General features: G+C 35.6%; 2 protein-coding genes and 1 long non-coding RNA gene across 5 annotated transcripts in view; all 3 read left to right on the top strand.

Annotated features, from left to right (window-relative positions):
* Positions 1 to 22,476: 22,476 nt before the first annotated feature.
* Positions 22,477 to 55,291, top strand: LOC122304194 (DExH-box ATP-dependent RNA helicase DExH6-like). The gene is made up of 14 exons (XM_043116302.1): positions 22,477 to 22,801; positions 26,962 to 27,052; positions 27,238 to 27,550; positions 27,678 to 27,752; positions 28,765 to 28,809; positions 37,976 to 38,066; positions 38,181 to 38,239; positions 38,596 to 38,757; positions 49,975 to 50,027; positions 50,944 to 50,977; positions 51,406 to 51,495; positions 51,586 to 52,590; positions 53,348 to 54,436; positions 54,564 to 55,291. Exons 1-14 carry the CDS (start codon positions 22,669 to 22,671, stop codon positions 55,032 to 55,034), a joined length of 3,711 nt encoding a protein of 1,236 aa, XP_042972236.1. The 5' UTR covers positions 22,477 to 22,668; the 3' UTR covers positions 55,035 to 55,291.
* A 2,483-nt stretch (positions 55,292 to 57,774) lies between these two features.
* On the top strand, positions 57,775 to 62,427 carry LOC122304196. The gene is made up of 4 exons (XR_006240958.1): positions 57,775 to 57,927; positions 58,006 to 58,141; positions 59,083 to 59,227; positions 62,205 to 62,427. It is a non-coding gene; the product is annotated as an uncharacterized LOC122304196 (long non-coding RNA).
* A 3,626-nt stretch (positions 62,428 to 66,053) lies between these two features.
* The window catches only part of LOC122304195 (pentatricopeptide repeat-containing protein At3g59040), a 9,905-nt gene continuing 3,869 nt past the window's right edge, over positions 66,054 to 72,089 (top strand). For 2 of the 3 annotated variants that reach the window (XR_006240957.1, XM_043116303.1), the window contains exons 1-5: positions 66,056 to 66,245; positions 66,464 to 66,776; positions 67,295 to 67,585; positions 69,169 to 69,417; positions 71,209 to 71,333. Coding sequence is in view for 2 of the 3 variants with exons in the window: in XM_043116303.1 (XP_042972237.1) it covers positions 66,187 to 66,245; positions 66,464 to 66,776; positions 67,295 to 67,585; positions 69,169 to 69,417; positions 71,209 to 71,333 (1,037 nt within the window). In the remaining variant the exon portion in view is untranslated. Of the gene's footprint in view, positions 66,246 to 66,463; positions 66,777 to 67,294; positions 67,586 to 69,168; positions 69,418 to 71,208; positions 71,334 to 72,089 lie in introns of all 3 variants that reach the window. The other variant, XM_043116304.1, reaches the window with a different exon arrangement.

Raw genomic sequence — 72,089 nt, 5'->3', positions numbered from 1 at the left:
TGGACCATACCCTGGCCACCTATCTCTATCATCCTGTAGTGTGACAAGACAAAGATGAAAGACTCCTATCTAAGCATATCTGGGGTCAGACATACATTAGAAAGGACATCTGACATTTCCACTCTATTTAAAAGGATTTGGATGTGGGACAATATCTCACTTTTGAGACATTATTGAAGGAGAGAGTTTGAGAAGGCTACTGATGAGTATACAAAAGTGCATTTTAAATACCGTATTATTAGACTAGAATACTAAAATGTGAATAGAAATCATATCAATTAATTTATATTCTTGAATTTAGTTTTTATTTATTTTGAGATATTTTTAAGCACAACTTTTTATGTTTAATCTCAGAGTCCATAAAAGAGGAGGATACAGAGCTTCACTATTGATTCTAGTTTTGAGCGACATGTAGGAGACGTGAGGGAAGATTTGGAACGCTGGGCACTTTTTGATTTCATGTGGGACACTGGCCTTCTTGGTTTTAAAAGAGACACAACCATCATCATTATCTTGTTTTTATTGTTTTGAACGAAAGGCACAAAGGAAAGTAAGACTGCGGAACTAGATTTGAAAGAAAAGATAGCGGGTTCTTTGGATGGATAAGCACGCAACATGAGAGGAGATTTTGGGAGTTTTTATTTTACTTGATAGGGCTTAGACACATGAGAGGCAGATCTAGAGAAGAAGAAAAAAAAACCATTTCTTTTATTTTTACTTTTTGAGTTCTCTTTTGGAGAACTAAATCTTGGATAAAACCTAAGGTGGAGATTGATTGGTAAAAATACTTTTACTTTATTTCAATCAATAGATTAAGTTTTATTATTTAAGACTATAGAATCGAATTCCTTTATTTGTTTTGGATTTTTATAACTTTGAGACTATTATATTAAATCTTGCTATAGTTTTTTGTAAGTTATAAGATTATGAATATATGATTGTGACTTAAACAAGTTTTTCATGCCATTGATGTGATCTCTTGTTGCACTATTATTTATGAATATAGTGTCATTTCTAGATTTGATATTTATTTTTATATATGAAAATTGTAGTTTGTAAAGATAGATTCTAAAATTCAATTTGAGAAAATAGATGAACATAACGTCATATCTTACAATTAGAAATTTGGTGCTATAATTCTTAATTATGTATATAGTTAGGGGTGTAAAAAAAACCCGGAAAACCGGAAAACCGGACCGGACCGAACCGGACCGGACCGGTTGTGCCGGTTTTGGGCCGGTCCGGTCCGGAACCGGTTTTATAACTAGGAAACCGGCCGGTTCCGGTTCCGCTTAAAAGTGAACCGGTCCGGACAGGACCGGACCGGTACTGTTTATATATATATATATTTATTAATATTATATATAATATGTTTTATATTATATAGACTTTTTATATAAAATAATGTAAATTATAATTATATATAAGATAATGGACTTATAATTTATAAAATAAATGTTTAATCTTGAACATAAAAATTTAATTCATCATATGCTTTTAATATATAATATTATAAATATATATTATTAATAACATCTTATTATAAGAAGTAAGAACTAAAAAAAAAAAAATTACTCAAATAGTCAAATATTATTACTAAATTTTGAAATAATCACTAATACTAAATAGTCAAATATTATGACTTAATACTAAATACTAATAGTCTAATATTATATTACTAATTTACTATTAATATTATACTTTCAGTCTATGTATAAACTATAATAAACTAATACTAAAGTTTAAACTACTATACTAATTTTAGTAACTAAATCACTACACTAAATAATCACATATAAAATAATCACTATAGTCTATTAATAATATAGTACTATTTGTAATATACTTTAAGTCTATATAATCATTAATTACATAAAAAATAATCACATATATACTAATAGTCTAATACTAATAGTCTAATACTAATATTCTAATATAGGCTATAGTTATACTCATACTAATATAGTTATACTAAATCACCAAAACTAATACTAATATATAGCTATACTAATAGTCTAATATTAATACTATTACTATTATATAGTCTATTACTATTATATAATCTAATATAGTCTAATATTAGTTATATAGCTATAACTAATACTAATATATATACTAATACTAATAGTCTAATATAGACTTATAGACTTATAGTATTAATACTATATTGCATTGTTATATTCTTTAATTTATTATGTATCTAATATATAGCTATACTAATAGTCTAATATTAATACTATTACTATTATATAGTCTATTACTATTATATAATCTAATATAGTCTAATATTAGTTATATAGCTATAACTAATACTAATATATATACTAATACTAATAGTCTAATATAGACTTATAGACTTATAGTATTAATACTATATTGCATTGTTATATTCTTTAATTTATTATGTATAACTATGTAGTCTATTATATATATATATATAGTCTATTATATTAATACAATTTAAATTGTATGACCTAATACTAAATACTAATAATCTAAAACTATATTACTATTAGTATTATACTTAAGTCTATGTATAATTTTATAAATTAGTATATAAATCATTATACTAAATAATCATATATAAAATAATGATATAATAACACTAATACTAAATTAATATACTAATACTATCAATATAGTCTATCAGTAATATAGTTATAATAAAACAAACTCACTATAACAATTAACAAATATTAATATCATTATATGGTAGTTATAATCACTATAATGAATACTAATATTTATAATGATACTAATAGTCTAATATAGACTAAGTTATACTCATACTAATATAGTTATACTAAATCACCAATTCACCATAAGGTCCATAACTAATACTAAGATATAACTATACTAATAGTTTACCAATAATACTATTATATTGTCTAATATATTATATAACTATAACTAATACTAATATTTATATACTAATACTAATAGTTTAATATAGACTTATAGTATTAATACTAATAGTTTATTATATATATACTAATATTAATAGTCATTAATAATTATATTATTTAATGTATAACAATATAGCCTATATATAGACTTATAGTATTAATATCATTATATGTAGTAGTAACACTAATACTATAATAGTTTTAGTCATTGTTTTGTATTTAATAATATAATTGTTATAGTATTTTTAATTGTCTTATATTTATTTTATTGTACAATTTTTATTTTATTAGGTTAAACTAGGTTAAACTAAAGAGTAAAGCATACCAGACTTTTTTTTCTCTTCCAGACCATCTACTGCGCCGACTCCTCCTCTTCTTCTTCTTCTTCTTCTTCTTCTCTGCTTTGACGCCTACAACTACAAGGCTATTTCTTGATACAGGTATGGTAAGTTTATCATTTATTTCATTTATTGCATTTATTATACAACTGAATATTGCTCACCCACAAGTCGGTCATGCTGACTTCAGGATCCGATTGGAACCGGTAATCATGGTCAATCTGTAAACGAGTTGGTTAGTTTTCCTTCAGCATGATCCAAGAGAGGAAGAATAGACATCCGTAAAGATTCACTTTTAAGATTTATATCTGGCTAATAAAAAACAAATGCCTCCAAACATACGTACATCACACTCCGAAGGAGTAATCTTCTGAATCCCACACACATCTGAATCTGGTAAGCTGAAAGTTTCAGGAGAATTCATATGAAAACTAACTTAACTGCTAGTTCACATATATATATATATTTAATTTATTTATTTGATGAATATTATTTTAGTAATATCCGTAGTATATTCTTGGTTAGTGAAAAGAGAAATCTATTGGAGTTTAACACGATCCGGCAATGTGATATATTTTTTCTTTGTTAGTTTATTTAATTGATGAACATTATTTTAGTAATTTGTTAAATTACTACTTGTACGTGCATGTGGCTTAAATAATATTAATATGTTTTTTAAATTTCTTGGTCTATTATTTTATAAAGCGTGTGATTGCTAAATTGCTTGGTCTATTATTTTATAAAGTATGTGATTGTAATCTAATATTAATGCTATTTATTGTTGTTACTATAGATGGATCAATCAAATGAAACACCCGGCGATGTAAGACCTTCAAAGGAAATGAGTCAAAAGACCATGGAATCAACGGCGACTAATGATCCACTTTCTCCACCCTCCAATGTAAGTAAGCCATCTAGTGGTCCTGAGAGTGGTAGGAAGAGATCTGTAGTTTGGGACTATTTTAAAAAGATTAAAACTGAAGATAATTCAAGACCTAGAGCTGCATGTAATTTTTGTGGGACTACTTATGCTTGTGATCCTAATATAAATGGCACAAAATCAATGTTACAACACTTGGAGAAAACCTGTAAGAAGTCTCCACTTAGGAAAGTGGATAGAAACCAATCTGTATTAGGTTTCCAGTCCCGAGAAAGCAGTGGGGGGCTTGTATCTATTGCTTTTAGTGTTGAGGCTTGTAGAGCAGCCTTAGCTGAAATGTTGGTTATTGATGAGCTTCCTTTTAAATTTGTGGAAGGGGAAGGGTTTAAGAAATTTATGCTTGTTGTGCAACCTAGATAGAATGGGATTCCATCACGTGTAACGGTTGCAAAAGATATTTTTAAACTTTATTTGAGAGAGAAAGACAAGCTGAAAAGTGCTCTTAAGGGGCAGCAAATTTGTCTAACCACGGATACATGGACATCCGTGCAAAATTTTAACTACATGTGTCTCACTGCACATTTTATTGATGAAGATTGGAAAATGAACAAAAGAATTATCAGCTTTTGTAAGGTGGAAAACCATAAGGGTGAGACATTGGGAAAAAAAATTGAAATGTGTTTGCTTGAATGGGGGAGGCCCAAAATATTTACAATTACACTTGATAATGCAAGTTCAAATAATGTGATAGTTTCATATATCAAAAGAAAGACAAGGAATAAAAAAGATACGATTTTGGAACATGAGTTCTTGCATATGAGATGTTGTGCTCATATCTTGAACTTAATTGTTCGGGATGGGTTGAAAGAATATGATCAATCAATTGCACGAATTCGAGCGGCTGTGAAGTATGTGAAATCATCTCCACAAAGGTGGAACACATTTAAGCAATGTTGTGATAGTGATGATATTACTTGTAAAAGTAGTGTATGCTTAGATGTGCCAACTCGTTGGAACTCCACTTTTATGATGTTGGATAGAGCTGAAAAGTTTCAAAAAGCATTTCAACGGCTAGAGGATGAAGATTCAGGATATGTTAAGAGCCTTGGGGAGGATGACAGTGAGGAGGATGATGATGTTAGTGAGTTGGGTAAAGGAGGGGCATCCAAGTTAGGGCCTCCAACCATGGATGATTGGGATAAGAGTAGGTTGTTTGTAAAATTTCTAAAACTTTTTTATGATGCAACCTTGCATTTCTCTAGAGCCAATTATGTCACTTGCAACTGTTTTGCATTTGAGCTTGCGACAATTCATGCTGCAATTAATTTGGAGTGTACGGAAGGGCCTCATAAATTGAGGACAATGGCATTTAATATGAAATCTAAATTTGAGAAGTATTGGGGAAATATTGAAAAAATGAATCTTTTGTTGTATATTGCATTGATTCTTGATCCTCGATATAAAATGCGATGTCTAGATATTCTTTTTGAAGGATTCTATGAGGATAACACTTCAAAAGTTCTTATGTTGTTGGATTTGGTTAAAGATGCTTTGACTCGTTTATATGATAGTTATTGTGCAAATGAGGAAAGTAATGTTGGGGCACATGATCAAACTATGAGTCAATCAAGTGAGGGATGGGCTACTACTACAAGTTCAAATCCTGGGGTAGGTGAAGGTGATTTTGGATCAATGGGATCATATATCCGTTTAAAAGTTCAGATGCGGTTGGAGTCGGAGAACTCTTTGGAGAGTAAATCTGAATTGGAGAGGTATTTAATTGAAAAATGTGAAAAGAGTGATCCAAAATTTGACTTGTTGAATTGGTGGAAGGTTAACAGCATTAGATACCCCGTGCTTTCAAAAGTTGCGCGGGATGTTCTTGCAGTTCCGATATCTACAGTGGCTTCTGAGTCGGCTTTTAGCACAGCAGGTCGAGTACTTGATCCTTTTCGCAGTAGCCTATCTCCACTTATGGTTGAAGCCCTTATCTGTACACAAAATTGGCTTCGCTCATCTTCTACCCCGTTAAACATTCGCACTTTAATGGATGATGTTGAGGAGTTTGAGAAATTTGATACAGGTATGTAGCATCATTCACCTTTTATTTAAGTGTTTTTAAAATGTTTATCATATTAGTAATTTGTTTTAATTATTATGCTTTATTTTTTCCTTTTTGTGTAGAGCTTATGGAAGACTTTGGGAGTTCTTCAAGACCCACTTCTTTGATTGGAGATGATTAAATTTAAGGTAGGACAACTTGTATATTTTATTTTCTTAAAGTTTTTTTATTTATTTAATGTAATTACTAACTTTTTATTGAAATTAACTACTTGATTTATTTTAATACAATTGCTATTATTATTAGCTATTTGTTCTAGTTGTAAGTTTTTTTTATTGGATGTTCTTGTAATTTGAACTTATAATTTAGATTTGTAATTTGGACTTGTAATTTATTGGACTTTTGGACTTGTAATTTGTTAGACTTTTTTATTTGTATTTTAGACTTTTGGTATTTGGATTTGTAATTTGTTAGACCTTTGGACTTGTAATTTAGACATTTGGAATTTGGACTTGTAATTTATTGGACTTTTGGACTTGTAATTTGTTACTTATTTTATTTCATAGCAGAATTTTTTTTTTTTATTGTAGATTTTATTTTCTTGTAGCAGTTTTATTTAAAGGCTTATAAGCTTAGAACATATTTTTTTTACACTAGATTTCATATTTCAGTTTTTGTGTTGTAACAGTTTTTTATATAGTAGAATTTTGTTTAGATAGCATATTAACAATTTTATAAGGCAGATTTTTTGTAACAGATTTTTTTTACATAACAGATTTTTTTTATAAAGCAGATTTTTTATAGCAGATTTTTTTTACATAGCAGATTTTTAAAACAGAATTTTTAAATCAATTTTTTTTTTAAAACAGAATTTTTTAATGACAAATTTATATTTTATTAAAACCAGAAAACCGGACCAAACCGGACCGAAAACCGGTAAAACCGGAATACCGGTTTATAAGAAAAATAGGTGCGTAATCGGTTTTGAAAAATACAAAACCGGTACCTACCGGTTCGGTCCTAGATTTTGTCTAAAACCGGACCAAACCGGACCGGTTACACCCCTATATATAGTTTGAATTGAAAAAGTCAGAGTATTGGATCCGATTGATTGAAACTCGAAACTTTACTTCCTTCTTTATCCGAACTCTAATCTCATTTTAATATGTGCTTTAGGTAGAATATTTATATTCTCATCATATTGTCATTTAATCTTTTCCCTTAAGTCTGCATATTGTAGCGTTTCTTTTGATTCCCTGTGGTTCGTCACCCTGAACTATACTATACTAACCTCTCAAGTTTGAACTGCGAAAGAGGAGTTGGGGACAGCAACCTTCAAGTGTGGAGAGTCCCAAATTGGAACTGGAACCGATGTTCTCAGGTCTTAAACATGCGTTTCTTAGCCCAAATGACACTTTTCCAGTTATTATTTTTTCGAAATTGAATGCAAGTAAGCTTAGAAAATTTCAGCTGACCGAGTTAGAGGAGTTGGAAAATAATGCTTATGAGAACTCTAAAATCTGTAATGCTAAAATGAAAGCGTTTCATAGTAAAAATATTCTTAGGAAGATGTTTGAGTTTAATGATCGAGTATACTTATATGATTCTGGACTTCGGTCTAGGTGGATCTGCCCCTTTATAATGAAGCATGTTTTTTAAAACAGGGCGGTAGAAATAGAGGACGCTAGGGAATATTGATTTTTTAAAAGAAATGGTCAACGCCTAAAAATAATTATTGATGGACAAGTTTCTGATGTAGAAGACATTCCACTTGTAGACTCGGTCTATCTATCTTAACCCCACCATTCAAATATATATTTTCTTTTTCTTTTTCTTTTCTTTCCATTTTTTTTTTCTTTTTGTTTGTTGCTGTTTTCTTTGTTTTTTGTTTTAGGATAGTGTATTTCGTTATTTCAATTTGCTATCTCTTACGGTTGTCCGGCTGTCCACGTCACACATCAGGTGTATTCTACCCTCTTCAGTTACTATCCATTTAGTTTTGATTCTTAAACATTAAGAACAATGTTTTGTTTAAGTTGGGGGTGGTGCAAATTATACATTTACAAATGCTTGTTAGAACTCTGTGATACTTTTATATATGATAGAATTTTTTTAAAAATTAGCATCACACGTACATCCTTTCACATGTGTACTTATTCTCATACATTGCCATTTTAGTGAATTCAACCAACCATTTTTTCTTCATATACCTACATTATCCATACCTCTTTCTACATTGGAGTATAACATATACACTAATTTTTCCTACTCTTGTTACTTCCAAGTGTGTATTAGATGTAGAATTCTTTTTTGCAAACAAAAAAAAAAAAAAGAAGAAAAAATGGAAGAACACGAGTTACTAGGTGTTTAAATAAGTTAGCCTCAAAGGCAGAAATATTAAGATTGAGTTGAAATAGCAAAATATCAGGTTGACATATATTTGTTCATCAAATTGTTAAAAAAAAAAAAATTTATAAATGAAAAAAAAAAAGAGAGAAAAGAGATGCATTATTCGGTGATTTGGAATGCTGAAGAGTACATCAAGTGGGGAATAGGTTTATTGAGATATTTGATAAGATTCCTTAGATATGTATTTGGAAGTTTTTGAATCATTTTCTTTCATTCCTATTTTTTCATATAACCTAATCTAAGTCACATTATAACATTTTGTTTTGACTATTTTGATCCCAAGTAAGCCTGTGGAAAGAATGGTTGAATTCTTATTTGTTAGTGTTCTTATCACAATATTAATGTTTGCTTGTTGCTTGTTCTCAATTATCTAAATCTCCATGCGATTGTGTGTACACCACTTGTCAACTCTATAGAGAGAGCCCTTATATGAAACACTATTATATCTATGAGTTGTGGAGTTAAACATTTTGCTTCAGACATTCTTGATGTTGCATGTGTCAAGGTTAGTGGTAAGATAGTTATAGTTTGAAGAACACACACATTCTGTGAATTGCTATAGTTGGATTGACTTTAATGGATTATTGGATTCTTTAGACTGTTTTGATATATGAATCTAGAAAGTGTGAATTGGTGGCTTGTTTTAGTGATTTTCTTTAAACTCTTTCATCTCTTTCGTATAGAAATTTCTAGAGATTAGCAATAAGTAAGTTGGGAGGTGTGATGAGTGTACAAAAGTGCACTCTAAATGCCATATTATTAGATTAGAACGCTAAAATGTGAATAGAAAATCATAACAATTAATTTATATTTCTGAATTTAGTTTTTATTTATTTTGAGATATTTTTAAGCACAACTTTTTATTCACATTTATATTCCTGAAACTAGATATTAAGGTTTCACATAGGGTAAAATGATGTCGTACTTGGCCTCACCTGATAGTCTAGATGTGGGATCCTCCAACGTATCACGTGCTGGTGTCTTCAATTTGGTTATGGCCAAGTAGAGTAGCATCCCCAAGGCAACAAGTTTGTTCCTATGAGCAAGAGTGTGTGCCTATGAGCAACTATATGCCTATGAGCAAATGGGTGCCTACGAGCAATGTTGGTAGTGCCTATGAGCACAGAACAATACTTGACCCAATATTGGTTTTTACAAGTTTTCTATTACAAGGAGATGGGAAACTATTTGCCATCATAGTGTTTTTGAGTTTTCATCTATTTTGCATAAAGCGAGGGCTATATCTGGAAAGGGTGATTCCTCGCCATGCCTATATATAGATATGTTTTATGGTGAGAGGATTATTCCTCACTAGGTATTCTGAGTATACAAGAATCTGCAAAAGAGAGGGTGATACGTCCCCATGCACTTACGCGTAGTTCTAGTATTTACATGAAATATTTTCATTACATCTCACAACAACAGTTTTTTTCATTAACTGTCTTGTCATAGCTATCCAACCTACCTATAGTGTCATCTCTAAACCATAGACGTTGATGTAGGTTCATACCCCAGTATGACAATTGAGAAAGAGGAGTCAATCCCGCCCCAATCTAGGCCAAGGAGACTAGGACGTCTTAGCACTAGTATTCGTCGTAGTTGCTCCATACCCTTTGTAAGATGTTCATAACTGAGCCGAGCACTCATTTGTAAGTTAGTCGATTGCCTATGGCAACTAACCCTATGTATTCTTGAACAATTTAATATTTTGAGGATATGAAGGGCAAGAAGCCCCTTTTTTTGAAGTCTAGATTTTGGAACATACGTACTTGATCATGTTGATATTTTAGCGTGTCGCATTTATATTTTCGCTGCGATTGAACCAATTCTATATATGTGTACTTTCCTTTGGGTTACTGTACACCTGAACATTATTTTGGGTGTTGACTAGTTGATCAACATCCTTAGCACCATGCTAGCTCACCTAGTTTTCATGAGGGATGGGCCGCCACATGTTTATACCATAATGTGAGGGGTTGATTAGAGAGGAAGGCATGAGGCTTGCTCCATTTTAGGTGTAGCAAACAAGTGTGCAAGAGACGGGGCTAAGGCAACAATGATGTTCCCTAGGTGGCTTACAATGGTGTTTAAACATATGCTATGGTACACACGGTGAAACAATGTGATCAATTTGCTGGGATACAAAACCGTGTATGGTGGTTTCGTGGTGGTGGCTACAAACTTGCAAGGAGAAGCTAGTTTGCTCTGGGTTTGGCTTAAAGAGGTGGATGGCAATGTTGATGGGGTGGTTCACAAGGAAAGTGATGGGGGTTGGGTTGTGGCTTGGAAGAGTCTGTCGTGACTATGTGTGTTGCTTTTGTCCCGAATTACACATGATTGGGGCTTTGGACATAGTGTCCAATGGGTGACGCTGCATTTTAAGGAGGAGCAATGGTAGTTGTTGATTGAGCTGAAATATTGTATATTTTATATATTTAAAACCAATGTATTTTAATTGTTTCGTGACATTATTATTGGTTTTAGATGAAAAAATAGTTAATAAGCATAAATACGAGTTGTGATTTTTAATTGATTAATATCATGTTGATGCTTAATTTTATAATTAAGATTTAATTGGACAATATTTCATCACATATATAACATATTTTTAATAATCTATTTTTCATTTTAATTTATTTTTTAGTGTTATTTTTATATCCTTATTTTTAGCTTAAATAAAATTCACATGGGATCCGGTTGGAACTTTTGACTAAAAGCGCATGCTAATTGAGAGGAAATATAAAAAAATATGCTAAAGATAAACAAAGAGAATGAAGGAAGTGCTGGACTTGGGTAGCTGAAAAAGACACAAAATAAAGATGACTTTAAACGTTAAATAACTTTCGGTGGTGACTTTCTTACCTTGGTTGTTCATCGACGCACGCGGTCTTTAGTTATGGTTTGAACGAAAATGCACGTTGAGCATTTTTACGTAAAGAAGAAAATAGTTTTTGGTGGATAGCACATGCAACATAAAAGTCATAGAAGGTGGGCTGAAAGCCAAGAAGCAGGTTTTGAAAAAGAAAAAATCTCCTTATGTTGGAACAAAAATCTCGAAGGAAGAGAAAGAGAGAAGCTTTACGTAAAATCTGAGAGGCACATTGAAAAAGAGGCTGGATTGATGGAAAAAGGGGGGTTTACGAAAAAAGAAAAGGGGGCTGATTTAAAGAGAGCAAAAAGGGAAAGAAAGGGAGGTTGGAACGAAAATTTGGAAGGAGAAAAGAAAAAGAGGTTTTACGGAAAGCCAAGAAAAAAATAGGAAAACACGGGGGCTTCCGTTCGGGTCTTTTACGTAAAGCTGAGAGAGACTTACATTTGATCGGGAGCTCGCTGCTTTCCAGGAAGGAGGAACTCACTCTCTCACTGGCTCTCGATGCTTCTTGCATGACTGGAACTTACTGACCAGGGAGTTTTTGGAATAGAGAAAAACTGGACTGAGATGCTCTGTTTTTAGAGAAAGAAAACAGAGAACTAGCGGAGACTGTGTTGGCCTGATGTTCAGCTGTTTCAGCATGGTTCAGTGGCAGAGTATAAGCTTGTAGAAGGAGGAGGGAGCCGAACGGAGCACTGAAAGTTTTACTCTGGTTTTTAACGGACTGAAAGTGAGAGAGTTATGTTTCATTTAGGCTTGTATTCTTCTTCATCCGGGATGGTAGGGACTTTTCAAGCATTTGAGACTTGAACAAAAAGGAGGGTCCTGCGTTGAGGGAAACCAAAGAGCTACAGACAGCAGAGGAATTTGAGCTTCTTGTTTTTACAGTGAGGGCTAAAATGGAGAGGAAGCTAACATATAATAATAATAAAAAAAAATAAAAGAAGAAGAAGAAGAAGAAGATACGTGAACAACGAGAGGGGAGCTGGTTTTGTACTGGGCCTTGTATTCTTCTTCGTCTGGGATGGAGACCAAAGACCAAGGGGTTGTTGTATTTAATTTGGAGCTTAGGAAATGGAATTGGAGGGAAGCTTAATATTTGTCATTTGGGAGCTGCGGGATGATAGGAAGTCTTTCGGGCTTCATTTTCTCTATATTTTTACTCTCTTATAGTTATTTTCTAGTATTAAAGTTTGTGTTTTATTTTAGTTATTTAATGGAAAATATTTATTTAATTTCTATAGCACTTGTGATGAACATGATTGGCTAAATTCTCGTACTAAGGTTAGAGGTGAAGTTTAATGATTTAAACATTGTTTTCGGATCAACTTAAAATTTATTTTGTGGGTTTGATTGATTGAAAGATTTTATTATTGGATATTTTGATTATCTATATATTTATCTTGATTCATTGTGATTTTCAAATACAGTGAATGCTTGAAGAATTCCTGTGATATTCAAATAGATTTGTGAATGTTTTAATCATTAATCGTTCATACTTAATCATTAGTGACTATTTTTCTTGACCTTAAATGCTAAATCCTCCAATTAAACAGAATCATTATTCTAGTTTAATTGAAGTAAATCGATCGGAAATAATATTCTAAATTGTTACACGGAATCCTCAAAACCTTAACCTTTCTCTATATCAATTTATTTTATCATTTTAGTTTTATTCCGTTATTTCAAAAATATTCATCTCAATAATTTTATTTTATATTTGACTGCACAGTTCTTTTAGTATTTTCTTTTTATTGTTTGAATTTATTTTATTTATCACATAAGTAAATCCCTATGGATTCGACCATGTGAAATACTACAATACCTATATACTTGCAGGTAAAACTACAATAAATTTTTGATTCATTAGTTTGAGTCAAAGTTTAGGTACAACAGTGGTGATCTAGTGGCAGCATTGTTCTGCTCAATTTACAGAAACAGAAGACGTGGCTGGGTTGGGTGGAGCCGTATAGGGTGGTGTAAGGCAGCCTTATGGTAGTCAATTGGTGGTTGGCCATGAGGTCATAGCAATGTTTGTTGGCTGATGAGTGGATGGTGGTTAAGAGATGGGAGAAATGGAAAAATAAAGAGGGAGAGGCGTTGGGGGTTTGGGGTGCAAGACGATGGGCTTACGGTGGTTACTGCTCACGATGGCTAGTGGCTGAGCTTCCATAGTCAGTGCTGCCGTGAGTATTGTGGACCATGGTGGCAGAGTCCTAATTGAGAGAGAGAGAGAGAGAGAGAGAGAGAGAGAGAGATCTTAGGGATGAGAGTGAGGCCAAGAGGGAGGAGGGGTAGTCAGTTGGTGAGGCATGGCGGTGCCGTGCAACATGCGCATGTACCATGACAACGAGGAATGTGAGAGTAAGAGAGAGAGAAAGAGATAGAGACAGAGCACATGTTTTATTAAACTACTCATAAGAATCATATTTTTACTTTTATCTAGAGAATATCCAACAATAACTAACAACTGATTGCATAGTTGATCATTCACACAGGTGGAGAGAGACTGATGTTGCGGGATGGAGGAGAGAGATGGTCAAAGCAAGAGGAGGGATGAAGAGAGTGCTATGGGCTAGGATGGGAGACGATGAGGGAAAGAGAGAAGAATAAGAAGAAGAAGGAAAAGAAAAGAAAGAGAATTAGGGCTTTGACTCCTAGGGGCCAAAACGACTTTGTTCCATAAGGAGGATATGCTTTTTTACTAAGGCTTTGGCCCTTGTTACGGGTTGATCTTCATAACACATAGAGGCTAGGTTTAATCTAAAGGCCGGAATAAAATATAAGGAATTAAAAAAAAAATAAGAGAGAGGAAAACAAGATACAATGGAATTGGACTAAATTTAAAATCCAACTTTGTTTTTTTTTTTTTTTTATCTCAAAAATAATATTTCTCATCATAAAATAAAATGATGAGTTTTAGTAAATATTTATAAGGGAAATACGATCATATAAATAAATCAACTACCAAAAATATATTTTATTTTTGGGGCTCCAAGATTTAAGAAATTTAGGTTTGATTTCAATAACACTAAAAATAATCCATTTAAAATAATTTTAAACTTTTAAAATATTTGGAGGATTTTAAAATACTTGGCTCTATTTAATAAAAACCATCCGCTAAACTTAAAACAAGAATTCTAAATTTAAAACGTTTAGGCGCGAGACTTGTGACCAATCCAAAAGGAAAATGAGCAGTTGGTCGGCCTCACAAAGGCGGGTAGCATGCCTTCCTATGGCCACTCAAAACAAATGTGTTTATTTAATAATAATTTTCGATTTGAATAATAGTTTTTTAATAAAAGCATTTCACAAATTTATTACTTTTACATAATTTTAAGATGGAACTTACAAATTTCACAATAACCTATTCAATTTTTATCTCAAACGTCACTACGATGGATGCACGAATTTAGGTATTAAAAAATAGTAAAAAAAGGAGGAGGTAATGATGAAATAAGGCAATCTACATTGGGTATTTTGTTGATCAACATAAATAACTTATTTTGAATTACATACGGGGGTTTTATTTCTAATTAATTATATTGGTAGCTTTACTTTTGGTGGAATAAGAGATTTTGTTTGGTGGACTCTGGAATAGAAAAATCTGCTCTCTCTCTCGCAAGATGAGTTCCTATCCTCTCCTTGTAGGTTAACCAGGCTCTTCCACCTTTCAGCCCTACAACTTCTCCCTCTTCTTTCACTTTCCACAACAACTAGTCTCCATCCTCCACCCATCCACCCATTTCCAAATCAACCAACCTTTCCAAATCCAAACCACCGTTCCAAAAAAGTAAAGTCAACTTGTCATGAAAAAAGAAAAGGAAAAAGTTCACCCCAACATTGACCAATTGATCTTTCAGACAAAATCACTTTCATGGGATGACATCATACTAGAACCTGCACCAGATGAATCAGCAACTCTCAAACAGAACCCTAGTAGGAAAGTTAATTTCGAATAAACCTCTCAATAAACACACATTTCCCTCCATAATTAGAGCTATCTAGAATTTTATCACTGGACTCACCATAGAAAACCTGGGTACCAACACCTTCATATTTACTTTCTCGAGCCCACATGATAAAGATAGTATTCTCTCAAAGACCATGGAATTTCAATGGCTTTCATCTGGTTTTAAAGGAATGGCAATCGGGTCAGAATCTCCAGGAAATATATCTACAATTTTCAGCGTTCTGGATCCAAGTCCACAGTCTCCCTATGGAGCAAATGACAATGAGAAATTCTGTCAAGATTGGAACGACTATGGGAAATCTTTTGGAGGTTGACCAAAATACCGTACTTCCAAATGTTACGAAAAACTTCATCAGAGTCTGTGTAGAAGTTGACACCTTTAGACCTCTGATTGAAGGAGTAACACTCCCCAGGCTCAACATGTCCCCAGCAAATATATCTTTTAAATATGAGAGACTCTCAGAATACTGCTATATCTGTGGCAACCTAGGTCATGTCCAATAACTCTGTCCCCTTAATTACGGAAAAGCAGCTACCCCTCTCTATAGCCAAGACCTCAAAGCAAAGCAGCAGGAAGCCAGTCATTCATAAAAAATGGAAGCTTTTACATCACTAGCAGCTCGCAAAAACCAGCCAAGAAACATCCATTTTCTACCTCCGATTCGCATCCATGAACCAACCCACCCCCTATTCCAAAAGTCAGGCCAAAAACGTCCCAATCTAGACAAAGGAAAAGTGATCCTTATCCTAGATCAGTCAGAAAAAGAAGACCATTACAATCATTGTTCTGCACCTGTACAGGCTGACCTTGGTGGTTCACACCCTTTCCATAAACTTGACCAACTCTGCATGGAACCCTTAACTCACACAACTTGGTCATCCCCCTCAACTCATCCATGTGTCAATTCCCCCATCCAACCAAAGGTTCAATTTAATGGAATTAAATGAAAGCCGAACACTTCAGTCCTTACTGCCACCCATTCAAGTATAAAGTACTCTCTTCAATCTTTTCAACATCTCCTCAAATCACAATATACCTTTCCCACACGTCACTCTGGCCCTGCAGCCACTTGAATCCGCTGAACAAATATCTCCCATGCAATACCAAGACAACGTCAATTGGGCCCCCACACTTGGTCAACCACAAACCCACACCATCAACAACTCTTTCTTTCCAGTTCAAACATCAGAACCATCCATCTTCAAGCAAATCTTTGCACAAATTCAATCCAACAAAGGCCCAATCACATATCAGTCCAACAATCCCAAAATCTCCCTACTAGTTAGTCCATTGGGCCGAGCCTATTTCACCTTCAATGCCACACCCCTAGAAAGCAACATTCAAGCCCTAAACAAAGCAGACTAGGACCAATCCAACCAAAACCCCCTAACTCAACCCCAAACCACAAATAAATACAACCCAACCGAAACTGTAGCCTCATCCCAATCTCTCGAACCAAAGCCTCAAATCCCAAGTAAGAGGAAAGCATCTCACCTTGCGAGACCAGTGCGCAAATCCAGAAAAAATGCTTCATTTCCTCCATCATAGAAGTAGAGGAGAGCACCACCAAGGACCTTTCCTCCGACAACAGCTCTCAGCCACCCGATCTCTCTCATGCAGCAATGGCTTCAACCACCAATTCCTGCCCAACACAAACACCAAGGAAGAAGAAGAACATGCCCATCTACAGAAGGAGTTGACGCTTCACACCATTTAGCAAATCCTATTTTCACCACCGGGTACAGCCTCCTCAACCCAAGAGATGTCTCTTTTCCCCCTTAGTCCAACGACTATCGTGGCAGAGTCAGAATTGCCACTAAAAGTTATATGAAGCTCATTTCTTGGAACTGCAGGAGAATAGCTTGTCCCCGTGCAATCTATTCCCTTAGGGCAATCATCAGGACTCACAATCCTGAAGCTATTGTCCTGTCTGAAACTTTGCTTTCCTCTGTTAATACTGTTAATATTGTGAATAGGGCCCATCATGTTTATATGCCCCCTCACGGGAAGAGGGGAGGTCTTTTGTTCTTTTGGTGTAATGGACTGGATGTAAAAATTGTGAATGTTACTAGCAATATTATCACTGCTTTGTCTACTCGGATCCCTCTCATTGCCCTTGCATGCTAACTTTGGTATACTGCCTAGCAAATTACATCAATAAATCAAATTTTTGGAATGACCTCACCTTCTAGGTCGTTCGATAATCATTGATGATTTTAATTCAATCATCAATCAAACTGAAAAACTTGGTGGAAAGCCCTATGCCAATACCTCAAAACCAAATGATCTAAAACTCTTCCTTGAAAACACTGGATTCACATACCTTAGGGCTTTTGGTACCCCACACACATGGTCCAATAATAGACAAGGTACCCACCACATAAAGGAAAAATTAGACAGGGCAATCACCAATCTTAACTGGAATTCCCTCTTCCCTGATGCCTACATCACAAACCTGCCAATTAGTGTTTCAGATCACTTACCCATCATCCTTGAAACGTCAAAATTCATCAGACAAAATAAATCCTTCAAGTTTGAGGAGTTTTGGAATAGGGATCCTTCATGCTCCTGCATCATCAAAAAGGCGTGGGCTATAAATGTTGTTGGCACCTCAGCTTTCATCTTGCAAAAATTACCTTCAAAACTTGGAACAAAAACACCTTTGGCCACATCCAAACAAACATAAAAAACCTGTCTGAAACTCTTAAAAGCATCTAATCAAAGGAACCAACCTCTGAATCAATAGACTTGGAACATCATATCAAGGAAAACCTGAATGAATAGCTCCAAAGAGAAGAATCCCTCTGGCGTAAAAAATCCCGTAACATCTGGCTCACAATGATAGACCTAAACATGAAATTTTTTCATGCCTCAACCACCATAAGACGCATAAGGAATGCAATAAACAACCTTAAACTGGGAACCAATCATTGGACTTCTAAACCAACGGAAATTGCCATAAACTTTCAAGTTCATTTCACAAACATCTTCAAGACTTCCAATCCCGAACACACAAGAGACCTTAACCAGCTATTCCCCAAAATAATCTCTAAAGTGGACAATGAAACCCTCTGCAAATTCCCAACCGATGAAGAAATATTAAGCAACTTAAACCAAATCCTTTCCTCAAAAGCCCAGGGACCAGATGGCTTCACTGCTCTATTCTGCAAAACTTACTGGGAAGTGATTAAACCTAAATTTCTTGCTTATATAAAAAACTTCTTCACTTATGGAAAACTTCTCAAATCTCTGAACTACACCAACATTGCCCTAATCCCAAAAATAAACTCCCTAACCCAAGTTCACCGTTACCGACCCATAAGTCTGGCAAATGTTTGTTATAAAGTCATTGCAAAAATCTTAGCCAACAAACTCAAATTCGTCCTCCCTTTAATGATCTCCCCAAATCAAACTGCTTTTGTTCCTGGGCGTCTCATTCAAGACAACACCATTCTGGCATAAGAGGTTTTTCACTTCCTCAAAAAGAAAAAAGGAAAATCTGGTCTTATGGCCATTAAAATTGATATAGAGAAATCTTTTGACTATATGAAATGATCCTTCATCCTAAAAATCTTTGAAATTCAAGGTTTTAGCCAAAAATGGATTGGGTGGATAAAAGAATGCCTGTCCACAATGACTTATTCCATTCTCATTAACAGAACTTCCTTCGGTCACATCCAACCCTATAGAGGACTCAGACAAGGAGATCTTCTCTCCTCCTTCCTATTTATCCTTGGAAGTAAAATCATTTCTTGACTCATTCTTAAGGAAGAAAGTCTCAATAATTTAGAAGGGATCAAAATCTCCAAAGGCGGTCCTTCAATCACGTACCTCCTTTTTGCCGACGACCTCATCCTCTTTGGAAAAGCAAACTCTTCCACAACAGCAGCCTTTGCACACTACATTGAAACATACACTACATAGTTAGGCCAAAAGGTCAACCATAACAAATCCACCATTCATTTTAGCAACAACACACCAATTCAACAAAAAAGAGAGATAAAAAACTTGCTTGATTTCAAGACTGGCCCTGCAAAACTCAGATATCTAGGCCTTCCCCTTCTCATCGGCTCCTCCAAGAAAATATTTTCAAAGAAACCATTGAAAAGATTGAAAATAAGCTACAAGGTTGGAAATCCAAAATTCTCTCTCAAGCTAGTAGAACAACTTTGATTAGATCAGCAGTAGCTTCAATCCCTTCCTATATCATGACCACATTCACAATGTCAAAAACTGTTGCAAAACATATTGATAGCATGTTCAGAAACTTCTGGTGGGGAAAGGATATCAACTCTCCAAACTGCTTTACCCCAAAGTCATGGAAAACTATCGGTTCCCCAAAATCTCGAGGAGGTATGGCCTTAAAAGCTCCAATCTTTTCAACAAATCTCTCAACTTGAAATTCCTTTGGTCAATGGTGAACAACTCCAACACAATCTGGAAAAATTTACTCTCCAGGAAGTATTTGAAGGACAAAAGCTTTTACGAGGTTCAACAAAAACCCTCTGATTTTTGGTGCTGGAAGAATCTCCTAAAGCAAAGAGATTTCTTTAAAATAAGCACTTGCTTCCAAATTAATAATGGTATCTCTACTCGAGTTTGGCTGGACCCATGGATTCCTTCAATTCCTAACCACATTCCTACCCCAAACCCAGATTATCCAACAGTCGACCAAAACCTCAAAGTTGTTGAACTAACCCTTGAAGAACCTAGAAGATGGAACAACCTCCTTTTACACACCCTGTTTTCAACTGATTCAATCCATGAGATTCTCAAAATTCCTCTACAAAAGCATAACTTCGCCAATTTGAATGACAAAATCAAGTTGACTCATCACTACTCTGGTAACTTCTCGGTCATATCAGCCTACGCAGCCTTGGCTGAGAACCCATCCACAACCATTCCTCACTTTTCTTGGAAAAAATTGTGGAAACTCAAAATTCAAGATTGTCTTAAGCTTTTAATTTGGAAAATTGTCCACAACATCCTCCCGACCAAATCCCTTTTAAAAACTATCATCAAAATTGGCCCAAAACAAGCACTCTGTCCCCTTTGCAACACTTAAGAAGAAACTCATCACCATCTTTTCCTCACTTGCCCTATTTGCCAAAATTTTATGGTGACAATCAAAATGGCCTCTAGACACAACAAAATTCAATGACTCACTCATCACAGTCTGAATCAACAACATTCTCAACCCTTCTGTCTCTCTCCAGATCCCGGAAGAAGAAACCTACCATTTCAAACTTTTTGCTTCCTTAGCCATGGACAACATTTGGTCCCTAAGAAACAAGGTCATTCACCAAGCCATCAAACCAACACCCAACGGGCTCATCACAACAACTTTTTCCCTCCTTTTGGAACATACCTCAGCCTGGTCACAAAAGAACAATATCCCCCCAAACTCCACCCTAAAAGAAGATTCCTTTTTGATACAATTTGATGTGGCAGTCAACACAAATGGGAGCATCACGTCAACTATGGGCAGAGTAACTAATGGTACCCTCATCTTCGTCCTCACAAGCTCCATCAACAGTACCAACCCAACTGTAGGAGAAGCGGTCGCAACTTATGAAGGAATCTAAGAAGCAATTCATAGAAACATAAAAGAAAATCTCAATGGGAGGTGATTCGCAACAAGTCATCAGTGCTATTTCATCCAGCCCCTCCAATACAGATTGGAAAATTCAAGGAATCTCCTCAGATTCAAGATTTCTGCCTCAATCTTTTGAAGCCTAGACTGCAAGGAAAATACATCGATCACAAAATCAATGTGCACTTGAAATTGTGCAATGAGCGACCTCCAATCATATTTTTGGAAATCTGCCCCTCTTTGTTATCCCCCTAGTCTGTTGAACTTTCATAGTGGTAAAGACTCCCTAACTTGTAATATTTTCCTACAACAAATTATGTATTTTTCCTTTTTCTAATGAAGTAGTAAACTTGCCGAGACAAAAAAAAAAAAAAAAAAAGAGATTTTGTTTGGTTAATTTTATGATTTTGAATTGTCTCTATTTAGCTTTGGCTGAGAAATGATATTTTCACAATTAGTTTTCATCTATATTTTATGGAAAAAGGCTCCAATGGTCAGTATTTTGTCTAATGAAATCACCCCTAATGAAAAGTGTTTGTTAAATCTATGATGTTGCTTTCATCTATAAAGTTTCCTTTCGCTACAGTTTTTTTAAGGAAATTAAAGCATTTCTTTTTTCATTTAATTATTAGAAGAATTAGGATTCGTTTGTTTATAAGATGAGACGAGATAAAATTTAAAAGTTAAATAAAATATTATTAAAATATAATATTTTAAAATTATTTTTATTTTAAGATTTAAAAAAATTAAATTATTTATTATATTTTATATAAAAGTTTGAGACAAACGAGATCTTAAAACGTTTATCTTCATTTTTTCCTTCTTTTAATTTATTAATGTTTTCTTGTGGTGTTCTAAATTTTGTCATCTGTTTACTTATCTCTAAAATGTTCATCTTGAAATATTTTGTCTGTGAAAATAATTGATCATCTTGAAATAATTTTAATACAGGTTTTATTAAATATCAAATAGAAGGAATAAAAAAAGGTATATTGTACATGCTCTTCGATTCACCCTATTCAAATTTATTTGATTAGAAATTAAATTGATTTTAATGAATTTTTTTAATCGTTCACTAAACTATTTTAATCTATCAATTTCAATCGGTTTAAAATTACGTTTATTTTTGAAGTTGTTTGATGACCGAGTTTTTTTATTTTTATTTTTGTACAAAGAATGTCAAAAATTGATGTTAAATACATGAATTTTATCATTTTTTTTATCAATATTAATCAATCAATTTATATTTTATATTTTTGATATATTATATTTGAATTGTATTGTATATAATTTTAATTATTTTTATAATATTAAAATAAATAATTTAAAATTATGAACTCTCCGATTAAATTTTTTAAACCGTCTCATTTGAATGAAAAAGTAAAAAAAAAAAAAAAAGAAAAAAAAAAAGAAAAACGAAAACTGGCGTTAGGTTTTCCAACATAAGAGCGAAGCATCAAATGGCAGCATATACTTGGGGCGAAAGGGGCTAAAATTTCGAAAGGAAGTGGAAGCCGTAAAGCAAAGCCTGAGCAGTATCCTTCTGCCTCCCATTTTATATTATTCTTGTCCGGGGAACCAGTATCTTCCCGTCTGTCGTGGGTACCAAAATAACTCAGAGAAAATCAGCCAAGATGGCGAAGAAGAGACAGAAGAAAGGAGATCAAAATGATAAAACGGCTGAAACGAAAAGGCTTATCATTGCCGAAGCCACAACTATTCGCATATCCCAACAACTGCAGAAGTTCCATGAATCGAAAGATGAAGGTGTCAATAATGCTTGAATATTATTGCTCAATTTTTTGATACCGTTTTAGTTTCCGAACGGAATAATATTATGTGGGTATTGGTTGATTATATATTTTTTGTTCTCAGTTACTTATCAAACGAATATTTTTTATTCTAAGTTAAGTGCATTTGATGCTGGGTTCTGGTTTTGGTGTTTCATTGTTCCCCCCGCCCGAGATCGTAAAGATAATTGAAATGATCATATTAGTACAGACAGTTTCGGAATTCACTTTTGCGGGGCTGTTTGTCTGTAACTGTAAGATTTTTTTATTAGTAAACAAATAGTTTTATTAATGATATAGCTAGGCATAACTTAAGTCCCCGGGACATATTCGTAAGAAAATTGAAAACACCGAATGGGTTTTGCGTCTAAGAACTTAGAATTATCATGTCGGTATTCATTCGCTATGGGTTTCATGTATTTGATATTTTTTTGGGGGTAGGAGGGTTGTGGATTTTCATTGGTCTTTCTGGTTTTTTCAGTAAAAAACTTTTGTTCGAACGAAGTGTATTTTTGCTGGAATTTTGTTCTGAAAATAAAAGAAAAAGAATTCAACTGTGTTTATGTTTCTGCTGTGTTCTAAATTCAACATTTTTGTTCGGTTATTGAACTTTAATTGGAGCTTAAAATATATAAAATGGGTGGTTTTGGTTGTATTTATTCTGTCAAATTGTTTTTCTGAAGGTTCCTTTTCTATTCGTTAAATGATCGTATGGGAGGCTCAAAAACCCTTTTTTAAATTGTCTGGTGGGTGTAATCTTTTAGAGTGCCCCTTTCAAAGTTATTTCTGATGAAGAGGGATCTCAAATACTGTGCAAACACAGCATGTCCTTTTATCTGGTTAAATCCTGAACCCTTATAACGCGTTCTCATCACACAAACCAGGTAAACCAACGCTTTTCACAAATGGGACGTGATCCTAAAAATTGCTTGCACCCAAGGGTTTGAACCTTTGATCTAGAGGGAGCAAACCACCAAGACTAAGGCTCTAGGTTCTTACCAATTGAGCCAATTCCTAGGGATTTGCCCCTTTGAAAGTTTTTTGCATGATAGGCTTCTTGTGATTTAAATTCTTTTGGATTTTCAAAGTTTATTTTTTCGTAACACCCCTTTCTTGTAAGTGGAATGCTACTAAAAATGTATAACATGCGCTGGGTAAGTGACTCAACATAATAAATTACCTCATTTTAGCACATAACCTCTGGAATCTTAAATTTAGAGTTAATTCTGTGTAAAGACCTTATCAACTAAGGACTTGTTTGGACACATAGATATTCTCAAAATTTCTCATAATTTCCATCCCAAGTGTCACTCAAACATAAAACACTTTTTAATTTCAAATTTTTAAATTTTTTTTATCTAATTATTACCTAATCGTTATCCAAACACAAGACTCAATACAACTTTCCCAAACTTCCAAACAAAACATAAAATTTTAGCAAGGCTTGCCCAAACTCATGATTCCCAATATTACATGCAATGGTTGGACAACCAGGATCCTTGTACTTAGGAGGAATTCGCTGCTCAATTAGAGCACTAACTTGCTCTGTCAGAAATGCTGTCTTCTTAACATGGTGCTTCCTCTTAACTGTACACAAATATTTAAGAACTTTTGCATAAGTGGGAACTTGTTTAATAACATGCAAAAGAGGAAGGTTAATCTTTACCTGCCTGAGGTTCTCCAAGATTTCATTACTAGAATCTAAAGTTCGCATACCAGATTTTAAAGCTTGAGGAAATGGTACCTTAACTGGATTCTTGATTACCTCGGCATCCTTGGGGAACTCGGTGCTATCATTGCTTTGTTCCTCTTCAACATCCTCTTGCTTATCCGTTGTTGGGATGTGTAAGGACTTACCACTTCTTGTCATAATGGCATTCACTTTTTTTAAATTTTTTTGTGCCATATGCTGACCTTGGGGTGCGGATTGAGCTTGAGAAGGAAACTTGCCACGCTCATTCACACTCAAGGAGCTCATTATCTTGGATATATGACTCTTTATCTCTTTATTTTCTTCAACAACCTGCATAATCAAAGATTCAAACTTTTGATTAGTTTTACTCTGTGCCTCAATAAAAGCATGCAAAGTGTCTTCTAAAGGACTCCTAGAAGATGAAGGTGCATGATATGGTGCAGGATATGATCTAGGGGGTTGTGCAAGCGGCTGGTTTTCAGACTTCCAGCTAAAATTGGGGTGATTACGCCACCCATGATTGTAGGTATCAGAGAAATGTGCAACAGGCTTCATGTACATACCTAAGGCATTACATTGTTCCTCATACATCCCTCTCATCTCAGCAAATGTGGGACACTCTTGGGCAAGGTGATCTACCCCACCACACACAAAACATCGTCCAAAAGACTCTGCATGATTAGCCACGTGTGTTGGCTTTAAGTCCTTAGTCTTCAACGCCTCTATCATTTCTCAAAACTCAATAAAACATCTTAAGTCAAACCATTTCCCTACTAATCACCGAATTATTAGATGTTCCAAGTGTCCATTAGCCTAATGCCCGGTCCGCTTGCTCACCATTGACATCACCACTTTGGATGTTTGATAAATAAAATAAAAGAGTGAGGCCCATGGAGGTGGCACAGTGGGGGGCTAACTGCTGCTGCTGTAAAATTATGAGATGGAAGCAAAAGGCACTACAAGGGGTGACAGCCACTATACGAAATCCTTAGGGTTTCTAGGGCAACAGCCACCATTGGTCATTAAAGCTGGATGGGTGACATGGCAGGGATATTGGCTGATTTGAGGGGCTGGACAACTTGGCTTTTAGGGTTTCGTTTTGCGTTTAACAGAGCAGAAATTTCCTAATATGTGCGAAGACCTATGTCGGCTTCAGGGCAGGAGACTTCTTAGGCTTTTTGTTTGAATATTATCGATGTGACTGATTTTTAGGAAGATTCCCTTTGAGTCCTGTTTATAAGACTTTTTAATTTCACTAGAGAGATGTTGGCATCCCTTAATGTGATAGAACCCTGGCAGCGACAGCTTGCTCAAGCCTACTACTGCCATAAAGAAAAGGAGATCTTTCCTAATTCAAACCTAAGGGTCGATAGCTGCTATAATGGTGAGATTCTAGGATTTCGGTCAATACAAGCGGGCTATGACAGATTTGGAAATTTTATTAATCTGCCTTGAGCCGCTTTATGGCAGATTTCATTTAAGTCAAAAATCTGCCTGCCAGCCTTAAATCTTACATAAATGGTACCGGAACAATCCAAAAGCAGTGGAAATTAGGGAAATTAGGGAAATTTCGAAATAATGAGAATTAGAACTTTAATTTCTCAAATATAGATATTTGGGTATGACATTTCTCTTCTGTATGACCATTTTTACAATGGGAGATTTGGATGCTTTGTTGCTACAGTAGGCTGTAGATATCGGTTTTGGTTTTCATTTTCCAGTACTAACTAGGTTTTGATAAACTGAAATGCAAGTGGCTGGCTTGAATACCCGTTACTTGTAGAAAAGAAAAGCTGTTGTATATTTCAATGATTAAGGTTTTTATTTTTATTTGATTTTAGTTTTCTTAGGTTTTGCTTGATTTGACAGATTGGAGTATTCAGTAGAGGTAAATTGTTTTGAGTTTTTTTATTTTTTTGAAGATTTGTTAACAGCTTATTAATTTTTGCTAAAGCTTTCAAGTTGTTAACGATTCGAGTTAGTTGATGTAATGAAGCTGTTACTTTGTTTATATTACTTCATTGGAATTTCTCAGGACTTACTGAAGTTGGGATGTGACCTGAGATTGGTCATTTATTCTATCTCAATGAATGAATATTATTGGAATATACTTAGAGAAAAAGAAAAGAAAGAACCGCTTCTTGGCATTATTATTTTGTAATGCTCCAATAGAAGGTCCAAACCATATGGCCTATACTCCGAAAGGACTCGTCAATGATACAATTGGAGCTCTATTGAAACTTTATAAAGAGCAAAAACTTTTCATTCCTAAGCAATGTGGGATCCCATACACTACCTATTCTTATCCTTATCATATAGGGTATCACATATTTAGAAATTCATTTCTACTTCTAGTTTCTGCTATTGATTCAATTGCAAGTAGTTCTTGGACATCTTTTCTAACTTGTTTATATCAACCTCTGGACTTTCACTGTTACATGCAGTTTACATGTTTGAAGAAAACCTGTCAAACTTTGAACGTGCAGTAGTGCATGCATTATGCAGGAAAATGGGTATGACATCCAAGAGTTCAGGGTAAGTGCTCTTATTTATGTCTACCCCTTATTTGATAACGCTGAATATAACAGTTAAATTCAATGGCCTTGCCTGCTTTCAGATTTATAATCTTGTTCTATAAGGAAAGCTTGCAGGTTTCTTTGTTTAGATTTAGTGAGTGAATTATTTTTGCTAATGGTGTATTATGAACCAACTTTGTATAGGCGTGGCAGCCAACGACGGGTTTCTGTCTACAAAACTAAAAAGAAAGTTGACACCACGAAGGGTGTGGAGAGTCTACCATATTTGACATTTTCGGAAGAGGCGAAATTGGTTTTGCAGGATTTGTTTATTCAATACCCACCTGATGATGGAAAAATTGACTATGGAATGGTTGGGAAGCAAGCTGAAAAGATTGATAAAACAAGACAAAGGAAAGATGATATTTTCTGCAAACCTTCAATGAGTACAGCAGAAATTGCGAAGAAAGTGGAGTTACTTGCTTCCAAAATGCAGAAGGAAGGATATTTGAAGCAGGTGGTTCTGACTTACTCAGTTAAAGCTTTATGAACATTGTTGTTTAGATTCATTGATGTTTTATAGCCATAATTTCTGTGAAAGTGTGTCCTCATAGGGAAAGGTTTTGCTGATTTCGTGCATGCAGGTCGCTGAAGAGAGGACTAAGCTCCCAATTGCATCCTTTAGGGATGTCATTTCATCAACAATTGAATCTCACCAGGTTATATAAAAGTTTACAGCAATGCCTGTTTTGCCTTTTTTTTTTTCAAAATTTGTCAAAATATTTTTCAACTTCTACCAAAACATCAATCTCAAAACAATCTTCTATTTCAACTTTTCATCTGATAATTTTCCAAGATTTCAGTGAAATGTACAAAACACAAAGACCAGAACCAAAAAAACTATCTCAAAAAATTATATTCAAATAACTTTTCAACCCATACCTTCATTTTCACAAAAACCAATAAACACTACATCTCAAAAAAACTTTAAAACATTTCCAAACATTTGAAAACTATCTCTAAACAAAACATAATCTACATTATTTTTGGGGAAATTTCCACTTGGCGACTTATCTACAAAGTGCATTGTGCATGCCTTTTAGTTCTGGTTTGTTATGACTCAAGGAAGGCTCCAGGCCACATCCAAGCCTCCAAAATGAATAATTGATGTTACAATTGGATCCCCTTGGAATTATATAGGTCTTGAACTTCTTATTGGCAAGCAATATGGGATCCCATTCACCACCTTTCTATACACAATCATACAATCAGGGGTATTATAATCTCCCTCCTTAAATATTATAATCTCCCTCCTTAAATCCCCAATGTCTTGTTCGGGTCAAGCCCATCATAGTGGCATGGTTTAAGTGCCACCTTATGGTTGAGGTTGACTCTGATACTATTTATAACAACTCAAAGAAGGCCCAAGTCACATATATGCCAATACCCAAGTCAATGTTATAATTAGAGTCCCTTGAAATCATTATAGAGGACTTAACGTTCTCCCTTCAAGCAATCTGGGATCTCATTTACTACCTTTCTACACACAATCACACAAACCTTGGTGTTACTAGGTCTTCCATGTATAAGTCAAATATGTCTTTTGACCATGTATTTGGTTCACATATTGATTACTAGAACTTTTTTCCTTAGACTATTGAGTTGTGGTTTGAATGATTAGACTTCAGATTCATTTATAAAATTTTCTATTTGTCTCTTGTTTTAAAGCAGGTAGTTCTCATATCTGGTGAGACTGGTTGTGGAAAGACCACACAGGTTACAAATTCTTTGCTTTATCTTTTTTGGTATATTTGTCATACTGTGTCTGAAATTTGGCATTTAAATTTGCATTTTTGATTATGTGGTTTTTCCAACTAGTTCACATATCCAGAATTCTATACTCATGCAATTATGGGTTATGTGTGAAGTATTTGATTGTTGTACTTGTGCATGAATTCTTGTCATTTTACTTTTTACAATCCAACAGACAGCGAAATATAAAGTGGATAAAACTTTTAATTTGTTGTTGGAATATTGAGGTTGTGTTGCCTGAAAAAGGTGGTAAATGCAACTTAATGCTATCATTAGAATTCATAATTAGTTTTTGTGGTGATTATCAAATTAGATTATCCATCTACCAATTGTGTACACAAAAACCGGCATGTTGAGAGGGGTTGAGCTGCTACTGCCTTGTCTTACCTGTTATGTTTCTATTTGTGTTACATGTAATTTCTTCAGGTTTTTTATGTGTGTTTAAGATGTTACCATTGAAAATACTGCAGGCTAAAACGGCCAACTTAAGTTTGGACTGGTGATCCACATACTCAAGATGTTGTTATATAGGATGCCATTTTAATTTTGAAATTTGAGTTTGTATGATCAATAGAGGCAATAGATTACTTGTCAACACCAGGTAATCCTTTCTTTTTTTTTTTTTTGGTTATGGTTTTGAAATGATTTTTTTTTTTTTTTTTTTTTTTTTTTTTTTTTAATTTTTAGTTTTTACACAACATGTGATATCCAATCATGGGTGTTGACAAATGGACTAATTTGATCAAAGTAGAAATCATGAGGAAAATGTTCAAAATTAGAGTAGATAGACTAATTTGTCCATACGACAAAGCACAAGGATTATTTTAGTATTTACCTGATAAAAAAATGGATTATTTTAGTATTTAACCTTAAATAAAAGCAAAAACAGAAGAAAAAAGAATTTGGAAACCTTCATGCCTACGATCCACTGGACTTTCATGGCGATGGTTAGTCATCTCTTGGATAAATGGATTGTGAAGGCTTTACATGTGTTAAATCTGTAATGGAAGCTTTTAGCAAGATGATTTCGGGTGTTGTAGAGGCCGGGTTCTTATTCGGATTCTTAGCAAGGGAGGCAAATGCTGGTTCACTTCACATCTCTCATCTATTATTTGCTGATGACACCCTAATCTTTTGTGGTGGCATTCATGATCAAATTTGATCTCTAAGGGCACTCCTTTTATGCTTTGAAGCTGCTTCGTGGTTGAAAGTGAACTTGGCTAAATCAGAAGTATTCTGGAATGCAAGATATCCTAACTATTGATGAAATACTTGGGTCTTCCTTTGGATGCCCCGTTCAAATAGAAATTGATTTGGGATGATGTACTAGAAAATGGAGTGGAAATTGGCTAGTTGGAAGACATATCTATCCAGAGGTGGTAGGGTCACTTTAATCAAAAGTACCCATTCCAACTTGCCAACCTACTTTCTATCACTCTTTCTGCTTCCCACCAAGGTGGTTCATTGCATGGAGAAACTTCAATGAGATTTCTTGTGTGGGATGAAAGATGAATTTAAGTCCCACTTGGTAAAATGGGCCACAGTATGCTCCCCTATCTAGAAAGGAGAGGATTGGGTATTTGGAATTTGCAATCTTTTAACAAAACTTTGCTTGACAAATGGCTATGGGGATGCACAACGAATGGGGAACATTATTGAGAGCGTTCATGGAATCGAAGTATGGTGAACCTTGGGGAGCATGGTGTTTGAATGAGGTAAGTGGGCCATATGGGGTGGGACTATATAAATACACAAGGATGGGACACATATTCAAGAAATATTTGATTTGTGGTGGGTGATGGGTCCAAAATCAAATTTTGACATGATGTATGGTATGGAAATAGGATACTCAAGGAAGCTTATCCAGAATTCTATGGAATAACAAGAATGAAAGAAGCCTCAATTGCGGACCTCTTAATCCTATCTCATGGTAATCCCTATGGAATGTTGAATTCTTCAGAGACGCACAAGATTGAGAAGTTGATGCTTTCTCGGAGTTTTAGGATCTATTGTACTCTACACCTACAATGAGGGGAGTTGAAGACAAGATGTTTTGGCACCCTTCTAAGAAAGGGAAGCTTACAGTCCACTCCTATTATCAAGCCATGATCACACATAATACAAATCCATTACCATGGGAGAGTTTTTGGAAGACAAAAACACCCTTGAAGGCAAATTTATTTGTATGGACGACTTCATGAGGGAAGATCGTCACAAAGAGTGGATAGTCCCTAGATCGTCTATTACTTCATTGTGAGATTCCTATGACCTTGTGGAATGACTTCTTTGCTCAGTTGGGATTAGGTTGGGTGATGCTGAAAAGGGTAATTGATCTCCTAGCTTCTTGGTGAGGCATCTTGGGGAACCCTTAGAGTACAAGAGTGTGGAAGATGGTCCCAATTTGTCTATGGTGGTGTATTTGGAGGGAGAGGAATGCAAGAAACTTTGAAGATTGAGAGTGGTCAATGGATGAGCTTATCAGTTTATTTTTCAATACTTTACTTCATTGGTCGATTGTAATACATAATGTCATGTCTATTAATGACTTCCTTGTATCACTAACTAGCACGCATAGGCAATGCTCTTGTATATTTTTTGTATACTCGGGCCTTTGTCTATTTGATGCTTGATAAAATTTTGTTCATTGATTAAAAAAAATATGATATTGGTTTTATGCTAGATGAAATTAGGCTCTATAAGTGATTTTTGAGAGTTTCAATTGAGTCTTAGCTTAATATAGAAAATTACACGCTAAGACTTAAGTGTTCCTCTTATATACTTTTGTGCATTGGTGTGGCACCTTTTTATTGATTTTATAAAATTCTGATTACTTATCAATCGGAAAAAGTTAAAAAACTTATTAAAAAGACATTGGGATTCAATTGCGGTAATGTATTCCCCCAATCCAACTAAAACAACTTTTAGAGTTTTGAAATAGATTTCTCATCTTATGATAGACACGTGATACCAACACTTCATACTTGTTCTTTGGTACTTGGATTATACCTATTATCATCAATAAAATTTATATTTACTGATAAAAAAAGTACTTGTTCTTGGTAGTTTAATTCTGATTTTTACTTGACAGAAAAGTTTAATTTATGATTTGATAAATAGAAAGACAAACTAGGTAGGGGTAGGCTCCAAAATCCACTCCTCCAAACTCTTGACTCCTAATCCGAGCTAGAGCAAACTCTGGCTCTGGTTTGTGTGCTCGGCATCGAAGTGAAGTCGGTTATTGTTCAGAGTTGAACCGATTATTGAAAACTTAAAATACAAAATCATGGAAACCCAAACAGTAGAAACATTAAACCAGAGACTAGATGCATTCAGCTTCAAAATTCAATTCCAAATAATGAAATAAACATGGCACTATTTCAAATTTAAAGTTCCAAAACCCAATGAATCATCATAAAAAATTTCAATCGAGTGGTTAGCAAATCATAAAACGTGAGAGAATATATTTTACCAACTTCTTGTAGTTGTGCATCTTTGTCTCTGATTGGGCAAAAGCTACCTGAATGGTGGAACCGAAAAGTAGATGGTATGACTGAACAAGAGAGGCAGAAACGTGATTTTGGGAGAGAGCCAAGAGAGAACAAGGGAGGCTGAAAGCGAAGGACAATATGGAGGGTTCTAGCAAAGAAGAGAAATGGCTAGTGGGTGGCTGTAGGGAGTTTGTCTGAATATATAATTAGGGCTTATTGAAACGGTGAGAGGCTGAAATGGTGTCATTTAGATGAAAAATGCTCATCTGTTTCTAAGTATGCTCAAACTTGGGACTTATGGGTGTTTAAGAAGCTAAAACCAATGGAGTAACCTAAAACAATTTCAGAGTTGGAGTTGAAGTTGGGAGTTTGGACTCCCAACTAACTCCCAACTTCAACAATTTCGGTGGTTGAACTTGGACTTCAAGTTCTACTCTAAATCTGAAAATTTCAACTTCAATCGGAGTGGATTTGGAAAGAAATCGGAATGTAAATTCAAAACTTTTGCAGCACCCTCCGTATTGTAATCTCTCAATCCCACATTAAACAACTCTTAGGGGTTTGAGAATGGATTTCTCAAATGGCTTAACTGGAGACCTAAGTTGGCTAGTATTTCTTTTGATTCAGTTGTAGCATTGTGGTTGGAGAGACAATTTGAGGAGAGATAGGTGGTGAGATCTTTAAATGGAGATAAGGCCTCGGGATTGATGAGCTTTTTTTGTCCAAGCTTGTTGGTATGTGGTGAAGGAGGAGGATATTGTGAAAGTGTTTTGTGATTTCTACACCAATTGTAACTTTGTTAGAACTAAAAAGAAGTAAGTTTGTTGGACCAGAGAAAAGGGAGGAGGGGGGGGGGGGGGATCAAGGACTTTCGACCCATCATTCTTGTGATTGGTGGCTACGAAATAATTTAAAAGTTCTAACAATTTGCTTAAGATGTCTCTGGTGAAAATCATATCGCAGTCTCAAAATGATTTTATCTGGGGAAGATAGATTCTAGATGTTGTGCTTATTGCTAATGAATTCCTTGCTTGCTGAATTAGATTAGGTCAAGTAGGAGTGCTTTGAAAGCCTGATGTACAAAAGGTATTAGATGTAAATTCGGGTTTTTTCTTGTAAATGTTGAGAAGGTGTGGCTTTGGGGAGAGTTAGTGTAGTTGAATTGCCCACTGTATCTCTACAGTACGTTTTTCAAATTTGGTGAATGCTAGCCCTAATGGATTATTAGCAGCTCTAGGAGACTTCATCGAGCCCCCCAGAGAGGGGGGGGGGGGGGGGGCAACCATTTGTCTCAACCTATCTTTGTCACTGTCATGAAGGCACTTAATAGGATCATTTCAGCTAAAGTCAATGGGGCTTTTCTTTTTTATATTCTGGCTTCTCTATGGAGAGGATGATTTCACATGATTTTTTTGTAGATGATACATACATTTTTGTGAGGCAAATCCTAACTGCCTTCAGTATATACGATGCTTGTTTTTATGAGCGGTTTTTGGCCTTAAGAATAGTCTAGCTAATCTAAATTGCTCCTAGTTGGAAATGTTGAGAATATTGAAAGTTTGGTGAATGGTTTTGGTTGTATGGTAGCGTCTTACCTATGACTTATTTGGGTCTTTTTGAGCTCCTGTCAAAGCAAAGTTTATTTGGGATCGGAGTTTTGAAAAGATGAAATTAGAAATGTAACTATTGAAGGAAGGTCGGATCACCTTGGTCAACATGACATTATTGAACTAGCCTACTTAATTTTGTCCCTTTTCCCACTTCTTGCAAGCATAGCAATTTTTTTGGAGAAATTACAAAGGAATCTTTTGTGAGGTGTTGTGGGCGAGGAGTTTAGATTTCATTTGATAATTTGGTCTAAAGTGTGCTCTCCAATATTGGTGGGTGGTTTGGGGGTTTGCAATTTGATTTGGTTCAATCATGCTCTCTTGGGGAAATGGATTTGGCATTTTTCCTTGAAGATTGGTGTTGGATGCATATTGTGGTAGTCATTAGGGAGGGTGGAGTTCCAGTTAGGTGAATTGGCCATATGGACGGGCTATGAAAAAAGTATGAGAAAGGGTTGGGGGGAATTTGTTTGGTGTATTCAATATGAGGTGGGTGATGGAATGATAGGAGCTTTGAGAATAAGGGTAGGGTCTGTGGAGGTGAAAGATTTCCGTCCTATATGTCTGGTGAGTCTGGTGTACAAGATCATTTCGAAGGTTCTAGCTAATCATTTGAGTGTAGTTACGGGGAAGATAATCTCAAAGTCACAAAATACTTTTGTAAAGGGATTACAAATTCTCGATTCAGTCCTTATTGCTAATGAATGTTTGGAAAGTAGATTCAGAGCCGATGCCCCATGTATCCTTTGCAAACTAGACATGGAGAAAGCCTTTGATAATGTAAATTGGAATTTTTTGGTGTATATCTTGGTAGGTATGGTTTTGGGGAGAGATGGTGTAATTGGATGAAAAATTGCATTACAACTGTCAGATTCTCAGTTCTGGTTAAAGTTACTCTCGAAGGTTGTTTTAAAAACTCTTGGGGTTTGAGACAAGGGGATCTTTTGCTCTTTTGCTCTAGTAATATGTGTTGAGTAGAATGTTGAAGGCAGCGGCGGATAGGGGCTTTATCTTGGGTTTTTTGGTGGGAGGTTCATCAAATGGAAGCATAAATGTCTTACATCTTCTCTTTGCTGATGATACCTTGATTCTTTGTGAGCTGGACCCTGATCAAATTTGTTCCTTGAAGGCTCTTTTGCTTTGTTTTGAAGTTTTTTCTTGACTTGAGGTGAATTTATTGAAATCTGAAATGGTTCTTATCGGTTTGGTAAATAATTTAGGGGAATTGGCTGGTATACTGGGTTGCAAGGTTTCATCTTTGTGGCTTTGCCTAAGAGGTATCTCGGTCTTTATTTGGGGCTCCTCATAAATCCAAGGCTATGTGGGATGGGATTATTGAAAAGATTGAAAGTAGATTGGCTGGTTGAAAAATGATTTACCTTAATCGAGGACAGTTTATTTAACTTTCCAACATGCTTTCTTTATTTTCTTTGCTTGCTGGGGTGGCTAATAGAATGGAAAAGATTTTTTGAGCTTTTTTATGGGGAGGTTTAGAAGATGAGAAAAAATTTCATTTGATCAAGTGGGATAAGATTCGTGCCCATTTTTATCTTGTTGAGGTTTGGGGGTTAGAAAACTGAGAACTTTCAATAAGGCTCTTTTAGGGAATTGGTTGTGGTGGTATCATCAGGAAGGGGATGCTCTGTGGAGGAATGTTATTCATGTCAAATTTGAGATTATTTGGCGAGGTTGGTGCTCAAATGAAGTAAAGAGGGGTGTATGGTGTGGGTGTTTGGAAATTTATCTGGAATGGTTGGGGAGAGTTTTTCAGAAATTTCAGATTTGAGGTGGGAAGGGGAACACGAATCAGATTTTGGCATCATATTGAAAGTAGATTGACTGGTTGGAGAATGATTTACCTTAATCAAGAACAGTTTATCTAGCTTTCCAACATACTTTCTTTATTTCCTTTGCTTGCAGGGGTGGCTAATATAATGGAAAAGATTTCTTGAGCTTTTTTGTGGGGAGGTATAGAAGATGAGAAAAAATTTCATTTGATCAAGTGGGATAAGATTCGCGCCCATTTTTATCTTGTTGAGGTTTGGGGGTTAGAAAACTGAGAACTTTCAATAAGGCTCTTTTAGGGAATTGGTTGTGGTGGTATCATCAGGAAGGGGATGCTTTGTGGAGGAATGTTATTGATGTCAAATATGAGAGTATTTGGCGAGGTTGGTGCTCAAATGAAGTAAAGGGGTGTATGGTTTGGGTTTTTGGAAATTTATCTGGAATGGCTGGGGAGAGTTTTTCAGAAATTTCAGATTTGAGGTGGGAAGGGGAACACGAATCAAATTTTGGCACGATATATGGTTTGGCGATGTTGCTTTGAAAAATGCTTTCCCTTCTCTTTATAGGATTGCATTGGAAAAGAGTGCCTCTGTGGCTGATTACGGTTTTCTGCAGTGGTCTGTGAGGCTTATTAGAACTGTTCAGGATTGGGAGGTGAGGGATATTACTGAATTTTATGGTGTATTATATGCACTGAATTTAAAGGCTGGAGGGGAGGATAGGTTGCTTTGGATTCATTTGGGAAATAAGAACCTCTCAGTTTTATAAAGTAATGTCCTCTCATTCTTCTATTAATTTCCCTTGGAAGAGCATTTGGAGAAGCAAATTACCACTCAAGGCTGTTTTCTTTGGCTGGCTGGCTGGCCGGCCTGCCATGGGAAAATTCTGACTATTGACAAGTTGAGAAAGCACAGCATCATTATAACGACTTGGTGTTTCATGTGTAAAAGAAATGGAGAAACGGTTGACCACCTTTTTCTTCATTGTGATGTGGCTGATGGTTTATGGGTTGCAATCTTTACTAGGCTTGGTATCACTTGGGTAATGCCTAGGAGGGTGGTAGATTTATTTTCATGTTGAGAGGAATTCAGGGCAATCGTCAAATGGCGGTTGTTTGGAAGGTAGGTTGCACTTGGAATGAGAGGACTGGTCGTTATATTGATAGTAGCGAACGTTCGATGGGAGGGTTTAGAGATTTTTTCTTCCACACTTTGTTTTCTTGGGCTTCGGCTATTGTATTGAATGGGAGTAGCTTTAATGACTTATATGCTGCTTTTCACAGCAATTAGCTTGTAAGTAGGTTTTTCTCTTGTATACTTCCTGTGTACTTTGGGCTTTGCCTAATTATGTGGATTAATAAATTCTTCTTACTCATAAAAACAAAAAGGGGATAGATGGTGGCAGATATTAAGGATTGTTTTCTCAAGACCCTTTATCCTTGGTTTTGTGCTGATCTTGGTTGCTCTATCTCTAGTGTTTCTGAACATTCTTTTCCACTCTCTTATTAGGTGTTTCTCATGGGTCATGATGCCCTGTGTACTCAGACTTTACCTATCTGATACCTCTTCATTAATAAATTTCTCTTTTAAGAAAGGAAATAGATTTCTCAAATGCATGTTTTGATCTGTATAATTATGTGTGCCAAAAAGTATTGTTACTAGCTCACATTTGGATTTTCAAGATGATCTTAGCCATACACCGCTGACCCATGGACTATGTTTTATGGATAGTGTTTTAGCATGAAGTTATTGTGATTGGCATTACCATAAAATAACTGAGCAGTGGACACTAGCGGCCATTATATGTTGCAAGAGTATATTGTTAAAGAAGAGAGCAATTCTCACTCTAATAAAGAAACTTACAAATCTTGATCTGCTTTATGATTTTCCATCAGTCTTTATGATAAGCTTGTGTTGCTTGGCTTTTGCTTTTGACAGCTTGTCATCTTTGATGATGCTGGCCAGCAAAAAGTTCAATTGCTGTATATAACTAAATACATGCATGAAACATACATTTGTTAGATGGTATGTGTGTGTATACTAATGCTTTTTTACCTTAGGTAAAAAAAAAAATAGTTTTTTTGACATGTATTTGTCAGAGGTTTTAACAATAATGGGATCTATTTGAATTATTAGCCAGAAAAAAAATTGTAAAATTTTATTGTTATCATACTGCTTCTCATAAATATTGAAGTTGACGTTCTCTTTTACCTGCAATATAAGCTAATTTTCTTTTTCAAATATTGTTCAGGTCCCCCAATTTCTTCTAGATTATAAGTGGGGTAAGGGCAAGGCTTGTAAAATTGTGTGTACTCAACCTCGACGTATCTCAGCAACATCAGGTGTGCACTCATTGCTGTTGCCTCCAAAGTTATTGTTTTTAATAAAATATAATTTCTGTTTTCGTAGCTTAAGATGAGCACAATTGTGAAACTTAGTTACTTTTGTATTTGTAGTTGCTGAGAGAATCTGTTATGAAAGAGGAGGGAATGTTGGAGATGATATTGGATACAAGGTAATGTCATGCTTTTCTTGATTTGCTAGGTTGTCCTCTATATCATATTTGGATTTACAGTGGATCTAAGCTTTCTGCCCAGTAATTTGCTACTGTTTCGTCCTTCAGAACAGATGTGATAATATTATTTTTCCTTATGTAATTAGGTATGTAGCTTACCAAAGTAGTATTTACACAGGAAACATAGTAACTTGCGTTATGAATAATTGGCTTATCCTGGCCTGCAAATTCGTGCAAGTTTCTTTGTAGCAGTGACTGGAGCTATCTATTTTAAATGATGCTTTCATATGTTTATTTGTTTTTGTTTAGACCTTGAGCTATACGGCATTGCTAACTATTTTTTGTCTCCATGCTAGATACGGTTGGAAAGCAAAGGTGGAAGGAACTCATCAATTGTTTTCTGCACAAATGGGGTTCTGTTGAGGGTGTTAATTTCTAAAGGTGCTGGTAGGTCAAAGAGTGAACTTGGAACGAAATCTGCAAAGCAAGATCTTTCTGATATAACTCACATTATTGTGGTAAGTTTCTTTCTTAGTAGATTTGTAACATCCCTTCTTGTATGTCTGGAATGTTACGTACATTCATAACATAAGGCCCGGTAAGAGATTCAATCTCATTAAAATACCTCATTATTGGATCATAAACATTAACTAGCATGACAGTCTCATAACATAAAAGCTGAAAAATAAAAGAAATGACACAAGCTAGTTCTAAGTGATACCAACATCGGTTCAAATGTCTAAATCATACACTAAGCCTCTAGAAATTTATTCTACTCCTGGCACTCTTGCTCTGTATCCACGAAATCATTATCTAGGCATTAAAACATAACAACAGAGAAACAAACAAATGAGTCAAAGGCTTAGTAATAGCACATCATACTGTAAACTAAGTTAAAGGCTTAGTAATAGCACAACATACTGTAAACGTAACTTAGTTTAACATTAGGCTTAATTTTGAGAACTTACATACATTGTCACACATACACACAACATATAGATCATTCATACCTAACATAAACAAAATCAAATATAATCATGGCAATATATGTAATACAGATGCATGAATGACTAACTCATGCATTTCCTATCATTCGTACATAACTTATTCATCTTTTCTTTCACTTACATAGTGGCCATCATAACATGTGTGCATTGGTCTAATTGTCGTTGACTGTACATAACATATCATAACATAGGGTGAACCACGCTTGGTCTGTGGCACCATCTAACATATCATAACATGTAGTGAAACACTTGGGTCCGTTTTATCACATAGCATATGGTAAACCACGCTTGAGTCTGTGGCACCGCATATCATAACCTTTGGTGAAGTATGCTTGGGTCCGTGTCACCTCAAAACATAATAGCTGGTGGACCACGCTTGAGTCCATGACTTGCACATCCACCCATAATTTAAGGCCAATCATAAAGCTTACTTGTTATTCATGTGTTTTCTTATTAATTTTCATGGTGCACGTGAACTTGTTTGACTTCATGAAATTACATAGTCTGACATACTCTTGTGCATGGCATAACATAAAACATGACATAGAAGCATGAGTCTTACACAACATAGCATAGCATAGCATAGCATAGGCATGTCATAACATGATCTAAACATTACATGGCATACATGTGATTTCCATAACATCTCATCCATCTAACAACAATCCATATCAGCATAGCATGCATAGTGTCATTCACAAGCGTATCATCATAATTCATCGAGGTTCGTGAAAAGGGGCTAACCTTGAATTGGCTTGTAGCATAGTGTAGGTAAACATCACATTTTTCATGCACAATCAGAATAATTACAGCACACATGTAATCATGATCATGCTACTTACCTCTTAGCATTACTTCCACAATCTCTCGTCGTAGCTCACGACCTATACAAGGCACTAATCGTCACTAGCGTGTCGTAGCATTCTAATTACTGAGAATCATACCATAGAAATAATTTAATAATTATTTAGTTCTACTAGGATTAATAGATAGTAATACTATTTAAAATCCATAACCTATTCCTTGATTTTCTATTTAAAATATAACATAATAATTTTATTAAAAATCCAATTAAATAGACAATGGAAACATTAACTTAAAAATAGACTCATCAGCATAATTTAAAATATACTTTAAATCCCTTGAATATTTTTGTAAGAATTAATTTGATGGGCTCTTATTTATTCAAGTGAAACTTGGCCTAATTTAAATTCCAGCCCAGCCCCAAGTAAAGAAAACAGCCCACTTAAAATCACTAAAACATTTTCTGTAAACTACCACCAGTGCATTTTAAACGTCAAGCCCACATGAAAAATTGGCCCATTTAAATTAACAAAAAGCTCCTGGCCGAATAGGCTTAAGGCCCAAGGCCCACTTTCCATTTTAAAGATACACTATGGAGATAGCAAGGAGCCAAGCCACATACACACAAACAGGATGGCCTGGTCTTGCGACAGGAATTTGGGACTCACCGAGAGAGAAGGCTGATCGTGGGACGGGGAGAGAGAGAGAGAGAGAGAGAGAGAGAGAGAGAGAGAGAGAGAGAGAGAGAGAGAGAGACTGTCAAACCGCAAGCAACAGAGAGAAAAAGGGTTGTTGACATTCGTGAGCTTCCAGAGGAAAGTGGCTGGCCGGCAGCTTCTGGGTGACCTAGTGGTGCTCTGATGCCTGTGTGGTCAACGGTGGGCTGAGCAAAAGCACACAGGGGCTGTTTGGTTATTGACAGTGGAGAGAGAGTGACGGAGAGGGGTTTAGAGGCTTACCCAGAGAGGAAAGGTTGTGCGGCTGCCTCAGGTGGCTGGTTTGGCGGTTTCTGTGGCTGTTTCCGGCGAGTGGGTGCTTGGTTGCTTTGAGGAAGGCTATGGTGGTGTTGTGAGGAAGAGAAGGTTTGATTTTACTGTGGGAAGGTTCTGGCCGCAAAGGAGTACTGTTGGTTTGCTGAAGGGAATATTGTGAGGTAAAAGAGAGGATTTATGAGAGGGTTTTTGATGTGTGAATCGGTTTCCAATTAGGAAACTATTCAAATTAGGAAATCAAACAGAGAGATAAAAGGGGCGTACAGTCTACCGAGTGGAGGAATCCTATTCAAATCAAATTACTATCTCAAAACATATCTTAAAAATAATAAAAACACTAATAATAATAATAATAATAATAATAATAATAATAATAATAATAATAATAATAATAAGAGTGATTATAAAAATAATAATTATAAGCCCTAATTAAGGACCGGTATGTTACAAGATTCGCACAATTTCTTTTCTGATACTAACTTATCAAAAAAAAAAAAAAAAAAAAAAAGAAATCTCTTCTGATACTAGGGTAGGACAATATTTGGTTTCCTTATTATTACCAATGTCCAGTTCACTCAATGACCGGAAGTTCTTGTTGACAAGATATAAATAGTCAATATGATAAAAACATGGTGTTCCTATGACAGAATTATTCTTTTAACTATTTTTTTCAAAGAGTCTCGTTTTGTTGGCTATTCCATTGATTTTCACAGGAAATAACTGTCTTTTTGGATAATTGATATGTTTTCATTTGTTTATTCTAATAGTTTTCCTTATTATAGTGTTCTTTTCTCTGTTCTTCATCAAGGCTAAAACATTTGAGTTTTCGGCATTGATGGGAGTCTTTGTTGTTTAGCAGCGCTAGTGTGATCAGTTTGTTTGGCAGGTGAGTGTTGATTGGCCTCTGGAAACAGTGGATGGCTTAGGCAAAGCTGATGCGACGAAGCAATTCAGCTCATATAAAGAGAATAGTTCAGTTGTGTTAACTTGTTGTAAGGCTAAACCTTAAGGTTTTCTCGTGTTGGATACAAAGTGTTGAGTGGAAGATAGTGCTAGAAGTTCTTTGGGAGGTATTTGGCTTGCTGAATATGGCATGGTGGTGATAGTGGCTTTGCTATTATCCAGGAGAGTCATGCTAGGATGGGTTTGATTGGATTTTTTTGCTGCACAATGCGTATGCTTTTCTTTTATTCTATTGTCATCTTAGAAAATAGAGGATATCAGTTTCATGGTGTTTCTCGGTTGTCCAGTTTGGGGAGTAAATTGGATACCAGTTTCATGGTGTTTCCTAGTCCTCTGGTTTGGAGAGCAAGTTGTGGGTGGAGGGTTGAAAAGATCCAAGGGGTTGGGGGAGTGTTAGAATGATTAAGTTACAGGAACTGTAAAGTTTTCAAAGGATATTATTCAGCACTAGAAACGAGTCATTAGGGCTTGGTGCACTTCATATTGTAGCTCTCTTGTGGAAGGATTTAACCCAAGAGAAATTAGTCAGCTGTAGCATTCATGACCTTTCTTTTTCAATATTTTTTGATGGTCTAGTTTACTTTGTGTAGTACATCAAGTTTGGTGGTGCATGTGAAAAATAGGAGACATGTAATCCTGGAGGCCAACATTTTTTTTCAGCTTAATGGTTTTATTATAACTAGTTGTGTAATCGCTTCATGCATGTGGAGTTTTTTAACCTTATATATTTTTAATTAATTAGATATAGAGGATAGGAAGGAATATTAAAAAAACAAGTGTTGTAGAAAGAAGATGAAGTGATTCAGACATTTAAAATCCCAAATTTTCTAATGTGTATCTGACTTAAAGCTTCGAATTATTCGAAATTTATGCTTATTAAATTCAATAATGGATGATGTGTCTAAACATGAGCAAAGTTTTTACTTTGAAAATTATAGATGTATTTACTTTCAAGTGGTCACACAGATCTCTTGGAGGTAAAAGGAGGGGACAAGTGCACGCAGTTATTCCACTGGGTGGCTAACTCGCAAAGGACAATACAATGAGATGGCGAGCGTGGATGGAGTAGTTTCCTCATCAATTTGCCATCAAGAATCACATTGTACATTATTATGGGCACATACTTTCATAACTATATGATTGGAGACCGAAAGTGGATGGATTAATTTTTGAGACAATAGATCAACAGGGTTTAGGGTGGCTTGAGAGGCCTTTTGAAGAAGATGAGGTTCACAAAGTGGTCCAAAGCATGGTTAGTGACAAGGCTCTAGGTTCGGATGGGTTCATCATGGAATTCTTCCAAGTTTGTTGGGAACTGATCAAGGATGATCTTAGGAAAGTGTTTCAAGAGTTTCATGCAATTGAAAGGTTTGCAAAAAAACCTTTACACTACTTTTATAGCTCTTATCCTGAAAAAGTTCAGGACAATGGATGTTAAAGACTACCACCCTATTAGTTTTGTCAATGGGGTGTATAATATCTTATTTAAAGTTTTGGTGAATAGATTGAGTATGGAGGTGGAAAAGTTAATATCGAAGTCAGTAAAAACAGCCAAAGGTAGTCAAATTCTAGACTTAGTATTAATTGCAGTGCTTGGATGGAAGACTCGAGTCTAAAGAACCTGATATACTTTGTAAGATGGATATGGAGAAAGCCTATGACCAGGTCAATTGAAACCTCTTGCTTTATTTACTTGTGAGAAGTGGCTTTGGAAGAGAAATGGTGCTCTTGGATAGCGTATTGTATTTCCTATAGTTCGCGTTTCTAACTTGGTGAATGGTTCTTCAATGGTTTTCTTTGAGAACTCCCATGGTCTAAGATAGGGGGACCCCCTATCTCTACTACTATTTAGTAGTGTCATGGAATTTTTTGAGGGTATTTGGGATGCTGTGATTGAAAAGGTGTTGATTGGCTGCATGGAAGAGGTTATACCTGTCACAAAGGGGGTAGGCTTACACTAATCAAAGTACCCTCTGTAACCTATCCATATGTTTCTTATCTTTGTTTCCACTTCCCACCAATATTGCCAACCATGTTGAGAAGCTACAATGGGATTTCTTGTGGAGTAGGGTGGGTGATGAATTCAAATCCCATTTGGTGAATTGGACAACTGTATGCTCACCAATATCAAGGGAGGATTGGGTGTTCATAATTTGATGAAGTTCAACCAAGCACTTTTAGGGAAATGGATGTAGTGATAACAAGAAGAAAGGGGGTTTGTAAGTTCGGTGAAGCATGGGGTGGATGGTACTTGAATGAGGTACATGGCCCACATGGGTGGGCTTGTGGAAACACATAAGAAGAGGATGGGAGGCTTTCTCTAGACATGTGTATTGAGGTGGGTGACGGTTCCAATGTCAAATTTTTGCATGACAAACAGTGTGGTGATCGAAGCCTAAAAGACATTCCCAGCAATTTTTGAGTTTGCATGAGCTTTTATAGTAGTTCCCTCGATGGAATGTACTTATCAAAAATAAAGTTCCCTCAATGGAATGTTGAATTCATCACAGTAGCATGGGATTGGGAGTTTGATGTCATTACTTGTTCTTTGCAATATTGTATTCCACAAGAGTGTTGGTGGGAGCTATAGACAAGATCAGTCGGAGCCCCTCCAAGAAAGGTAGATTGTTTTACTAGATCTTGACTTGCCAAGTCATAAATGCTTTTCCATGGAAAATATATGGAAGACTAAAGCTCCTCTGAAAGCAGCAGCATATTTCTTTGGATGGCATCTGTAGGCAAGATCCTCACTATAGACAACTCAAGAAAATGCCAATCATGGTGTTGGGTTGGGTATTGCATGTGTACGAAGAATGGTGAAAGTCTGCTCCTACATTGCAAGGTGGCTAGGACTGCATGGGATGACTTGTTTGTGAGAGTGGGAATATCATGGCTTATTTTTCTGATTATAGGAATAATTCTGGTTTATTAATGGTGGTGGGGAGAGGTGATAACTCTGTTTCTTGTGAGTCAGGGGAGCTTGTAGAATCTGGTGAGGATTTAAGTCCTGTTCCGTTGTGTTCTTTTAATCCAGAATTAGAATGGCCTTGTAATTCTTCTGATTGGGTTCTGAGAAAGGTGGAAGAGATTAGAGATTGTGTGGGTATTTCTTGTGAAGGTTTTGAAGAACAATTCAGAGCTCTTTTGATTGCTATAGAAGCGGGTCAACCTGCTTTGGCCAAGTCTGCTGCAAAGAAAGAGAGGGAGCTTAAAAGGTTGGAGTGCTCTATTAATTATAAGTCCAGGGATGGGTGTGGATGGAGGGATAAAGGTAAGGAAAGGGCTGTCAATGGTTTGTAATGAAGCCTATTATTATTTCTTGGAATGTTAGGGGTTTAAATGATTATAGGAAACGTCTTAGGGTGAAAAATTGGTTGCGTCAGTGGAAGGCTGATGTTATTTGTCTCCAAGAAACCAAATTGAAATTTGTGAATCAAGCCATAGTTCAGAGTTTGTGGAATTGTAGTAGTGTGGGGTGGGTAGAGCTGGTTTCTAATGGAGCTTCGGGTGGTATCATTATTTTGTGGAATAGGAGGGTGGTGGAGATGTTGGATCACTTTGTGGGAGAATTCTTGGTAACGTGTCATTTTAAGAACATTGAGGATGGGTTTGAGTGGGCTTTTGCTGGGATATATGGCCCTAATGTGGATTGTGGGAGATACCAATTATGGGATGAAATGTCGGGTGTTTACAGTTGGTGGAATCTACCTTGGTGTTTTGGAGGGGATTTTAATCTTATTAGGTTTCCTAGTGAGAGGTCGGGGGCTTCATTTTTTTCAAGTGCTATGGCTTCCTTCTCAGATTTAATTTTTGATTTAAATCTGATTGATTTACCTTTGGTGGGAGGTGACTTTACTTGGTCTAATGGAAGATCTTCTTCAAGGTTGGACAGGTTTCTGGTTTCGCCTTCTTGGGAGGCCCATTTTTCTGGTTTGAACCAGATTGTTTTACCGAGACTTTGTTCAGATCATTTCCCTATTATGTTGAATTGTGGCGGATCTGTGAGTAGAAGAGGTTATTTCAAGTTTGAGAATATGTGGTTAAAGGTTGAAGGTTTTGGGGATAAAGTTAGATGTTGGTGGAATTCCTACTTTTTTTCAGGCACTCCTAGTTTTGTTTTGGCTAGTAAGTTAAAATCTTTAAAGAATGATTTAAAGAAGTGGAATAAGGAGGAATTTGGGTTGTTGGATACAAAAAGGAAGCGGTTAATGGAGGAATTGTGTATTTTGGAAGAGAAGGAGGCGCAAGGGTTGTCTTCGGAAGAGGATAGATCCAGAAAACTAGGGGTGGTTTCAGACCTGGAAAATTTAGCTTTAATGGATGAGATATCATGGAGGCAAAAGTCAAGGGCGTTATGGCTGAAGGAAGGTGACAGGTGTACCAAGTTTTTTCATCAATTGGCAAATTCTCATAGAAGATATAATGCGATTGAGGTCCTTCGTGAAGGTGACAGATTGTTTTCGGATCAGGAAGATATTAAGGCCCATATTGTGAATTATTATGAGAAGTTGTTTTCAGAAAATTTTTCGTGGAGACCAAAATTGGATAGCCTTGTTTTTAATTCTATAGAGCAGGCTGATGCTGTGTGGCTGGAAAGAGAGTTTGAAGAAGAAGAAGTTCTGGATGTGGTAAAAGGTATGGAAAAAGATAAGGCTCCGGGTCCAGATGGATTCTCTTTGGCTTTTTTTCAAGAGTGCTGGGATGTTGTTAGAGATGATGTCATGAAGGTGTTTGCTGAGCTTCACTCCTTTTTGAGGTCTGAGAAGAGTTTAAATGCGACTTTCATTGCTTTGATTCCAAAAAAGGCTGGGGCTGTGGAGATAAGAGATTTTAGACCTATCAGTTTGGTGAATGGTGTTTATAAAATTGTTTCTAAAGTGTTGGCTAATCGGTTAAGTAGGGTGATGGAGAGGATAATTTTACAATCTCAAAATGCCTTCGTGAGAGGAAGGCAGATTTTTAGATTCTGTTTTAATTGCTAATGAGTGTTTGGAAAGCAGACTTAAATTGGGGAAGGCTGGTATTCTCGTCAAGTTGGATATGGAAAAGGCTTATGATCATGTAAGCTGGGATTTTCTTGATTATTTGTTGAGGAGATATGGTTTTGGAGTTAAATGGTGTTCATGGATAAAGTTTTGTGTTTCGACTCCTAAATTTTCTGTTTTGGTGAATGGAGAACCAGCTGGTTTCTTTTGTAGTTCTCGTGGTTTGAGGCAAGGCGATCCCATTTCCCCCTTTCTCTTTGTTATGATCATGGATGCTTTTAGTAGAGTGATTGACAAGGCTGTGGAGGGTAACTTTCTGTCTAGTTTTGTGGTGGGTAACGAGAATAGGAATAATCTGAAGATTTCTCATTTATTATTTGCTGATGATTCCCTGATTTTTAGTGAGCCAGATTCTGATAATTTACGTGCTTTAAGAGCTCTGTTATTGTGTTTTGAAGCTGTTTCGGGGTTAAAAGTTAATTTATCAAAATCTGAAATTGTTCCTGTGGGTGTTGTTCAGAATTTATCAGATTTGGCAAATTTACTGGGGTGTAGGATCGCTTCTTTGCCTTTGAGATATCTTGGGCTTCCTTTGGGGGCTTCTTTTAAAGCTGTGGACATTTGGAATGGGGTGATTGAAAAAATTGAAAGGAGGTTAGCGGGTTGGAAGAGGATTTATTTGTCTAAGGGGGGAAGATTATCTCTTATTAAAAGTTCTTTGTCTAACTTGCCTACGTATTTCCTTTCTCTTTTTCCTCTTCCTGCAAGGGTTGAAAAGAGAATTGGGAGTTTATTTCGGAATTTTTTATGGGGTGGTGTTGGTGAGGAAAAGAAGTTTCATTTGGTTAGCTGGAAGAAAGTTTGTCAACCTTTGGATGGTGGTGGCTTGGGGATTAAAGATTTGAAGGTCTTCAATAAAGCTTTACTAGGCAAATGGCTTTGGAGATATCATTTGGAGAGTGAAGCCCTATGGAAAAATGTGATAGATGTAAAGTATGGAAGTTTGAGGGGAGGTTGGTGTTCAAAAGCCTCTAGTGGAGCATATGGGGTGAGTTTGTGGAAATTTATTAGAAAAGGATGGGATTTTTTCTCTAGTAATTTTAGATTGAAGGTTGGAAATGGTAAAAGAGTCCTCTTTTGGCATGATTTGTGGTGTGGGGATGCTGCTCTCAAGATGGAATTTCCTGCCCTGTTCAGAATTGCAAGGGATCAAAATGCTGCTGTTTTTGATTCCTACTGTGTAAGCAATAATAAGGTTGTTTGGAATGTTATTTTCAAAAGGGATATTAATGATTGGGAAGCGGATGAAGTTCAGGCTTTGTTGGAAAAACTTTACAGTATAAAGCTGGTAACTGAAAGGGAGGATAGTATGGCATGGTCTTCTGCTGGAAATGCTAAGTTTTCAGTTTCTTCTTACTATAGAGTTATGTTAAGTCATGGTAGTTGCGTTTTCCAATGGAAAAGTATTTGGAAAGTGAAAGTTCCTCCCAAGGTTGCTTTTTTCTGTTGGGTGGCTACTTTGGGCAAAGTTTTGACAACTGATAATCTTAGAAGGAGAGGACTGTTTATTGCTGATTGGTGTGTTATGTGCAAAAAGGATGGAGAATCTGTAAATCATCTTTTCCTTCACTGTGAAGTGTCTAGACTCTTGTGGGATGAGGTTCTGAGTTGGACAGGTTTGCATTGGGTGATGCCCAAAGATGTGGTGGATTTAATGGTAGGTTGGAAGGGTTTGAAGGGCGGTAAGAAGGCAGCGTCTGTTTGGAAGATGATTCCTCCTTGTCTCATGTGGTGCTTGTGGATAGAAAGAAATGGGAGATGTTTTGATGATAAAGAACGTACTTTGGAAGATCTTAGGGTTTTTTTCATGGGTACTTTGGGTTATTGGGCGAAAGTTTATGTAATGGTGGATAATTTCCTGAATCTGTTTTAGTTTTTGGGTTTTTTTCTTTTTGTTTTCAGGAAGTTGTAGGTTTATCCTTTGTATACTTCCTGTGTACTTGGGCTTATGCCTATTTCTTCAATAAAATTATTACTTATCAAAAAAAAAATATCATGGCTTATGCCTAGAAGGTCGGTGGACTTTCTAGCAAGCTGGAGAGGTCTTCCAGGCAAACCAAAACTGGCAGTAATTTGGAAGATTTCTCCTATTTGTATGTATTTGAAGGGAGAGAAATTATAGAAGCTTTGAAAATCATAAGCAGACAATGGATGAACTGAAATCTTTCTTTTTAAAAACTTTGTTCCTATGGGGGCGATAGATTTTAATGGGCTAAAAATGTCCATAAATTTCTTATTTCGATTGTAAATCCTAGTTAGGTATTACTTGTTTATATGTCGAGTGTAGTTGGGCTATTCCTATTATTTTAGGAATAAAACTTCTCATTATAGGTTATGGGTATTTATGCTGCTAGGATGATGGTGGTTAGCGCGGGGATGGGAGATTAAGGCCTTGTTTGGTTATTTAGTTTTATAGAAAAATTTCGAATTTCTTCAAAAAGGAATGTCAACTTCAAATCTTCAATCCAAACATCAAACAATTTTGTATATCAACTTTTTGTTTCATCATTTGTCAGATTTTAGTTAGAAGTAAAAAAACACAAAAATCAAAAAAACTTTTCTGAAAACCAATACAAGAACTACTATAAAAAATTATATTCAAACTTTTTGACTCTACCTATCCACCTTAACAAACCACAATACAAAACATATTTGAAAAGAAATATTCTAATTTTCCCATCTATTTTTGCAAAACCCAATAAGCAATACAGTTCAAGAAAATTCTAAAACATTCTGTAGATTCTCTTAACAAAGCATTACTCTAAGAGCCTGTCAACAGAGATTATGCACTTATCTGTATGTATATAATCGATAGCAGAAAGGAAAAACACAAGATTGTTCCTTGCTGATGGACTGTCTCTCCTCACATATTTGAACTCAAATAGTTATGTAATGCTTGCAATGACCTCAATTTTACTTTGCAGGATGAAATTCATGAAAGGGATCGCTACTCTGATTTTATTTTGGCAATTCTGAGGTTCGTAATTTAGAGAAATGTGTTTCAAATAAACATGGATGTGGCTTGTAACTTGTATATGGGCATGATTGGAATGTAAGTGCATTCTTTGGATAATTGAGTTTTAGAATGTCAGAAAATCTCTTGCAAGAAATATGGCATTAAGATACCAAGTCATTTATCCATTTTATAGAACATTTGTGTTTGAATCCCTCCCTGTATTTGTGTTTGAATCCCTCCCTGTATTTGTGTTTTATTATTCTTTGATTGGTATGTATCTCAAAAAAAAAAAAAAAAAACAAAAAAAAGAAGTATCTTAAGCATCCCCTCCACCTTACCGTCAGCATCTGTTATCCCATCCTTATGGGACAAAGCTGAATATTTATTTAGGTTTGAAATTTTAAAATATAATCTATGATTATTTTTGAATAATTGATTTTATTACCCACTCTTCAAGTCATACAGATAATTCTTTTTATTTCATCTATATATTGTAATTTAACTCAGCAAAATCCAAGTATATTTTGTAGAGGGAAATAATTCACAAGGTCTACTTTAATTTATAAGTGCACTAAAGAAAAAAAGAAAAAAGAAAAAAAACACACTTGATTTTAAGGAGAAAAAAACACATTTGAAGAGAAAAAAGGTCTAATTCAGAAATATGCATATTGAAGCTATTTTTAAGTCACAAGTACACAACATTGAAGTAAATGTACACAACCATAAAAAAATATAAAAACTTTAATTCAACTACTCACATTCACATAAAACTTTAACCAAAAGTCATAAGTTTGACCCCTTTATCATTTTCTTTAATTTATCAGAAAATCTAAAATAGAGAGTAAATAATGAAGAATAAAGAAAAGGGTATAGTTGTTAAGCATATATGTCAGCTTATATTTATTGATTTTGCTGCTTTCGTTTATCTGTTTTGCAGAGACATGCTTCCTTTATATCCTCATCTGCATTTGGTTAGTTCCAATCTGTTTATCTTACTTTTGGTCAAAAATTTTATTTTATTTTATGCAAATTGCAACTTGTATTTCACTTTGCATTTAAATTATCAAAAGACCATAAACTACCTATATTTTCTGGTTTCATCCTCAGTTAGATCTAATCATTAAGATATATGAAAAATACCACATTGCATAATCATTACTCCCAGGTTTTAATAACTTAGGGTGAAAACAAAAATCTACGTAGTTTACAGTGCAAATTGAAACTTATGGTCGTTTAGGTTCAGAAGAGAAAAACGGGTGGCAGTTTGGTTGTGAAAGATTAAATGAGTAATTCACCCTTTTTCCATTTAGTCTTGTATACTATCAAGTTGTATTTTACTTTATATTGATAACCTTTTCCCATTCTGGACCTTTGGTACTTATGGCTTGAAAACCAACAGATACTCATGAGTGCTACTCTTGATGCTGAACGTTTTTCGCAATATTTTGGTGGCTGCCCAATCATCCGTGTGCCTGGGTTCACTTATCCTGTAAAAACTCTCTGTGAGACTTTTACTTCTAATTATTTTTTTTGTTGACTTTTAGCTTTAGTACTCAACAATTTCTCCCCTACTTTGCAGGTTAAAACTTTTTATTTGGAGGATGTACTTTCTATTCTAAAATTGAAGGAACGTAATCATCTTGATAATACCTTATCAAGTGTCCCTATTGAGGACACACTGTTGACAGAGGAAGATAAGCTTGCTTTAGATGAAGCTATTAATCTGGCTTGGTCAAATGATGAGTTTGATCTGATCCTAGAATTGCTTTCTTCTGAGGGAACTTCAAAAGTGTTGAATTACCAGCATTCTTTGACTGGCTTTACACCATTGATGGTATTTTCTGGAAAGGGTAGAGTGGCTGATATTTGCATGCTCCTATCTTTTGGGGCAGAATGCCATTTACAGGCCAAGGATGGATCTACTGCATTGGAGTGGGCTGAACGGGAAAACCAAAGAGAAGCCGCTGAAATACTTAAAAAACACATGGAAAGTGCCGTTTCCAACTCCATTGAAGAACAACAATTACTTGATAAGTATCTACGAACAATCAAGCCTGAACTTATTGACGTTGTTCTTATAGAGCAGTTGATAAAAAAAATATGTTTTGATTCACAAGATGGAGCTATCCTTGTTTTCCTACCAGGGTGGGAGGATATAAATAGAACCAGGGAGAAATTAATTTCAATGCCATTTTTCAAAAATACTTCCAAGTTTATGATAATATGTCTTCATTCTATGATTCCATCTGCTGAGCAAAAGAAGGTTTTTAAACGTGCTCCTCACGGTTGCCGGAAAATTGTTCTTGCAACCAATATTGCTGAGACTGCCATTACCATTGATGATGTTGTTTATGTTATAGACAGTGGTCGTATGAAGGAAAAAAGTTATGATCCTTATAATAATGTATCAACTCTTCAATCTTCTTGGGTCTCAAAAGCAAGTGCCAAACAAAGAGAAGGACGTGCAGGCCGATGTCAGCCAGGAATATGTTATCATCTCTTTTCAAAGCTCCGAGCAGCATCTTTTCCAGAGTTTCAACTTCCTGAAATTAAGAGAATTCCAATTGAGGAATTATGTCTGCAGGTACTCCATTCCACCCCTAATGATGTACTGTTTTTGAACCAATAGCTATTAGGGTTGATGGGTCAAAAGACCTTAGTTGGTACTGTGATTTAGATCATCTAATGCGATTTGCAGTGCATCTCCTCTCGATTTGCTAAATCAGAGTAAAGAATAACTTTTTGGCTGGAAACCAACTTAGAAAAACTTATTTTTTAGCCAAAATGAAAACAAAAAGATTGAGAAGGCTACAGTAGTGAACATACACTGTTTTGGTGTAGTCCCCTGCTATTTTATTGATTGGCATTGCATGTAGTACAAAATATTTAATTTATTGTATCACTAAATCATCAAGCATAGGTGATGCTCTTGTATATGTCCTGTGTACTCGGTTGATTGCTTAACCTTATTATCAATAAAGTTTTGTTTACCTATAAAAAAACGTATATTGAAATATTTATTAAGATTTTTGGGTGAATTCATATCCTGAAAACATGCTATAATGACCCCTTTTAGTGTGACACGGTGAGTTATTACCTGAGTTGCAACCCAGGGCTGTGCTCTTGTATTTCTGTACCATGCAAAGAATTGAATCTCTTTCCCATACTTGAACCATTCTTGGGGACTTGCTATAAGCAGGCTGAGTTACTAGTGTGGGTTTCTGATAAGGAATAAATTTTATTCCTCCCCCTTTTTCAAATGATGAACTTGGGAAATTTAACAGTTCTTGTTCGGAACAAGGGTGATATTTGTGATGTTTAATTTTGTTTCTTATGTACAGGTGAAATTGTTATATCCAAATTGCAAGATAGAAGATTTCTTGCAGAAGACATTAGATCCTCCAGTTTTCGAGACCATACGAAATGCAATAATTGTTCTTCAAGATATTGGGGCCTTGTCAGTTGATGAGAATTTGACTGAACTTGGGGAGAAGCTAGGTTCTCTACCTGTTCATCCTTTGACGAGCAAGATGCTTTTCTTTTCTATATTGATGAACTGCCTTGAGCCAGCCTTGACTCTGGCATGTGCCTCTGACTATAGAGATCCATTTACTCTTCCCATGTTACCAACAGACAAGAAGAGAGCTGATGCTGCTAAGTCTGAGCTTGCATCATTATATGGAGGGCACAGTGATCAGCTAGCAGTAATAGCTGCATTTGAGTGCTGGAAGAATGCAAAGCAAAGAGGTCAAGAGGCATGGTTCTGTTCCAAGTACTTTGTCTCTAAAAGCACTATGAATATGTTGTCTGGTATGCGTAAGCAGCTCCAAAATGAACTAATTCGGAATGGGTTTATTGTTGATGATATTTCAAGTTGTAGCTTGAATGCACATGACCCAGGTATACTTCATGCAGTCCTTGTGGCTGGTTTGTATCCTATGGTTGGAAGATTGCGTCAACCTCATAAAAGTGGAAAACGACTTGTGGAGACCGCCGGCGGTGATAAAGTTCGTTTGCATCCTCATTCCACTAATTTTAAGTTATCATTAAGGAAAACTGATGAGTGCCCTTTGATAATATATGATGAGATAACACGTGGAGATGGAGGTATGGTCATAAGGAACTGTACCGTGGCTGCACCACTCCCATTGTTATTGCTTGCAACAGAGATTGCTGTCGCTCCAGCAAAAGACGATGATAATGATGATGAAGATGACGATGAAGAAGATAGTGGTGATGAAGAAAGTGATGAAGGTGGGATGGAGATCGAGAATCGGTCAGGTGGACAACATGAAGAGAAGATCATGTCATCTCCTGATAATTCAGTTACTGTCATTGTGGATCGGTGGCTTTTTTTTGGGTCAACAGCACTTGATGTTGCTCAAATTTACTGCTTGAGAGAGCGATTATCGGCAGCAGTCTTATTCAAGGTAAACTTCCATTGTTCTTACTTCTGGGTCTGAGTGAATTGTACATTGCATTTTGACTAATGCACGTGAGTTTCTTGGGGTATGTTATCTTTCTAAAGTCACTCTTTATTTCGATTTTCTGTTGTAGGTAACACATCCAAGGACAGTTCTTCCTCCTGTTCTAGGGGCCTCCATGCATGCTGTAGCCAATATTCTATCTTTTGATGGGCTATCCGGGATGTCAATACCTCTAGAACCTGTGGACTCACTGACTTCAATGGTAAATGCTGCTGAGATTAACAAGTCTGCCCCAGGGAAGAGGAGAATGATGGTACAGAATTCAGATGGGTACCTCCGATCGCTTATGGGAGACAGCATGTACCAGAAATCACCTTCCCATCATCCCAATAGTGGAGTTCCTAAATTAAAGGGAACAACAAACTTGGGTGATTTTTCAAGTGACAGAGTTTGGTCACCCCGTAATTCGGCTGTCCAGAACATGTATGGGACACCTGCGTTACGGGGTCCCATTTCTGATGGGAATGGTTTGGGAATGTTTCACAAACATGGTTCAAGGGGAGATTCTCTTAAGCGGCAGCGTGAGAATGAGTCTAGATAATGGCGGTAATTAGTCAAATGTAATTCTGTTGTGGACAGCAAGATTGGTAGGTACCGAGCTGGTTTTATTAAAAATGTTGGGTGGTGTGGTTAGGCATCTTGCTTTATGGATCGGAGGGTGCTGGTTCATATCTTTCCTGCCCCTTGAGACTAAACTCACTCATTCAGGTAATACTAAAGTAGGTATAGTGAAATGTGTTGCTCAACTTGCTTCTAACACCACTAGTTCATTTGCTATCCATGTTGGCTTCCTAGTTCTATTGCGTGCCCTGGGTTTAATTCTAGACTTTCTTTGTTTCTGCTCCTTTTTAAGTCTGGCAAGGAATGTGTTGGAGACCAAAAGACAGTTATACAGTTATAAATGCCTATATTCTTGGGTTTAGGATCTTAAATGAATCAATCCCCACAATATTTGCATGGTTAAATTTTGGAAAGCAAAATCCAGTTTGATCAATAAACGATACATATTCAATTAAGCTTGACTTCACCAGAACTTGTGACGTCTTCTCATTTAAAATCAGCTTTTACTCGTTTACTAATTTATATATATTTGGACATAAATACATATATATATTGAGGTGTTTGTGTTTATTATATAAATATTTGTACATGATACATATAAAAATATATATTAATTGATAAATGATATTTGTAGCTGTGGAGTTTGTAAATGTCTTGCAATTTATTTTTTTTTAAAAGTGAGTAAATATGACTCAGGTGAAATAAAAATAATTTTTTAATAGTGGATTTTATTCTTTTTCAAAAGAATTATACAGTATGTGTAGACTCTATGATTGTACGTAATATTATTAATATTAATTAATGTTATATTAATATATGACTGTACATAATATTATTTATATTAATTAATATTGTATTAATATACGCCTATAACGATCTATATACAATTACGTAAATCCAAATTTCATGAGGGGTCGTACCCTTAGAGTTAAGAGATGGATGCTGCCATCGGATTGAAAACTTCCAGGAGTAGACGTGGTGGTCACTGTAGAAAGGAAGCACAAAAGTGCCGTCAATATGATAGCATGCCAAAAGAGAAGAGCCTTTCTAACAGCCCAAACGTGAGTCCCGGACTAATGAAACAATTCCCCATAACCCTAATGCCAAGTAGAAGGGAGTTGGAGTAAGCACCTTTATACCTAATGTGTCCAAAAATTGCATCAGAGGTCAACAAAGTTTGGTCAAAATTTAACTAAGAAATTTAATTTTATAAATTTAGCTAACTATTTTTTAACAATACCAAATAACAGACTCAATAAATCTGAAATTATTTTATTAAAATATTGATTTTGACATTTTCATTTATTTTAATTCTAATTATAATTTAAATATTTATTGATTATTAAAAAATTACACATTAATTTTTCAGAATTCATATTATTTCAATGGATAAAATTTTCTAATGGGTTTTTTTTTTTTTTTTACAATGATCATATTTGTTAACCGATATAATTTTTCAACGGTCATATTCTTCCAAGTATAGTAAAAGTAAAAAGTTACGCAAATGATTAAATATGTTTAAGAAATAGAAACTAGGAAATGTAGCAGGTAAGAATCAAAAAGCAAGAGGGAGAGAATTTTTTTATGTCAAAATGATATTTGGCTAGCAACTGGAGTTCAACAGATTTGGCTAGTAGGATTGATGAAAACTAAAATTACTGTAGTTTTGTTGAGTCCACTACATCCTATTTTTGTGCTCCCTAGTCAAACGTTGGCTAAATTTTAACTTTGCTGAGCCTACTAGTGCTCTTATAACACTGGCATTGGTCTCTTCAAAATGAATGAATCTTCAAAATTTGAAGAGGTTTGGGATTAAAACGCTGGCATTGGATTCGGTAAACCATGAAAGCTCAAACTTTGAGCTACAATATATTTACTTTCATCTTCATATTTGAAGACACTGTTTACAGTCTATCCCATTATTTTATTACAAAATCTTTTATCCAACTGCTTTTCCCCTTTTCGCCCGTGATTTCGTTTCTTCTCCTAGACCCTTTTTTTTCTTCTCCCTTTCTTCCCTCCAAACAGCCTGTGAATCTATTTTAACAATTTTCCTTTTTCATTTAATCTCATTCCTTTCCTTCTCCATTTCTATCTCTCATCTCTTCTCAACTTGGAGTGTTAAACAAGTAGGTGAAACCCTATCTCCAATCCAGTTCAAGGCCCTTTCCGTCGAATATGACCTAGAGATGAAGGAGCTCCCAGCTCCCTCTAATTCAGCTTCTTCCTCTCCTCTATCAACTCTCCACTAAAGTTCATCATCTACTTACCTGTAAAGTATCTTATATGTATTTTGGGTCTAAATCTCCATTCTTCATGTTAAATTTCTAAAGTGGTTAGTTGGGGTTTGATTGCATTTTCATAATTGAAATTTGGTGTTGAAGATTGAATGTTTGATTTGGATTGGGCGAAATCTGTATTTGAAGGAGATTGCGTCTCTCATTGATTGATGCGTATGCCCAGGAGGTCTAACGAATTGTGCTTGTGGTCCGACTCACCATGGCGCTGAGGTGGAAGTTAAATGTGCAAGTTCTTTTTGCATTCCTCAGTTTTGCTATCGCTATCGCCCCAAGATCTAAGTTGCACAATCGGTAATCTTCGTATCTTCCCAAGGTAACATTGGAGGCCTTGTGATTTTGGTTCTTCTTGAAGTTCTTGTTCTCGATAAAATGATTGCTTTCCTATTATTATTATTTTTTTAAAAGCACTTCAATTATTGAGGATTGGTTACAAGACGATGTACATGACATGGATGTTGACACTGCAACATTCACAACTCAAACCTCTCTGGAAAACACTCATTACCAGAGTTGGAGATTTACTACTATTTGCTCATCCTAATATTTCTGATTGATCAGAAGAGAAACAATGAGGTAACATTAATAGATTGCGGTGTTAAAAAGAAATAACCTTGGACACATGGTGTAAAACATAACATTGTTGTCTCTCAGGCAAAAGTTTGTGCCTCAGCAAGCATCGCTCGACTGAAGAACCTGAATAGGAGAATTGTTGATGTCCCAGTATCCAGGCTCTACTTCTATTATCTCTTTGCTATGAGCTCATTGGTGATCTTGCTGAAATTAGAGGGTGAGTTTCCTATGTCATGAATACTTGATTCTCATTCATCAATGTTCTATTTGTGTAATTGAGCCAAAGATGTAATGGATTGAATGTGCCTATTATATGTCTTATATGGATCCAATGTATCACTAAGACACACTTGCATTAACAGTAACCTTCCTACTTATCAAAAAAATGTATATAGTTTGTAGTTTTGATAGGCTTAAAGTGATTCTACTAGTTTTCTTTGGGCCATTTCTTTGTTTTTTCCCCTCCTCCTTAAGTATTTTCTTGCTTATGATTATGACATGTTTCTACATGCTATTATGATTTCTCATCCTTCAGGTACATTCTTTTTGTATCAGTGTAGAATTGATATTAGCAGGACCATTTAGATCTATACTTTTTAAGTACAAATTCTTAACCACAAGATGAATTTTAATTAATGTGAGATATAAGTCTATGAATTTACTGTTCATATTTGACTGACATTATAATGGTTAAATATTTGACATTTTCTCTATATTGTATCTTAGCTGGATGTTTAGTATCTTTATCCTCATGCAGCAATTGATTTTAGTATTGGACTTAACCCAACTCTTTTGGAGCTTTCAGCTGCAATTGGCAGCAAGGATCTCAGTTAGCTTGGGTCAAAGTTGGATTAGATACATTTTTATATTTATTGTTTGCTTCATTTTCAGAACTGGTATGATCTGTGATGGTGGTGAAAGCATATTGTTGAAATGGGATTTGCTTTGTGGTCTGCAGAATGTATGCTCAAGAATAAGTTGGCCTGTATTAAGATCTGATTTGTTAATTTGGTTTGTATTAAGAATAAGTTGGTCTGTATTAAGGTTTGAAATAGAGATTGCTTGGTTTGTATGCTTTGTGGTCTGCTATATTGGCTTGTTGTTTCTAATACCATAGACTAAACTCTATGCAAATATTCTTCAATTTCGTGCATGCAGTATCTCATAAAGTGTAGAAAGGTGTGCTTTTGCCAAGTATTGAAGAAAAATTATTGGTGGGAAGAGATGAAGAAGGATATTGCCTTGTATATTGAGAGATGTCACACATGCCGTTAAGTCAAGGCAGAATATCAAAGACCCGCTGGTATGCTCCAACCCCTCTCTATTCTTGAGTGGAAGTGGTACAACATTACGATAGATTTTGTAGTGGGCTTACTGAGGACTCCTAGTGGAAAGAACTCAGTTTGGGTGATTGTTGACCGGTTAACTAAGAGTGCCCATTTCTTGCTTGTTAATAATATTGATTCCTTGGGTAAGTTGACTCACTTGTACGTAAAAGAGATAGTGCGGTTGCATGGTATACCGAAGAGTATTGTATCGGATCGGGACCCAAGGTTCACATCTCAGTTTTGGAAAAGTTTGCAGGCAGCATTGGGTACTAAGTTGATATTTAGTACTGCATATCATCCTCAGACGGATGACCAATCAGAGCGTACTATTTAGACTCTTGAAGAAGCATGTGTTATGGAATTTCAAGGAAGTTAAAAAAATCATTTGCCACTCATAAAATTTGCTTATAATAATAGTTTCCATGCGTCCATCCAGATGTCTCCTTATGAGACTCTTTATTGGAGGAAGTGTAGATCGCCTTTGTGTTGGGATGAAATTGGGGAGAATAAAATAGTTGGGCCCGAATTAATTCAAGAAATGCAAAGTCAAGTTTGGATTATAAGGGATAAAATGACGGCAGCTCAGAGTCGTCAAAAAAGCTACGCAGATACAAGGAGGAGAGAGTTATCTTTTGAGGAAGGTGATTGTGTTTATCTCAAAGTCTCTCCCATTAAAGGAGTTAAGCATTTTGGTAATCCGAGATATGTTTGACCTTTTCAAATTTTGGAGAAGGTAGAGTCTGTCGCTTATAGAATTGCTTTACCAGAATATTTTGGAGAAATTCACGATGTCTTCTATGTATCATCCTTGAAGAAGAGTTTTGGATAACAAGAGCTGCACTTTGTCGACCCAGAGAGTATTCAGCTGCAACCGGATCTTACTTATGAGGTTGTTCCTTCGCAGATTATAGATTGGAAAGAGCAATAGTTGAGATCTAAGACGATACCTCTGGTAAATGTGGCATGGGGAGATCCGTTAGCTCAAGATTTCTCTTGAGAGAGAGAAACAGACATGAGAGAGCAGTATCCCTATTTGTTTGAGTAAATAACGGTATGTTTCTTAAGCTTGATCTCAGTGGAATCATGTGACTCGCTTCAAGTTAGTGTTTGATCTTGCAAATTTTGAGGACGAAATTTATTTTAAGGGGGAAGGATGTGATATCCCGTTTTTATATGTATTTTCACTGAAGGAGTATTTTAATTTAATTAAAATATTAGTTCTTTTATTTTAATTGGAGTTATTTAGTTTGTTTTTAGATTTAAAATTTAGTCGTTTTATAGTTTTTAAAATTGTTTTCGTCGGATCAGTTTCTGGACTCCGGAGGTGAAGATTGGACCACATTTCTTTTACCCATCTTTTCTTTTTTTCTTTTCTCTTTTTTTCTTTTTTTCTTTTTCTTTTCCTTCTTTTTTTTTTTTCTTTCTTCTTTCCAGTTCCCTTCCGCGCGACGTACGTGCTCTCTCTCTCTCTCTCTCTCTCTCTCTCTCTCTCTCTCCTTGGTCACCGTTTTGCTTCTACAGCCTAGACCGCCGCCGTCCGGCCATCGTGGCCTACACCACCCACCCAGTTCTCTTCCCCTCTGATCGGTGAACCTCTCCACCAAGTTTCACCTCTATCTGAGCCACCGTTTGCCACCGAGAGCCCCTCCAAGTCTCACAGTTTTTGTGCATTTCGTCCGCCGTCGTTCCACCTCCGGCCACCATCTCTTCACTACTTCATCACCTACCTTTTTTCGTTCTAAACCACCTATTTTTAGTTCCGATTCGTTGCCGGAGCAGCTCACACGAGCTCAACTCCGTTTTGCCCTTTTTTCACTTCCACCGCCATTTTCGCCGGCACCCAAGGCCAACTTTCACCTCCATTAGCTTCATAAATATCTCTAAGTCATTCCCTATCAATTTCAAGTCTTGGTTTGTCCCCGTTCGAAAGTGAGTATTTTACAACCCACGGCCATAGTGTATTTTACACTGACACGTTGCTTTTTCTCCGCCGTTTGCAGCTCCTTGATCCTTCAAAAATTATTATATAGCACTGTAAGTATTTTTCAAACTCTATTTTAGATTTAAATATATTATTACTTTTACAATAAATTCATTGACTGGTTGGTTAATTTCAGACTGAGTCCGAGGAGTCGGGGGTCGGATGGATTTGAGGATGAAGTTGTTTGGTTGGTTGTTGTTGATATTATTATTTGTTGGATAAATTGTGTCTTGAAGTGTGCATTGCATGGTGCATTCATGTGCATGTATTAAATTGAGAAAAACTGGTTTTATTTGTATAAATGGATTTTCGGGTGCGTGTGTATCACGACTCCAAGCCGGGATGGGGTATTATCTCGATGGAGCTCCTCTGGTCAATCGGGAGTAGATAATATTGAGTGACATCCCCTGGGTTGTCGCTGGGCGACGATCGGATCGCACGATACGGTAACGCTGTCGTGTCAACTCCGTGGTCCCTAAGCTGGCAGGGACTAGAGGATGGCTTGGTCCAGGTACGCGCTGGGCGCGAGACTGGGCATCGCTCGTTTAGATGTCAGAAGAGTAGTCGTTACCTGCGGTGTGGCACAGGAGCTAGAGTGTGCGGATGATCCCTAGGGGAGATCATGGTGCACGCAATAAATTAGAATGAGTTTTGGATATTGGATACGGGCCATTTTCTGGAAAAATGTCGAGATTTTGCTTGAGGTTATTGTGATCCATTTTCTGGAAAAATGGTGATTTTCTTGGAAAATAGTGATTTTCTTGATTTGGACCATTATCTGGGATAATGACAAGGTTTTGTTTAAAGAAAATGTTTTGGGCCAAAATGAGATTTTTGGCGTGTGTGGAAAAATGTGGATTTATGGGATATGTGCATTTAGCATTCTTTCATGCATATTGTTGAGTTTAATATATTTTTATATTGTGACGTTTGGATCCTTACTTACCTGCGGTATCATTTTGGTACCATAGACTTTGATGCAGATGTGGAGGAAGAGGAGGAGGCAGAGCCCGAGAAGGCGACTCCTCTAGAGTTTTGTCTTGAAGTCTTTGATGTTTAAAAATTATCTCTATCAGTATTTATGGCTTGTAATGTGGTTTGAAATAATATTTGTGACTTGTAATATTTTATTATGTATGCTTTAATCGGGTTTGTATTTAAACAAAAAAATCTGGTACTCAGTTATAAGACTTTTATTATCCGTTGCACTATTTTATTTGTATACTTGTTGCACGTACACACACTTGACACTTAGCGATAGGATGGTGACCCGTGTTGTCATCATTCAGATGCCTCGATCTCCACGTGTCCGTACGTGGAAATTGGGGGCGTCACATATTTCCTTTCCTTTCATTGATTCATTCCTTTGAGTCCTTTCCTTTTTATTCATAAGTCCATTTTATTTCATAAGCATCATTTCAAAGAATAAGTGTAAACATCATCATTTAAACATTATTTCATAGCATCCATTAATCATCCTTTCATAGTATCATTTAAACTTCATTTTATAGCCTCATTAAACATCATTTCATAAGGGTTCTCTTGAAAGTTATTGCAGCATGGAGGGGTTGTGCCCACAAGAGCTTGGGGTGGTTGGCGGCTAGGCATGGTTGCTAGGTGCGGGCAGAGGAGGACGAGAGAGAAAAGGAGAGAAAATGACTTGTGGGAATAGGGCGAGGTCGCGAGGGAGGAGGGGACAGTCACCTGTGAAGCGCGACTGAGAAGGCGGTGTGGTTGATGGTGGGTTGGCTAGGTTGCGGCGGAGGTGTGTTGGGTAGTTTCAGCTAGGGGAACAACGCCTAGAGGGAGGGGTGAGAGAGAAGAGTAATTGGGGATAAGAGTTTTTAACATAATTTCAAATGATGAACTTTAATAAATATTTCTAAGGGAAATAAAATCATTTAAATAAATGACCTACCAAAAATATATTTTATTTTTAGGGCTCGAAAAATATAAAGAGGCTTATTTGAAAGTTAGGCTTGGTCCAATAATACTAAAATATCCCATTAAATAACTATGGGCTTTTAAAATATTTTGAGGATTTTAAGATAATTGGCTCAATTTATAAATCATATGCTAAATTCAAAAACAAGGATTCAAGATTTAAAACGTATATGCGAGACTTATGACGAATTGAGAGGAAAAGGAATAGGTTGGTCACACATCAAGTCCTGATTTGAAACAATAGAAGCCCATGAAGCTTGAAGATGTGTTGTATACAAAGTGTTGAGCAATGGTCTTGGCTATGTAGGGATGAGCTCGTGAGACAAAGTGACTATATTTAGTCAGTTGGTCCACTACAACCTGTATGACAAAATGCCATTTCGAAATGGGTAGACCCTCAATGAAATCTATTGAGATGTCTAGCCAAGGTTGGTCAAGAACTAGTAGAGGTTGAAGCAATCCATTAGGTAAGGATTGAACAATCCATTGGGTAAGGATTGTTAGAGGATTAAGGTTAAACAAATTTCTCCTTACCCTTCTTAAGTCTTGGCCAAAAACATTTCTCCTGGTCCCCTATGTAAGGCTTTTATCAACACCAGAATGGTCTTCTAGGGTGGTTCTTGGCCCTCCCACCAACTACTATTTAGGGATGCTTTGGGCAGTGAAAGAACACTCATGGCATGGAAAACTTTCTCTACAAACCTTGTCTTGGTGGTACAATTTTGTGGGTTTTAACCGAATGAGCCACATTTGGAGTTTGGGATTTAGGTTTATAACAAGCCCAAATCTATTTTTTTCTTGGCTCAATTAAAATACTATGATATAAAAAATTGAATGAGAGTATAATGACATGAATTTGAGTGGTTAATAGCATGTGAAAATGATTTAGTTAAATGATTAAACACTAAACTACAACCGGCCAACACTTAGGGTTTGAGGTAACCATTTGGGGTTTGGGAAACCATTTGGAGAATTTTACTAGGGTTGAAATCCTTTTTGTTTGATACAAAATGGATAGTTGGATGAAAGAGTGTTTGGCTTATGTGGCATGATCACAAAACTTGATTTTTCCTTCATGTCTTTCACATTTATATCTCATGACCTCTTGGTGTCAATTGCCAATACTATTTACCGAGTGTGGCTAAGAACTTGCCAAGTATTCAAATAAAACTCCTCTAATATAATTTGGATATTTTACACTATGATTTGAAAACAACTTAACTATGTGCCACATAGCGCTTACAGAGGAGTTACTATTTACTCAGAAAATGATAAAAATAACTTTGTACTATAAAATCCTAAATATTTATATGAAACTAGGAGCTTATTTTATTTTGTAAAATTCAACTCCTAAGTGCCTCGAACAAATCAAAATGCATTTTTGAGTAGTTGTTGTCCAGAAAAAAAAAAGAAAGATTTTTATTGCGCCATAAAATACAAAATATTCATCTAAAACTAATGATGCAGACCATTTCTCATTCTCTCATTCTTAAGTATTTCAAATAAATAAAATTGCATTTCTAATACCTAAGTGGGCCAGAAACTGACTTGTTAACATATTCAATCCTACGCGATTGTTTGATTCGTTAGACATTTATGAAGTTTTCACGATATTTCTAAAATCTAAATAAATTTATCCACTAAATTTCTAGCGAGCTATTACCCGCAATGCCTAAGATGCATGCCAAATGGGCTACATCCCTTCCTTAAAGTTAGGACTTGTGTGCTCGTATGCTAAGCACACATTTGTATCGAATTCGCAATGGGAATAGTAAGATATTAGTTAGAAAACTAATAACAATAATATCAAAGGTTTACACATTTCTTGCCCAGCAAAATATTCATAAGTCACTACCACTTCATCAACAAAATAATTACAAATCAGTATTTGTTCATCACCCAACTCAGATAATATTACACCATAAACTTTTCATTGCCTAAATACAATAAACATCATAAATTCACAAAAGATCGTACACTTAATGGAGACAGCCCCATGGTTATTTATTGGGTTACACTAGTCCTTCCCCCTTGAAGTAACCCTCTTAAGCTACATCTATGTCAAAACAAACGGTTCCGATTAGCGAAATTATAGTGGAACTACTACGGTTAGATTTTAATAAAATCTCAATAACTTAAAAATCCATAACAACACTAACAATGTAAAACAATGACGATGAATATGAATTCATAAGTTTCATGTAAATAAAAATTAAAATCACATATATCGTTAAGTATATTGAGCTACCAACCTCCGAGCAAAATAATATAATCATGAATCATCATAAGTATTAACGAGTGTCCAAATACAAAGTAAACATCACCGAGCACCTAGTGCCCAAGTCACCTTGAAAAATATCATGTCATTTCCTAGACCTTAGGTCCAAATGAATACCATTTCGGTTATTAAGGTATGTCACTATGGCTCTCCATCAATGGTCGTGCACACACTCTGCTTCCCTTCACTGCACCGTCGAAAACGACTATGTAAATAAATTCGTAATGAGCTATGCACAATTCCAAACTAATGAAGTCCCATTTTAACAAAAGGATAATACATAATTTGTATATTTAAAACTCGTACAAATAAATATTTTTTCCCTCCCCTTTTGAAGTTACTATTGCTATGTTTAATTACTCATATTCGATTCATAAAAAGAAAAAGAAAAAAAGAGAAAAAAACTAATCATATTCGGAAACATGGTGGAAGTCATATACGTTGTCTGAATGTCTGACGATATCTTCTATGTCTGGGAGATTTATAACCACTAACTAACTAGTACAAGGATGTAGAGAGAGAGAGAGAGAGCCAGCTGTTCAGTTCAATGCTCGTTTAATTTAGAGAAAAATTCTAATTTAAATATCTTAATTTAAATGGGATAAGATATTTGTATTTAGCCGATATAGACGGCGCTCTGAGTGTCTGCAGCAGCTTCTTCACACAAATCCGGTTGATAATATTTCCTTTCAACTTAAAGATTACTACAAGCTTCCTTTCTTTCTCTGTCAATGCCTCAAACCCTATTTCTCAAACCCTTCCTTTCTTCAATTCCACTTAATAACTGCAGGTTTGCGCTCTCTCTCTCTCTCTCTCTCTCTCTGTATTTGATAAACCTCTGTAAAACCCGTTATTCAAATTTGCAACAATACACATCGCTATGCAAGAGGAAACCGCTTATGCACGAAAATTGCATGCTTTAAGGGCTATTTAATAATCCGTTTTCGGGGTTCGTGGTGACAATGGGAAGTGACAATATTTTAAATGTGCATTTTGACTCTATTTCAGTAAATCAAACGTGAATGCAAATTATGGGAAATTCAGTGTTGAGATACGGGGAAGAGTTGCGGTTATTTGTATGGGAATGTTGGCACCGAGGAAGTTCACGCAGAAGCGGAAGAAACCGGAGGTTTTCCGGGATGCAGCAGACGAAGCGTATCAGAAAAATTGGAGGAGACTGATGACCGAAATTGTAGAGACAGGTTCTGCGGTTTCGGTGCTCAAACGTGAGAGGGCTACAAAGCAGGCCATTTCTAGAGACATGGTGCTCGGGACCTTGGTCAGATTAAAGCAGCTAAAGAAATGGAACCTTGTTAGAGAGGTAGATGCACAAACATTCGTTTTCTTGCACTTTACTATGGATTGTGTTACTGTTTTAGCAATTGGAATCAGAGTGTACATGAACTGATGGAGCTCCTAGTGCATTTTCGACTTCGCAAAATTAAATGGATGAAAATTTTCGTCTTAAAGGAGATTGGGTAAATAAAGATTTTCATCTTGCATCAACAGGTTGTCAGAAAATAAAACCAGGTAGGTTCAGATTGTCATCTTATAACCTCTTGAGGATGAGAAACTGTGGAGGAATGATTATATTCTAATTTTATCAGAGGCGTATTCCAGATCAATACAAATCATTTAAGGCTTTGCATCTTGGTTGGGTGGCTCTAATACATGCTTGACTGATGGGTAGCAAATTATTTAATTGCTTGTATATTATTTGGCATGTATTCTTTTCATAAAGGACAATTTCTTATGCTGTTCCTGAGCTTGTTATTTTGGTCGTCGATATGTTTTTATGTTCTACTTGCATGTTAAATGCTAATTTACTTTGTAATCTAGATCCTTGAATGGCTCAAGTCTCAGAGCTGGTGGGATTTCAGTGAAATGGATTTCCTCATGCTTATTACGGCTTATGGAAAGCAAGGGGACTTCAACCGAGCTGAGAAAATTTTTAGTTTGATGAGTAAGAAGGGCTATGCACCAAGTGTGATAACTCACACTGCTCTTATGGAAGCATATGGAAGGGGGGGCCGATACAATAATGCAGAAGCGATATTTCGAAGGATGCAGTCTTCTGGCCCTGAACCTTCAGCTTTGACATATCAAATAATACTTAAGATATTCGTGGAGGTAAATATTTTTAAACCTTTTGTTTTAAAACCTTAAACTGAACATCTCATTATCTCCAAATATCTATATTTTTAGCTTTAAACATAAGCCTTTGAATCTTTGCCTAGTTATCTTGATGATTCAGATTCTGGAATCCTTGATGTCTTTTTCCAAAGTAAGATAAAGAGGTGAAAAATATTTTGGAAGCTGAAGGTAAAGAAACATAGGTGAGTTGCCATCCAAGGATAATGTGAATTGGGAAAGAAAGCCCTAAGGACCTCTAGAGTCCTTATGCTAACTTAAAAAAATTCAGTCATTTCTTTCCCTCCATATGCACCGCAGAGTGCCATCTCTTTCCTCAACTACCTTCTGTACCTTGACACTTAATTAATTAAGTGCCAATTGGATTATGGGCGCGTTTCTCATCAGCTGAACCATGTAATTTTTGAAGTAATTGAGACATGTAATTTTAATAAGCTAAATAACTTTTTGCTCTTATAAAATATTTTAAACAAGATTTGAGAATTTTTATTGACTTTGCGTGCATAGTTAGGTGTCCTATTCTATTCTTTGAACTTTTTTCTGTACATAAACTAGATATTATAAGAACTACTTATGTTTTACTAGACTGTTTGAGTATGTGGGTGGCTGCTATGTTTGTGAATACGCATAGTGCATATAACCTTCCTATTAAAGTCCGGGATCTTAAGGTCCCAAATTTTTATTTCTTGACATTTTGTTATAAGATCATCACTTTTTCCTGTTTTGGGGTTGATTGGTTTCATTTAATGCTCTTGCTTAGAAGAGAAGGGGGAACATTGATCTTCAGTCTTACATGAGCTGTTTGTGGTTCAATCTCCAAGTTATGCAGTATGAATGACTAGTCCAAAGTTAGGCCGCAGAAGGTGTAAGCTCAAAACAAATTGCGAAGTAGATTACATTTTCCTGGCTGGTTTGTACTTGTAGAATTAGAAATGCAGTTTTAACCCTAAAATATTGAGTACAATAATTTGCAGCCATTTATGTATGAAAGGGAGTTTGAATTAGGCAACTAGTATCTAGCAGGGACATCAATGGCTGGCTCACAGCATTTAACAAAATCTTTCATCCATCGAAGGCCACAATCCAAAATGATCATAGTAGGCATTTTTTGAGGCTTGGCATAAACTGCTCTAGAAAGTCTTTGCATTATACTACTACTTTGAAAGTGAAAGTTGATGACAGTCCAAGTTTGGGATTGGATGTTGACCCAACAAAGAATTTAATGAACTGCAATCCACAACTGAAAGTGGATGGAACTCCAAGTTTTGACTTGATTAAAACCTTACATGTTTGGGGATGGCTAGCGGACACCCCAAAGTGGTAACAACTTTTTAAAAACAGGGAATTGAAACTTCGAGATGTTGCATAGCTAACATTATATGTCCAGCTCCATGTAGTATGGATTAATGTAATCTTTACGAGACTGAATATGCAATCCCATTCTTTTCTTTTGTTTTTTTTTTTTAAGAATTAGCCTGTTATTTTTTTGGTAGATGTGACTGTGAAACCTAAATGTAATTCAAACTTTGATTCATCCAATATTATAATGTAAATTACTTCAGGGTCATAAGTTCAAGGAGGCTGAAGAAATATTTGAGACCCTTTTGAGTGAGGAAAAATCACCTCTGAAGCCAGACCAAAAGATCTTTCACATGATGATCTATATGTATAAGAAGGCTGGGAGTTATGAAAAAGCTCGAAAAGTATTTGCACTGATGACAGAGAGAGGAGTTCCACAATCAACAGTTACATATAATAGCTTAATGTCATTTGAGACTAACTACAAGGAAGTTTCAAAGATCTATGACCAGGTAATATATATATATATATATATATTTGATAAGTAAGAAAATTTATTGGTCCTCATAATTAGCCATAGCCCAAGTACACGGGGTAGTAACAAGAGAGAAACACCTAATTACAAACTACGAGCTAGAAAAAGCAGCATGACCAGGTAATATTATAAAGAACATTCTGATTTACCTTCCATATATATATGTATGTATGTAAGAATATATAATAATTTTTTTGGACAATTTGATTTATTGGATCTGTGGATCTGTAATATGACATGCACAGTCCCTAATGACAAATTATTAGGCTAATAGACTAAGCATGCAATAATAGTTCCCCAATCTTCTGTTCCTCCTTGATCTTCAATTTCTATTCCTGCTGTTTCTGCTGTTTGTAGATGATCTTTTATTCATAGGAATTTAAAACATCAAACGCTGCTCTCATTCTGAGAGTCACTTTCAAAATAAAGATATTTTGTTATTGTATTTATTTCCCATGCAATTTTTATTTTCTTTGGTGAAAGTTAGTAAGGTTACTCTCTTTTAGTTGGTGATTTTCTAATATTTTAGAACAAGAGAAATTATTGTTTTCTAATGTTAGAATGTTGTATATGTATGTATCTTTTCATAAAATAACGTCCTGAAAATTCTTATGATTTAGCAATGTTGATGGATGTCCTTTAGGACATACTGACAACCAGTATCATTATTTAAAATTGAGGTATATTTACATTGATTTATGCTGTTTCCTAAATTTCTCAACGTTCAATTGAGGGTCACTGCTTTGGGCACTAGCTGTTAGATATTTATATGGGTCATTATGATGCTTTATGCCATTACTGGCTTAAGATTCATTTTTGTGTTGCTCATCAAAAGAAAAATATATATATATATATATATTTTTTTTTGTTAATGTTGGCGTTGGCTAATGGTATATATTTATTCATCCTCCATACTGTTAGATGTGTTGTTTTTTTTTTTTTTTTGTTTGTTTTCTGGGAACTCATATATTGTAATTTTAGTACTATTAAAAAAAGAGAAATGATTGGGGCACGGACTGGTCATGAACAGTAACTGTTTTGGTCTTTTCTGTGTTTGTGCCTCTTAATCCGCCTGTGCAAGTATCACAACTCACAAAAAATATCAATAAATAAATAAATAACTCATAAAAAAATATTGCTGATTTGATTAGCCTCTATTGAAACATGTATAACATAACATATGAAATTGAGCTTTAAAGAATCACTCTTTTTTAAACCTTGCCTAGGCCATTAACATATGTATGTTTATCTTGGAATTTTATTGTTCAAGTATCATAGGATTTCCTATCTTTGACGTGGCACGTTTTGGTTCAAGTATATGGTCCCTGTTTGAACTTTATGTCCTAAGGGTTGGAAGTTTAAACTTTTTACATGACTTTTATTCTATCCTATCTGGGGTTTTCCATAGCTTCATATACCGAAATGTATGTTATGATCCTACTTATCTTCCTAGGTTTTTTGAATTATGAGTTTTACGCTTGGTGTATTACAATGTTTTATGGAAATTGATACAAAATTCCAACTCGTATATCAAGCATCAAGTCTTGTATCCTTTGGCTCAAGTGATTGATATCCCAAATGAGCATCATATGTATGAAAGAGCTTCTTGAATATTCATGGGTATTTAAAGGTAGTTTTTATAACTATTTTATCTTCATCGGTCTAGCATCCATGCTACTTAAAAGAAAAATCTTTCTAGTGTCTATGTCTTTTAATCTCTTTTGAATATTAAATTCATCAATTTTTTGAACTATATGCTTGATTTTAGATGCAAAGAGCTGGCCTTCAACCTGATGTTGTCAGCTATGCCCTACTTATTAATGCTTATGGAAAAGCAAGAAGGGAGGATGAAGCACTAGCGGTTTTTGAGGAGATGCTTGATGCTGGTGTCAGGTGTGGGCACATTCATTAATGTTCTTCTCTTATGGGGGAAATTAACATTTGAAAGTTAAATTTGAGAGCAAACACTTGTCTTAGTATAACTGATTTCACTTAAAAAAAAGAAAAAAAAAAAAAGAGAGAAAAGGAAAAAGAAAGAAAAAAGCTTAATTGATTTCACTCTAACTTACTGAAGTTGATGAAACTAAGTTTGTCCTTGTCTCCTCTGCACATATTTTGCTTTCTGTATTTGAATGAATAAATTTGCTTATCAGATATTTTTTTTTGATAAGTAAATAAATTATATTATCAAAAGAATAGGCAATTGCCCGGTACAATTGCTTATCAGATATGTTTTGTTTCTATTGGTTTGCTGCTGAGTTTGTGAAATCCAAGCCCACATCGCCCCAAACTGTGGCCGATAGAACAGAAACCAATTTTATGAACTCTCAGAAAAAACCAATCTATAATTATTTTACAAATTTTATCTACAACTGGGTTAGGATTATTTGGCCTTGTTTCTTGTCATTATTGGTTATGAGCTTTAAGTTGCTGTGCCATGTTATCTTGATTACTTACCAAGCCAAGCTGATGGCAACTAACTAGCCAATTAATGGCTAACCCTTTCGGTGCTACATCCCCTCTATTGCTTGACTCATATCCATTTGTTATTACTGCCATTACACTACAATATTATAGATCACTATTGGTGTTGAAGTATAGAATACCTAACTCTCTCTCTCTCTCTCTCTCTCTCTCTCTCTCTCTCTC

The sequence above is a fragment of the Carya illinoinensis genome, chromosome 3, assembly GCF_018687715.1.
Source record: "Carya illinoinensis cultivar Pawnee chromosome 3, C.illinoinensisPawnee_v1, whole genome shotgun sequence".
Taxonomy (NCBI): Eukaryota; Viridiplantae; Streptophyta; class Magnoliopsida; order Fagales; family Juglandaceae; genus Carya; species Carya illinoinensis.
This window is presented reverse-complemented; position numbering and strand designations above follow the sequence as displayed.

What these genes read in the sequence shown, in the direction of transcription:
- LOC122304194 (XM_043116302.1), top strand. Translation starts at nt 22,669, where the DNA reads ATGGCGAAGAAGAGACAGAAGAAAGGAGATCAAAATGATAAAACGGCT. An exon ending in GTTGTGGAAAGACCACACAG is followed by an intron (nt 28,810 to 37,975) that starts GTTACAAATTCT and finishes AATATTGTTCAG; the next exon opens with GTCCCCCAATTTCTTCTAGA. An exon ending in CGGCAGCAGTCTTATTCAAG is followed by an intron (nt 54,437 to 54,563) that starts GTAAACTTCCAT and finishes TTTCTGTTGTAG; the next exon opens with GTAACACATCCAAGGACAGT.